This window comes from Papaver somniferum, chromosome 9 (genome assembly GCF_003573695.1).
Source record: "Papaver somniferum cultivar HN1 chromosome 9, ASM357369v1, whole genome shotgun sequence".
NCBI classification, from domain to species: Eukaryota; Viridiplantae; Streptophyta; class Magnoliopsida; order Ranunculales; family Papaveraceae; genus Papaver; species Papaver somniferum.
This window is the reverse complement of record NC_039366.1, coordinates 35,451,351-35,523,439: the sequence shown is the minus strand read 5'-3', so window position 1 is coordinate 35,523,439 and position 72,089 is coordinate 35,451,351. Positions and strand designations below refer to the sequence as shown.

Below are 72,089 nucleotides of genomic sequence, written 5' to 3'. Positions count from 1 at the left end.
TTTCTCTTTGATTATACATCTTATATAAATTCATGCATTAAGATCTTGAAAACGAAGAACTGGTGGTTAGCATCCCATCGAATACCAATCTTATCACCAACTCTAAAATACGCAACATCGTCAACATCCATTAAAGGATCAACGAAGAACATCACCCAGTTTCCCGATAACCCCCACCTTCCAACAGTTTGAAAATGTAACAACATAAATTCTGCAGCTCCACTTATTTCCTCCACTAAAAGTAATCTATACCCATTCAACCAAGGTGGCAGTATCACATTGGGTATCATCATCATATGATTTATGTCTAACTGATCCAAAAAGATAGTACTGCCTTGAATGTCTTCTGGTGTTAGTACCTTCTGTATTGGATAATCAAGATTTGATCTTATTTCTACAACTTCTGTGGGGGATTCTCTTCTCTCTTCTTGTTCTTTGGTCGGGAAGATGGTGAGAAACTCGAAATTTCTTGTTGGCTGATTCATTCTTCAAGATTTAGATCCTCCTTGTAGTTCGATTTACTTTCTTGGTTACAATAACTGGTTTTTATAGTGATAATAAGGGTTGACTAATACTAATCTCACATGGAATGTTGAAAACGGGCACCGCTATCTCCAAACTCGTTTGAACTGATTTTGGTGTCTAGGTTTTAGAAAACGAAATCTAAAGCCCTAATACTTCGTGGGGATTCTTTTGGAGGACCTTTCTAGAGGGCAACAACAACTGTTTTCATTATGGGTCATGGTGCCAAGATTGTGTCAGAATAACGAATTTTGAGCAGGTGACCGCGCATAATTTGAATTAGAATGGCAGTTTTTTTTTTTTTAAGGTACCAGCTTCAAGTGCTTAGTCCAACTTGCAAGCTATGTCAAAGTAACATAGGACTCAAATTAGACATTTTCACAAGACCGAAGCATAAATTGTACGTAACATAAATTGTACTATTCTCATTAGGTAATAATAGGTCATGCATGAAATTATCGGCAATTAATGGTATGTCGATTAGTAATCGAGGGAAATTTTTAGGAAGCATTTTCTTTTAGGAAAAATCAACCTTAAATCCTTTGTACTACAGTACATTTTTTGTGACACACACATGAAGAAAAAAACTCTGGAGAAAGAGACGTAAAAAAAGTAGACCAATCCTAACTAATCACATATCAGTTGATAAAATCTCGTCAATATCCGTAGCAGTAGTAGGCATTGTTCATATATAAAGACCGTCTAGTTTCGCTAACATGGAAGTCAAGAATGCTACATGCTTCACTGACGCACGAAGTTCCTCTTCGACTGCCTTCCGTAAATCTTGCACCTTCTTCTTGTCCAATTGTTTGTCGTATTCCTTGTCTTGCGGTTCTGGGAAGTGTGTACTGAAACAAGTATCAAGCTGCTTTCCTTCACGACGTTTCCTTTCTAACTCAACTTCTTGGAACATTTTTTTAAATTCTTGAGCATAGTCCACTTTTTTTGCCGTCTTCCCTCGATAATGGGTGTGTAGCCTCTTCTGTTGGGGTGTTATTCATTGTTCTGCTGCCTGCAAGACAGCAAGAGAAATAAAAAGTAAGCCATATTAGATTAACACTTTGCCATGTAGTGACATGCACTTGGAATAAATGAAAAGTTACCATACATACACAAATCATTACGAGATGAACGGGATGATGAGAGACAAAGTTATTGGGAAGGAACCTCAGAGAAAATAAGCCAGTGGTTGGAGGAGAAGGCGATCCAAATATCGATATTGGAGCATTAGGCGATCCAGATAACGATGTTGAAGGAGAAGGCGATCCAAATAACGATGCTGATCCAAGTAACGAATTTGGAGGAGGTGGCAATGGAAATAACGAATATGGAGAAGAAGGCGATGCAAATAACGATGTTGAAGGAGAAGGCGATTCAAATATCGTTGGTTTAGATGATTTAGATGGTACCTGAAATCCAAAAGCAGAGTTACCTTTAAACGAGCAGAAAGAAAATAAGAACAATCAGCATAAAAACTTCGTTATTAACAAGAATACAAAGAATATATAATACTAGGTGATAAATAAAAAATACGAAAGAAAATTTCTAAAAGATCCTCAAATTGCATATTAAATAAACCAATAGGAAGAACATGAGGTTTTAGAAATAGATGAACCTATCCATCTCATACCTACTACAAACTGTATTGCAGAGATGTAGATTCTCAAATCTACATACGGTTTGTATTCAATTGAATAATAGTCTGCAATACGGTTTGTATTCAATTGAATAATAAGAAAGATGGATTCAATACAGGACGGACTTGAGTATAAAAAGAACATTCTTCTCTCGACACTCTATTCGCTCATAGACTTCTCACGTGCATATCACACGCTCACCTCACACAACTCATACATGACTCACAAACTCTCATTACATATGCTATTACCCTCCCTCAATCTCTAGTGGGTTGTAACAAGACCACTTGAGATTGGACTCACAAACTCTCATTACATATGCTAGAAGATAAAACAATGACTGCAGAAACCAATTTTGCAGGCTGGCAATGGATGTTAAGGAAGAGATCTAGGCATAAAATGAAAAGATAATACCAGGTTGCTGTAGTCATTGCAGTGAGTGTAGTAGGAGAAAGAAAGTACGCAGTCATTGGTTGTCACAACAGCAACAGGTGAACTTTGTAAGCAATACAATGAATAGTGCTGCTGGCGACAAGAAAATGTAAGAAAATGTCCTAGTACGCATAACATGACAAGTAATTGCAGGATAAAATATGTTTGTAACAGGAGATGCAGTAATAATGGATGTAGTAGTGGCAATTGTAGAATAAGCTCACGGTTAGTCTTGTACTACATACCAAGATCTCTAGCAAATCCAGCAGAAAAAGTAGTATGTGCTCCAAAAGAAGTGATGCGGGTACCCGTATGCAAATACAACTTGACCCGAACAACTGAATTATCGAAAAATGTTGACAAGCTGAACTCCCAGATGTTGTGAAAGTAAGTGATGCAGTAGAAGTAGGAAGGGTACGAATGTAGAAGTATTAGTAATGAACTGCTTGACATCGCAACTGTTATCCAATCAACGAAGATTTTAAGATAAACATTTTAAAATAAACTCTAAAAGAGCAGCATTAAGAACATGACCTCCATCAAGATTTAAGAAGTAGTGGATAAAGCATATCAGTAGTAGTTGTTGCAGATAAATACCAAAAACAACATACCAACATGTACATTTTTCTCACAGCTGAAGTTGTTGCAGGAATATCACTAACAGGATCAGATATAGTTGATGCAGGGAGATAGGGACCAGAACTGAAGTTCAATGCCAACCAACAGTAGAGGAGCTGCACAATTCTGACATGTAGTATTATAAACTGACAACAGCACACAACTCCATCCACATAACAAAGAGTAATAAAATTTATCAAAACCCAATTAGAGGTTCACCATCCCATGAAATAATGCACCTGATCTAGCTTCAATCACCATCAAATAGATGTAACAGCAGCACGAGCAACAACAAGAACTTACACACTCAGAATATGACATTCAAGGAAGCGGATTTAACAGCCAACTGTTCCAACATGTAAAAGCACCAACCCCAATTACCATTCTCAGCTGCAATACTCAATATGTCAATCCAAAAGCAAGTATCAAAGAGTAACTTGACTCAATTATTTCACTTATTTTATTGGTGTGGTCACAGAATGAGCTCAGTTGGACCTTGTATTATTCAATCACACAAACTAAAGAACAGGAAATTAAAGATAACTAAACCAGGCTACATTAGAATTGAATGTAGACTCATCAAAGAGAACTCCAATCTGTATACCAGTACCCTCACCAAATTCAATCCCAGAGCATCATCCTCAGTTTCATCATTATGCACACAAACCAGCTCACTCACATACCACTCTACTATGAGGACTGTACTAAAGTAACATTGAGAGGAGGAGCTAATCGAAGCAAGATTAAGCACACAGTGGTGCATCAAACAATCAACACACACACGTACCTCAATGTTCTACTGAATTTAAGAAGAATTGTTCTTCACTACACAATGGAACAAAATTAAGCTTCTCCCTAGCTAACTGTTGTAGCAGAAATAGGCATGCTCATATCATATAGATTCAGGAATCAGTACTAGTAGGATTTGATAAAAGAACTAGGTCAAATTCAAACCCAATTATGATGAAAACAGAATTTGAAGACAAAATTGAATGTTGTGGAGATAGTGATGTAGAAATCGGACACATAAAATCAAATTTGAAGTAAGCAAAAGATGAGATTCGAGATTACCAACGTTGATTCAATTTAAGCAGTTGAGGTAGAAGAATCAAGTTCCATCTCAAAACGAAATTGAAAACCTATATTCCCAAGAGCTCAAGTGATTTAAACCGAATTTCAAATCTGAGAATTATGCTTGATTCAGTTTGAAGACGCAGCAGTAAAGCATCAGAATCAAACCCTAATTCGTACTAAGAAATCACCAGTAGCAACTCTCCATACATACTCCTTGAATCTTGAAATCAAACTTCATAAACCCTAATTGAAGATGATGAAGAACGGCAGCAACAGAAGAAATTGGTAAAGAATTTTAGAAATAGTCAGATACCATGTTAGGTTTGAGAATCTACATCTCTGCAATACGGTTTGTATTCAATTGAATAATAATAAAGATGGATTCAATACAGGAAAAACTTGAGTATAAAAAGAACATTCTTCTCTCGACACTCTATTCGCTCATAGACTTGTCACGTGCATATCACACGCTCACCTCACACAACTCATACATGACTCACAAACTCTCATTACATATGTTATTAGTATCGAAGCTTCCGCGTGTCAGACTTAACAAATAAGACTTACCTTTACAACCCAACTGGTGATCTTCCCACCTCAGTTCTTCATGACTTTCCTCTTTATAAACAGTCATACCTGATATCGACTCATATTTTGCAGAACTCCGTGCACCAGTATAATCAGTCTCAGATGTTGGAGCGTAAGCCACTACTTTGCTTCCACCAAGTTGTTGTTGAATTGTCTGGAAAAAGGCACGTGGTGATAAAAATGTAGAGGGTTTTGTTGTTTGGGTAGCTGAAGGGAAGATAAAAAAAACAAGATTACAACAAGGAATCAGCAACTAGCTAGTCTTATTTTTAATTATAAAGCAAAACGAACCATCATGAAAGATGCAAATAGTTTTACCTAAGGAAGAACTTTGGTCTCCCAATGCAGATGGATCACAAAATTCACGGCCCGGTCCAAAACACAGATCTGCAAGGAGTAGTTGTTGTTGACGGTTTAAATATTGTGGGAGCAGCAGAAATAGCAGCAGCAAAAGGGTTGCTTGTGAAAGCAAATGCTGGAGTGCCAAACCTCCCTCCTGGCCCAGATGTTGAAGGTCGTTGAGACTCGAAGACTGTTGTAGTTGCATCAACGAAGGAAGAAGTTGGTTGAGACCCAAAGGATGATGTAGGGGCAGTACCGAATGCTGCAGTTGTGGCTCCGAAACCAGGGAAGCTACTAGTACGGAATGAAGGTGAACTTAGTGCACCTTCAGGAGCAGATGAACCAAATAAACTTGGCTGATGACTAGGAGTAGTAGACCAAATGCCACCGTTGGAGAAAGGCTTCATCCGAAAAGATCCTTCAAAACAGAAAAGAGAAAACATATAGTAAAAAAGGTCTAGAAAGCAGGCTTATAGCCAATATAACAATATAGTCTATATTGTTAGACTTTATTGGTAGTCTACTAAAATCAAGGTGGTCATCTCTAAGTTCTAACTTACCATATGGACTGGGAGCACCCCGACGACCATGTGGATGTTAGTTAATTGAAGACTAATTATTTTCTAAGTTAGTCGTGACTGTTTTGGGAAAGGGGTTTCCTAAACCGGCTAGAATTCTTGGTGGCCAAGTTTGTAATCTATATAAATAGGTAACTAGGCTTTGTAGAATTTGTGTGGAGACATTATGAGCGAATACGACTGTAAAGAGAAAAGAGAGTTCTTTCTTGTATAGCTTTTAGGGAAAAAGCTAGGGTTTCGTTGTGATAGCATATTGGTGAGGAACAAGAGACAAGGTTTTCGTCTCGGGTAATTGTTGCGGTGTAACCAAGGGTTTGCTGGGATTCACACGATATTGTAATCGTTTTTCTTCACTGTGGATTTGAGTTGGTGCGGCTCAAAGTGAACGTAGAAAATATATACACATTATATGTATTGGTCGAACTACTATAAATCTTGTATCTTGTGAGTTGATTTTTATATTTCTCGTATTATTATAATTGCTTGTGCTTGGTTTACTTATTATTCATCATAATATCTCAAGATCCGTTATTCCGCGGTTGTCAGTGATTCCATAAGAAAATCCTGACAACTGGTATCAGAGCTTTAGGTTAAGCCGAGATTGCTCAGAGCATAGGTTTGTTTGTAGTACGATTGGATTGGGAGTTATGGGTGATAATAACGAAAGTACGGTAGTTATGGTTAAAGTTTTTAATGGGAAGAACTTTGTGTTTTGTAAGTCTCAGATGGAAGACTACCTATACGAGAAAGGCCTTGCAGTTCCATTAGGTGGAGTCGCGAATAAGGGAGCACTCAAAGACAATGAATGGACAACTCTTGATCGGAAGTGTGTAGACGTGATCGGTAGATGTCTAACGGAGGAAGTCAACAATAACGTACAAGAGGAAACTAGTACGAAGGATCTTATGGATAAACTTAAAAAGTTGTATCAAAAGTCATCAGCCTCGGGGAAGATTATGTTGTGTGAACAGCTATTCAATGTGAAGATGCAAGAAGGCGAAGCGATTTCAGCACATCTTGGGAAGTTTAAATCGATTATTTCTCAACTTTCGAAAGTTAGTATTACTTTTGATGATGAAGTTCAAGCTTTACGATTGTTGTCATCATTACCAAAAAGTTGGGAAACCGCAAGAACAACCATTAGTAATTCCGCAGGGAGTGGGAAGTTGAAGCTTGATGATGTGCAGCAAAGGTTAATTGCTGAATAGGAGAGAAGAATAGAACAAGGTTACGGTTCTAATACTTCAAGCTTGGCCTTAAGTATGCAAGAAGAAGATAGAGGCAGGAGTTCAAATAGGAACAACATCAACAAATCTAGATGGAAGTCTAGAGGGAACTCTATAGGGAGACCTTAATCCCGGCTTAGAGGTGTTGTTGAGTGGTGGGCGTGCAACAAAGTAGGACACTTCAGGCGTGATTGTCCGAAAAACAAAGGTGCTAAAGATCGTGGAAACAATGGTAATCAAGAAGAGGTCAACGTAGTTGCAGCTGCGGAACCAGTGAAGGTTCTTGTGGATAACAAGAAGGTGATTACTGAAGGTTTTCTACTACTATTTGAGGACAAGAAAGATGATTCTTGGATTATAGATTCGGGATCTTCTTTCCATGCAACAGGTGATAAGAGTATTATGATCTCTTATAAAGAAGCATATTATGGCGAAGTATTCTTGGGTGACGGTGAAACATGCGACATCATCGGTTTGGGTGATGTGATCTTGAAAGTCAACGGTTCGACATGGGAATTGAAGGATGTGAGACACGTTCCGAATTTGAAGAAAAACTTGGTGTCTGTGGGCCAAGTTTGTGATGATGACTGTGAAGTTGTGTTAAAAAAACACAATTGGAAAGTGAAGAAAGGATCTACGGTATTAGCTAGAGGATTTAGAGTCAATAATCTATACCGACTTCAGATGGATCTACTTTAGCATTGGCTAGTGGTAGTGAAGACACTAACTTATGGCATAGAAGATTGGGGAACATGAGTGAGAAGAACATGAAGATTTTATGTTCGGGAGGATATCTGCTTAAGGTGAAATCTGTTGATATGAGTTTTTGTGAAGACTGTGTTCTTGGAAAACAAAAACGGGTTAGTTTCAGCAGAGGAGGAAGAGACTTGAGAAATGCAAAACTTGATTTGGTTCATACCGATGTATGGGGACCAATTGATGTTGCATCTCACAGCGGGTTCCATTATTATGTCACCTTTATTGATGATCACTCAAGGAAAGTGTGGCTTTACTTCATGAAAAATAAGTTCGAAGTGTATGAAGTGTTTCAAAAGTGGAAAGCTTTGGTTGAAATGGAAACGAGTCTGAAGTTGAAGTGTTTAAGGTCAGACAATGGTGGCGAGTATGACAAGACATAATTCTTACAATTATGTGCTACTAATGGAATTCGTTTGGAGAGGACGGTTCCAGGGACGCCACAAGAGAATGGAGTAGCAGAATGTATGAATTGGACGTTGAATGCATATGCTAGGTGCATGAGGCTGCAGTGTGGTTTGCCCGAGACCTTCTAGGAACATGAAGCAGAGATGGTTGTTTATCTAATCAATAGGACACCTAGTAGTCCATTAGATATGAAGATACCATAGGAGGTTTGGACCGGAAAAAAGGTAAATCTTTCATATTTGAAAGTTTTTGGTTGTGTTGGTTATGTTCATCTTAGTCTCAGTGAGAGGTCTAAGATAGGTGCTCAAGCAACGAAGTGTATATTTCTTGGTTGCAGAAATGACGCTTTTGGGTATAAACTTTGGGACTACGAGGGTCACAAAGTTATTAGAAGTAGAGACGTCATTTTTAATGAGAATGAGTTATACAAGGACAGGAATGCAACACAATTTGAAGATGTCGGGTCAAGCAACGTCGATAAGGAATTGTATATTCATATTGATGATGTTTCTGGAAAAAGTGTGGTACAAGAAGAGCACGGTGTTGCTGATGGCAGAGAAGTACAAGTGAAGAGACTTTTGCTGCAGTGGGAGTTGCTCCTATAGTTCCACAAGAAGTACGAAGATCATCAAGAACTCCAAAACCAAAACCAAGGTATGCTTTGAATTATCTATTACTTATGGATGGAGGTAAACCTGAAGATATTAAAGAAGCACTAGCGGTTGATGATTCATGCAAGTGGCAACTTGCTATGGAAGATGAGATGAATTCACTTGAGGAGAATGGCACATGGGTGTTAGAAAAATTACCAAGAGGTAAGAAGGCATTGCATAACAAGTGGGTTTATTAGATGAAGTCTGAAGTAGATGGAGAAATTCGCTACAAGGCGAGGTTGGTTGTAAAAGGTTTCCAGCAGAAACCGGGTATCGACTACAACGAGATTTTTTCTCCAGTTTTGAAGAAGACTACTATTCGAGTAGTTTTAAGTTTAGTGGCTTCGGAAGATCTCTACCTTGAACAGTTGGATGTAAAGACATCTTTTCTTCATGGTGACCTTGATGAAGAAATTTACATGAAGCATCCAGAAGGATTCATAGTAAAAGGCAAGGAAGAGATGGTTTGCAAGCTAAAGAAGAGTTTGTATGGTTTAAAACAAGCCCCGAGACAGTGGTACAAGAAGTTTGATAACTTCATGCATAGAAGTGGTTACTCACGGTGCAATGCAGATCATTGTTGTTACTTCAAAAGGTATGGTTCTGACTACATCATATTATTGTTATATGTGGATGATATGTTGGTTGCTGGAACATCTCTACAAGAAGTTGAGAATTTGAAGAAAAAAATTAGCAAGTGAGTTTGCTATGAAAGATCTTGGTGAAGCAAAACAGATTCTTGGTATGAGAATCATAAGGGACAAAGCTAAGGGAACTCTTATTCCTAGTCAGGCTGAATATATTGAGCGTGTGTTAAAAAGGTTCAATATGGAGAATGCTAAATCAGTTAGTTCTCTACTTGGAAGTCAAATTCGTCTTTCAAGTATGTAGTGTGCGCAGACAGATGAAAAAAAGGAGTACATGGCTAACGTACCATATTCTTCAGCTATTGGGAGTCTAATGTATGTTATAGTGTGCACGAGACCGGATATTGCACATGTAGTGGGAATAGTGAGTAGATATGCAAGCAACCCTGGAAAACAACATTGGGAAGCTGTGAAGTGAATTCTCAGATATTTTGAGAGGTAACACAAACGTGCCATTGTGTTATGGAATAAATGGTTTTATCTTGAGGGGTTATGTGGATGTAGAATTCACATGTGATGTAGATAAAAGGAGAAGTACGATTGTTTATGTTTATACTATGGGGTCAGCTGCAGTGAGTTGGAAAGTGTGTGTTCAATCTGGACTAGGTCCCGGGGTTTTTCTGCATTTGCGGTTTCCTCGTTAACAAAATTATGGTGTCTGTGTTATTTCTTTTCCGCATTATATTTTGTTATATAATTGAAATATCACAGGTTGTGTGTTGTTCAATCAATTAGAATATCTGAACTTTTGGTTGTTGATTTAAATTGATTGACACTTGGATATTGGTCTTTGGTACCATCCAAGTTATCTCTCTAGTATTTGATAAAGACTCGCAGATTTCTATTTGCTTGAGTATATACCAAATCGAGAGATTGAGATATAAACTCTTTGATATACTTTTTATCTAGATTGAGTCTGACTGTCTAGTTGATTCTCTAGAAATTATATTGGAGTTTGTCCATACAGATTGTTAATCTAAATATTGGGTGTGGTTGTTGTACCCCCACTTTTTAAGGTAAGAAGTCCATAGGGTGCAAGTGGGTATATGCTAAGAAAGAAGGATTTTCAGTGAACCAAGTACGCTACAAGGCAAGGTTAGTTGCAAAAGGTTATGCCCAAAGAGAAGCGATTCACTACAATGAGATGTTCTCTCTGGCGTTAAAAAACTCATCAATCCATATTTTGTTGGCCTTAGTAGCACAATATGATTTAGACCTAGTTAAGCTAGATGTTAATACAACATTCTTACATGGTGATCTAGAAGAGGAGATATATATGACTCAGCCGAGTGGGTTTAAGGTTGCTGGAAAAGAAGATTGTGTATGTAAACTGAAGAGATCGTTGTACGGGCTTAAGAAGTCTCCAAGACAATGATACAAGCGATTTGACCAGTTTATGATAGGCCAAACATACACAAGAAGTCACTATGACCATTGTGTATACTTTTATAAGCTACGTCATGGGACTTTAATAGATTTTCTCTTGTATGTTGATGATATGCTTATAACATCGAATAACAAGAAATAATTTGATAATTTGAAGCACAAGTTGTCATCTGAGTTTGAGATGAAAGATATGGGAGAAGCTAAGAAGATTCTTGGTATGGAGATTCAACGTAACAGAGAGAAGGGTAAGGTTTTTTTGTCTCAAAATGCATATTTGAAGAAAGTGTTACAGAAGTTTGGTATCTACGAAGGAACTAAATCTTTAAGTACTCCCCTTGCTGCTCATTTTAAGTTGAATGCACGTATATCTCCCACTACTGAAGAATAGCGAAAGTATATGGCCCAAGTCCCATATGCTGAGGCTGTTGGTAGCTTGATGTATACGATGGTATGTACAAGACCGGATATTTGACATGTTGTTAGTACGGTCAGTCGTTATATGCATTGTCCTGGTTAGGAACATTGGCAAGCTGTGAAATGGATTTTGAGGTATTTTTACAGTATGGTTGATGTTGGCTTGGAGTTAGTGAAGGATATAAGTAACAATCAGTTGTGTGTTGGGTATGTGGATTATGACTATGCTGGTGATTTGGACAAGAGACGTTCAACTACAGGGTATGTATTTACTGTAGCAGGGGCACCAGTAAGTTGGAGATCAATATTACAGCCTACTGTTGCGCTTTCAACTACGGAGGCGGAGTATATGGCAGTGGCTGAGGCATTTAAGGAGGTTATATGGTTACAAGGTTTGCTACATGACTTAGGAGTTGTGCAAGACCAAATGCCTGTGAATTGTGATAGTCTAAGTGCAATTTATTTGGCTAAGAATCAAGTGCATCATGATAGAACCAAACATATAGACGTACGATTTCACTTTGTGAGAGAAATTATTGAAGAAGAAGACATTCTACTTGTGAAGATCGATACCAAAGACACTAGTTGATATGTTGACTAAAGTGGTATCTGGGATCAAGTTTCGACATTGTTCGAAATTGATCCACATCCTTCCGGTTTGGTGAAAGGCCCTTTTGGTGTGAGCTTCTTAGGAACCTGGTGGACGTCTTCTAGTAAGGCTATTTGAGAGAACTACGGTCGGGTTTGATTCCTATTGAGGATACGTAGGAAGCCAGTGATGGTTCAATCGACGTTGGAAGATGGAGGTGATCTTATCTATTTATCGTCTCATGCATGAATGCATGATCTGAGGTGGAGAATTGTTGGTAGGATGGTCAAGGACTAGATTAGGAAAACTAGTTGGTTTGGGAAACCAATTACTAGTGTCCTAATTATAGCAATTTAAGAGGTTTGTATCTTAGAGTTAAGTTAGGAAACCCTATACTTGTAGAAAAGTAATCCTTATTAAGGAATGTGTCCAGCCTTATTGATATGTATAAATATACATAGAGAGAACTAGAGAAAACACACCAGAACTAAGTAAAAATTTCTCTTCTTCTCTGCTTAGGCTTTGTATATTCCAACCTATACGGTGATATATAAAATTGCCTATTCCTTCCCGAGGATTCAACCTCGTTAAATACTTGTTCTTATTGTGTGTGTGATTGTGTTCTTGGCAATATTGAGATACCTCGTAGTAGTGCAAACCTAACGCTTCTGCACGTTTTGGCGCAACAAAACATTGAAATGATTTTAAGGCAATGACAAACAGCTTCTGACTCCTTACTTGTACTTCAAAACAGACATTTTGGACACTTTGACTAATTACCACTACAAAAATATCGACTTTTAGTCACGTGCTTTTCCACGGTTTCACACTACTCGAGGCTATTGATGACATATAGCCACAGCCTAGCGTGGGATGCGGCAGTAGATCACTCATTTGCCATGACTTGTAGAGTTTTTTCTTAGGGCTGACAAGAGACTCATATTTGTATGATCCGGAGGTATCATAGCATTTTAGTCACGACATAAGAGGCCGTGAAAACTGGTGGGATTTTGAGACGGCTTGTCGTGGTTATATTAGGAAGAAACTGCCCAGGTCATAAGTGCAAAATCCCCGTCGAGCGAGAACTCGACCCACGTTCTTAATTAAAATAAAATAACATAACCTACCACTTCTTCTTCTTCTCCTCCAAGCTCTCGTTACTATCGACCTGAAACCACCATAAAAAACTAAAAAAAAAATGTATCTTTCGCTCCTTTTATGGGAAGGAAATACCTAATTTTAAACTTCCATTCTTCATCTCCTACTCGATTTTTCCAACCCTACCAGAGAATCTTTCCTATCTTTTATCAATTATCCGCTTTAAAAATCCTAAATCGTGTTAACCAACTGAATCCTAAATAGCATCAAAATTAAATCAAAACCGAACCCATTATTTTGAGTTTTCTCCTCGTCCTTTATTCTTCTTCAGAGAAACCTGGATAATGATTAATCTTGTTACAAACCCTGGACACTAAAATTTCATAGGGTAAGGGATATCTCCTAATTTGTTTCCTTCTCTTGTAAATATAAAATTCTTCCAATTTATGTTTGGCAGTTTAATTTCTTGTTTATTATGATTTTATAATTCAATTTGAAATTTAACCAGTCTTAGTTTGATTTTTCCTCATTTATGGATATGGATTTCGTAATTGCTTGAATTGATGATTATAGATGGCAGATGAGGAAAAGGAAAAATATGAGAGAATAAGATCGATAAAAGTGGTGGTGGTTATTTTTGAGCTTCATCGAAAAAAGATGAACATCCTAAAAATTGGTAGGATGAGTTATCTACAAGGACTATTGGTATTGGTTTTCGTTATTTTATTATACATCTGCTTTATGTATTCATGGATTATTGACTTACAGTCTTATGAAAATGGTCATCGTCATTTTCATATTAGGAAGATAAAATATGAAAATGGGACTCGGATCCCTATTTCTAAAAGGTCGTCATACCTTACCTGAATTAATAAGGGCTTATAAACCCTCTTTTGAAGATAATAAAATTAATCCTTTTGTGTGTACACTTCATTTTCTTTGAATTTTTAGTTTAGTTTTTCCTCGTAATTTTGTTTTTTGCCTTAACTTTTCGCTTTACTTTTTCACTTTAATTTTTTGTTTGCACTTACATATAGCATAATTATACAACATTTGCATTTTAACGAAAGACCATCCAGAGCATGGCATGGTGTTAGCCACACCTTTCATTCTACACCGAATGATGCGGGTAAAATACTTAAGTTGTCCAAGACGGACACAAACCTAAGGCAATGCCATCTAGCCCATTAAAGTAAGATGACGCGGGGATACCCTAAGCTACCTGAGACGGAAATAGACATAAGGTAATGCCATCACGATCATGAATCGGATGATGTCCTGTCATAACAGGAGATATCCAGAATCAAGGTACTTACCTTTGTCTAAGACAAGACTCACTTGACCGAGATATCGCCCTCCAAATAACGGTTGACAAAAAAGTGACAAACAATTAGTCACTTAATCATGAGGCAAGTGTAACCTAAACTGGGCACTATTAAAAACCAAGCCAATAAAGGCATTATAACAAAGGCGAGAAGGGAAAACGCTATGCTCTAAGTCCAACACTGTAAGAGATGATCTATCCAATTAAGGAACTGATCACTCTTTGGCTTTGTCACCCATGGCTGGACCAACCGTATATGTTAAAACACCTCAGAGCCACTACTGCGAACACATCGAATGAAATAACTCAACGATAAAATTCTATTATCAACAGGTACTTTAAAAACTACAAGTACCATTCGCGTCAGTTATAACAGGAGGACATATACACTAAACGAGTTAAATGAACTCTCAACATTAAAAATACATCGCAGGAGCATCTTGATTATACCTTGCCAGGAGCAACCCACTTAGTTCCATCCGAAGCTCACTTTCAGCGACACAAGAAAAGCCTATCACGCCCGATCGAGACATAAACGATTTAACCCTTAGCAATGTCAGAAACCACCACACAGACAGAATAAGCAGCAAAACCTCTCTGACGACTCGCGCAGGAGCAATATCTCGGACTAGTTTGCCACGACATCCTCACTCTTTGTCCGAAATCGCATCAGCTACTAAGGCATAAAACAGGGACAAGGTATATATATATACACGTTTAAAAATGAAGACAGTATTTGTATCTTAGCACCCTCACCAACTCGGACAATTCGTATCCACCACGTATAAAAGAAGAGCCGATTGCACAAATGAAGATATTTGTTAAGGTTTAAATAACAAGGCTAAGGTATGATTTTAGCCTTCTTGCTGGTGGATACGAACCTTAACAAGGCTAAGATATTTTTTAAGGTTTAAATAACAAGGCTAAGGTATGCTTAGGATATATCTTCCAAATGTACTAAGAAGAGCAGATTGCACAAACGAAGATATCTGTTAAGGTCCAGAACATGGGAATTTTGATTATAATACACACTTCATGGAGTGAGTGGACTCTTGGTTCATTTCTGGAAACACAAGTAAGAGATGCCAAACAGAAGTAGCAGCAGGCGTATTGCATAACTTGCATATAGGATTATCGTAGTGGAGGATGCTAGCAGTTTTTGCACTGGTGGGGAGGATTCGATGAGCACATTTTCAGATTAAATTTTGAATGACTGGAGCAATGTCCATATTCCATAAGGCTTTCCAGTTGCTGGTTTGGATATCATTGCAGTATAAACCATCCATCTTGGCTTTGTAGAGGGATTTGACAGTGAAGTTTCCAGAATCTGTGAGGTTCCACACTATTTTGTATTCATCTCCTGGGTGAGTGTTTGACTGGATAATGGCTTGGGCAGTAGTACTGTTGAACCAACAATTTATTAGGGGGTCATTCCATTCACCATTAGAGAGAAGAAGATGTTCAACCCTTCTTAGCTCAGGAGGAAAGTTAGCAGGTATGAGTGGCAGTAGAGATGTTTGGAATCCATATATCTTCCCAAATGTTGATTCTTTTGCCATTACCAATTCTCCAAGAACTATGATATTGAATGTTGTTGATACCCTTCCATATCCAAGAATCCCCATCCATTGACTCGGTGTTCATGTTTAGCACATTTCTTCCAATGAGGTACTTTGCATCCATCAGCTGGTACCATAAGGAATCCTTTTCAGATTCCAGTCTCCAACCAATTTTGGTAATAATAGAACTCTTAAACTGTTCTATGTTCATGAAGCCTAAGCCACCCAAGTCCTTGGGTTTGCAGACAGCAGTCCAGGCCTTTGGATAGTAACCTTTAGGATTCTCCAGATTTTCTCCCGAGAAGAAATCTCTTTGCAGCTTGTTTAGATCCTAACAAGTTTGCTTATGAAGCTTAAAACAGTTCATCTGGTAAATGCTGGTAGTGGATGTGACAGAGTTAATGAGGATATTTCTACCTGTTGGGTTGAAGGGAACATTTTTCCAACTAGACAATTTGAGTTTGATTTTATTCACCCTAGGTATAAATGAGGTAATCTTGCTTCTACTAGTGAAGAGGAGAGAGTCAAGATACTTATCATTTGATCGGAGAACTTGGACTAGAGCTGGCAAACGGGCGGGCCGGGGCTGGCTTGTTACGGGTTACACGGGTTCGGGTTAATACGGGCCAAAACCCGCGGGTTGATATTCTTCACGGGTAGTCATTTCTTCAACCCGTGCCCGTAACGGGTAAAGCTTGCGGGTTCACGGGTTACCCGGCTTGTTAGATTAAAAATCAAATCAAATTTTAATTAAGTTAATTTAGGACAAATTACAAAGATCAAACACAAGTATTACAATAAACAAACACAAATCCTTCCAAATCCTTCCCTATAACACCTAACATACATCTAATCAGTCCATTTTCAGCTCAACCCATCGTTGCTTCAATCGCAGCAAGAATTCTATACATTTGAAGGTGAAGTTTTTCTCTTGCTGAGAATCATGCAAATCCAAATGATGGACACCAACTCTTCCCTCAGTTGAGCCAACTTATATACAAAATAAAAAAAAAATAGTTAGTCGGGAAACATAAAAGAATCAGTCACCAACCCCTTTTAGAATTAGTAGATAACTTTACAAGAAATGACACCATTTAGTCACAAAACTAGATAATAATATTCAGAGTGCAATACCATTTTAGATGTTCAACCCCCGTGATGGCTAGAACTGAGTACTGCCAGTTAACAATACTACTAGTAATTCGATCACACCAGTAACTCATATTTTTGTAATTTGTCGTAGGTCATAATTAAGGCGTAAAAAATTAAATAAAAAAGGAATGCAAACGGGAAGGATGATCTACTGACCATTGAAAGTGTTGCGGATCCATCACCTTCTTTGGCCTGCAGAAGTATGTAAAGAATTTCAACTCAATCTCAATGCATAAGAAACTACTAGATAAAACAACCACAGTTGAACAACATGCAATCAAAGAAAAGATTCATAATGATTCTTATAATAAAACCCTAACTCTAAATTCATACTGAGTTTACAATAATTATCTTTTTTTTTTTTCTGTAAATCAATCTTCAAATAAGAATAATTATTTTCTTCTACATCTCACGATCTTAAATCCCATCTGGAATTTGATAATCAATCCTCAACTCACATAACCCTAATTTATCTTCTCTAAATTACTTCCCCCTTTTGAGTTGGAATCAATTTCTCGACTCAACAACACTACCAACAACCATACTTCGATCTATATTTCCTCAATTTCAAACTCAATCTTAACCACAGAGAAAACCCAACTTTTTTCCTTTTTAATTCACAACTTCTTCATCATCTTCTTTTTACTTAATTAACATCAGTAACACTATTATTAACACCAACGAAACCTTTCCCCTCAACTCTCGGTCTCAATCTCTCACTATCATTTCTAATTCTCCACCGGCCGAAGAACACAGAAGAAGAGAACGAGCAGAAGAGGCAGAAGAAAAAAAGAGAATGATGTTTTAGGTTTAGCCTTTCCTTTTTATACCTTAAACGTAAGGATATGATTAGCCCTAGATAATCCGACGGTTATGATTAAATATAACTTATTATAAGCAATTTAGACGGGTTTACGGGTTGTACCCGCGGGTTCACGGGCCGGGACGGGTTAACCCGTTTACTCACAAGCCGACATTTCTCCAACCCGAACCCGGCTTGTTTTGGAACCAGCCGAGCCGGGTTCGGGTTTTCACGGGCCGGGCACGGGTTAACTTGCGGGTTTTGGCTTGTCCGCCTTAATTTGGCTTCACCCATAGAAATACTGATAATCAGGATGAGGTTTGGATCAGTATTCTTGCCGAAGAAGATCGAAACCAACGCTCACATGAGGTGTCCCATAATAATCATGCTTCAAAAAAAAAAATACGAGTAAAGAATACAAAACCAACACTCACGTAAGGTGTCCCATGCTAATCATGTGGGAGGGATGAAGCCCACCTTATGTGAGTTTTTTTTTTTTGCTTGTTCTTTTAATTGTATGGCAAGGATTACCGTAATTTTAGTTTTCCGTCAATGACTAACCAGTATCACACATTTTTAAACAGCACCATTGCGTGCCTAACCACGTGGATTTTGAGACCTTCACTTGTAGCTCGAATAAGTTGCATTTTTTATCACTACTTTTTTCTAAATTAAAGTCACTACTTATTTTTAAATTAAAGTGCATTTTTCAAATGAGTACTTTTTTCTTTTATGCAAAGAAATTAAATACTGGACACTCAGATCTCAGACTAGAATTTACTGTGTTATTATGAGTTCTTGTCATTCCTTTTCCAGTCATATTATTTAGATATAGTACGCTTCTCATCACTGCAAATATGCAGCTGCACCTTGTGTTCCATGTTTCCCGTTTTGCATTAGCTAGTTTAACTATGTAATCATCATCTACAACGACTGAAGTCATTGCAGATACGACTGAAGTCATTGTAGATGATGAGTGATATTTACACTGCACCTTCCTTTCTTAACTGAGGGAAGGAAAGAATGCATTTTCTCCGCTTATTTAACTTTTTACGGAATTTGTTATTACGTATTTAGATATTAGAAACGAAAACCAAAAACAGAAGTTAGAAACAAAAATATTCTAATTCACCAAAAATTGGATTTTTAATTTATGGAAATTATTTTAAAATATTATTGATAAAGTGACCTTTTAAAAAAAAATTGGCTCTCAGTCTACGTTCAAACACCCTGCTTCGTACCCTCACCATTTAACCATCTTTTCCCCCTTGTACCGATTTTTTTTTAGGATAACTGGAGAATTTTATTTATTATATTTTGTCAGGCTATAAGCATTTTATCATGACTAAATTCCTCAATCACTAGTTTGTCCTTCCTAACTGTTTTCGAAATGGAATCAACCAGCTGGTGAGGTTTCTACTAACATGACTAATTAATCTATGAAAACTGAAACGAATCTAACAAGAGTTTTATATCTTTCAAAAATTTTCTATTTTCCCATCTAACAAGTAGGGTATTATTGTTGATCGAGTTGACAACAGCTTCCGCATCTACAACCAGATGAATTTTGTCTAGCTCAATTACTTTAGCCCATTGCAAACCTTCCAACACTGCTCGACATTCTCCAGCTTCAGCATCAATCACTCCAGCTGCATAGGATCCTTTGAAACCAGAGCATTCAGCTGTAGTATTGTATAAAACAATACCATAACCATGTCCTTTACAAAATTATCCTTGCTCTATTCCTCTTAGTTAAAGTATGGAAATACCGTGTGTTGTAATCCATGTCCTTTACAAAATTATCTCTATATTTTTGTTTTGAAACTCATAAAGGATTTTGTGTCATATCTAATTATTTTCCTACCTCAGCTGCCTTGATATCGTTTTCATGAAAAAAAGATAAGAGATTTGATTAGGACACAAAATCCTGATATTATTTTCCTTTATGAAACCAAGCTTCATGAAAATAAAATGAAAACTTTACTAGCTCCTTTTAGATTCCCAAATACTAGATATCTACAACCAGTAGGTCTTTCAGGAGGTCTTATGCTTATGTGGAAAGATGGATTTATTTGTGATGTTGTTAGCTGTGAAAATAACATGATTCATGCAGCTGTTCAAAGTGATCAAAGCCATCTAGAATGGTTACTGTCATGTATGTATGATTATTGTGATCATTCTAAGAAGAAATTACAATGGGAGTTTGTCAAGCAAATTCGCTTAAATATATCTCAGCCCTGGGAGATCTAAACTTCCATTTAACTGATACTTCTTTTATAAGTTCTTCATCAAATGATGGTATCATTAATTTTATTCTTCAAGAACTTGGGATTCATAGGTAGGGGTATATTTGGTCAAATAACAACATTGGAACAGGTGAAAAGAGATCAAGAATAGATATGGCCTTAGTCAATGGGGTTTGGAATACTAACTTTACATACTCAAAACTCCTTCACCTTACTCAACTGGGTAGTGATCATTGTCCAATAATGTTGGTTACTGATTATTCTAAGCCAAAACTTTGGAAAGCCTTTCAAGTTTTTCAAAACCTGGTTACATGACAGACCATGTGCAGCTGAAGTTGCTAAAGCTTGGGAAATTCAATATAAGGTTCTCCTGGTTATAAACTTATCAAAAGGCTTCAATATACAAGAATCACACTTTCTAAACCTGGCTTGATTGGGGTATACCCAAATTAATTTGGGTATACCAAATGAGACAAAATAAAGTCATTTTGAAGTAAAATACAAAGCCCCTTATCCACATATTTACAAAAATGGCTAATCTACCCTTGATTAATTAACACTAATAAATGTGATTAAGATAATTAATTTAATTAGTTAATTAGTTGATTAAAATTTTGAAATTAGATTTTATTTTAGATTGAACTCATGGATGTGGGTAGATTTTTGAGTGTGTTTTTTTTTAAAGAATTCTACTTGTAACGGAAATGGCTAATCGTACTACCCAAACACTTATAAATATGGGATTATAGAGCTGCTGGGCGATTTTATAATCAAAAATTATAGAAGGAGTCAACATTTTCAGTTCTGAAAATATGAAAAGTCGGCAAGGTCTACGGATGAAGAACATGCCGACTATATCTGGCCGGCAAGGTCTGCGGATGAAGAACATGCCGACAACTTATGGCCGGCAAGGTCGATAAAAAAAATACCCTACCGACTATAGGATTTTTGACATACAAAGAAGGTGTTACAAATGCATGATTAGTCGGCAAGGTATTGATTTCATAACCTGCCGACTAAAATATAGTCGGCAAGGTATAGAGATGGATATCTTATCGACCCTGTAACTGCTAATTTCAGAGATGAAAAGTCGGCATAGTATTCAACCTTATACCCTGCCGACTATATTTTAGTCGGCAAGGTCGACAAAAAATACCCTGCCGACTTTTGGTTCGTTTTGATTCTTCGTGTTTTTTTTTTATTTCACATGTACAGTTAGAATGTAGAAGAAAGATTTTGATTTTTTTAATATGTTTTGGTCGGCATGGTTTTTTAATATGAGCAATTTGATCTTTTAATACCTTTTAGACACCCCTTATCACACTAGTTTGGATAGGAATAAAATGGGTATATCCCAATCTCGCCAGGTTTCTAAATGGAACATAACTCATTTTGGTGACATTAATGGGAATGTGGACTCTTTGTACCGACATCTTGCATCTGAATTCCCTATAAAAGCCTTGTACAACTTGGACCCGCTGGGAATCGCTAGCCCAGGAAGTATTCTTCTAGTCTCATACTTGGATTTCATCCCTCTCGGGGAATAAAATTCCTCCTTACCCATCATCCAACAACTGCTGCCCTAGTCGATTTCGCATGGTCTATACATATTCCAGTTTCTCTTGAAATTGGCGCCATCTCCTCTTCAAAATGGCGGTGATCCGATTCACTCCTCCTCCTCTACTTTGCCCTAGCACTAGCAGCTTCAAACAAAAACCCACGTACTTAAACCTCCACTCAAAAACTTCCACCATTAAATTAATCTCACTCAAAACTAGACACACTAGAATCCACTCCTCATTTTCTCCTGTAAACCACTCCTCCGTAAACAAGCAGAAGACCGAGTCCCGATTCGAATCGTTACCTCTAACTCTCCCATCTCTCTCACCAATCAAACCCTTTGTTCAATCAGAATGGAAATCGATTATTAAGGGTTGGGTTTGTAGTTTTATCTCAGTTTATTGTCTTTCTAAAGTTGTTCCTAAAGTTGGGAAATTCTCTGAGATTTTCAGTAAAATTGATGCTACACGATTGCCGAAAGAGGGTTTGTTTTTGGGGGTTTTGGTTTTGGCTAGGTTGGTGGCGACTTATTGGCAACAGGTTTTCCTTTGGGAAGCGGCTTTGAATTCTTCTTATAAGATTAGGGTTTATGTTTATGAGAGGGTTTTGAAGAGAAATTTGAGCTTTTTTGAAGGTGGGGGTGGTGTTTTGACTGGGGATGTTGCGTATCGGATTACCGCTGAGGCTTCGGATATTGCTGATACTGTATATGCTTTACTCAATGTGAGTCTATTTGATGATTTGCTTTTTAATTGAAGATTTGAAGCTCAATTTTGTTTGAATACCTAAAATTACTGATTTTAATGTGTATTATGTTCTTGCTTTTGCAATGTATGATTTTATTATATGGAATAGACGATTGTGCCGAGTGGGCTGCAATTAGCAGCAATGGCAACTCAGATGATGAAAGTTAGTCCAATTCTTTCGTTGGTTTCGGCCTTGGTAAGATTGAATTGCTAAGTCTGTAGAGCATTTTCTAATAGTAATTTTGCTTGATTTGAATAGTTGTTTGCGGAGGTGAGTAATTTTTAAGGTGATTTGTGAATGTGCAGGTCATTCCGTGTATATGCATTGTTATTGGCTATCTAGGCCATCGGCTTGCAAAAATATCAAAGAAGGCACATCTTACTGTGGCCAAGTTGTCTGCTTACTTGAATGAGGTATGTTTCTTGATACTAGTAATTAGAAATGGGATGTTGCTTCTTTGCAGATTTGGAAGTTGTACTTTTGTTGTTGTTGGAATAGTTCAGAAGGTCTCAATTTTCGGGTTTATTTGTAAATGGAAAACACTAATTTTGAATTTGCAGGTCCTTCCGTCGATGCTTTTTATAAAAGCAAGTAATGCTGAGCGGTGTGAGAGCGCACGTTTCCAAAAGCTTGCACAGGCAGACCTATCTGAACAGTTGAAAAAGAAGAGAATGAAAGCATTCATTCCTCAGATTGTACAAGGTGTATATATCGGAACGCTGTTAATATTTTGTGTTGGTTCAGTGGTGGTTTCCAGAGGAACTATTGATGGTGCAAGCATGCTTTCTTTTGTAACTTCACTGTTTCTATTGATAGAGCCGATCCAGGTAATAGTTTGATCCTCTAATCAGAATCAATGATTGTCACCCCCCCTCTTTGGTTGAAGCAAAAACGAACTTGAAGCATGCGAAGTACTCTATTTTCATGTTCCCAAATCACTTTTGTTACCTACATGTTTGTATTCTAAGCAACAGAAATTATGTATATATAACTCCTAGACGTGGTTTATCATTCACATTCAATTGCTAACTTACTAGTGTTCGCTCGATGCTTTGTGATTATTCACTTATTTTCTTTCGTTCCATATTGGGTCATTCTAGCTAAACACAAAGAATCATGCAGGGTGTTGGTAAGGCATACAGTGAGTTGAAACAAGGAGAACCAGCTATTGAGCGCTTGTTCGATTTAACCAAGTTCAGCTCTCAGGTAATCAATTTTTGTGTTATTTTTGCTATTTATTATAAGCTTCTTCTTCTTCTAAGCCTTTTTAGTCCCATAAAAAAATACGAGGACTGCTCCCTCCCTTTTCTAAGGAAAGGGCTGGTTTTCAACCAAACAAAGGTACACGAGGACTTCCGTAGTAGTCACCCATCTTGGTATCTATTGATCTATCGTTGGCTCCCCAAGCCTATTGTGACCCTATTTTCATAGGGGAATGGCTGAGGTTTTACCGTTTGCTCGCCAAGCTCCTTTATCCTGACTTAGTACAGGTTGTTTACCGTGACCTAAATGGGTAAAATGTAAGACATAGATTTATTCTCCGAAGACTGTCTATGGATCATATGGTTCGGCTGACTCAAAAAGAATTGGTGGCAATTGTTCACACTAGCTCAGAGTTGACCAACCCTATGTTCACACTAAAAAGGATGCGTCTGTGGAATAGAAACTATATGCTTTGCGCATTTTACTATTTTCATCTTCAGTTGTGATTTATTTTATTATAGAGACTAAAGATAGGTTATGGTTGGAATAGGAACTATATGCTTTGAGCATTTTACTATTTTCATCTTCAGTTGTGATTTATTTTATTATAGAGATTAAAGATAGGTTATGTTTGCTGATTGCTCTGCGTGCAGCAAAGCATATTTCAAAGTTCTGCTTCTCGTATTTCTGAATACAGGTTATTGAAAAACCAGATGCAGTTGATTTGGGGTCTGTTACTGGGGATGTAAAGTTTTGCAATGTATCATTCAAGTACGGAGAAAATATGCCTTTTGTCTTAGATGCATTGAATCTTCATATCAAACCTGGAGAGACTGTGGCTCTTGTTGGGCCCTCTGGAGGGGGAAAGACGACCTTCTTGAAACTGCTTCTTCGTCTTTATGAGCCTCTATGTGGTACGGGATTAAAAATATCTGATATACTTGAGTGGGTTACGTGTATTATTTCATTGTGGCCAAGCCAACTATCTATACTAATCAGCGCTTGTGTCCTTTTTATTCTGATCATGTGATATCAACTCAATTTCTTGCGTTACTAACTGTTGTCTTCTTTTATTGGCAGGCTCTATCCTTATTGATGATCAAAATATCCGGAGCTGTACACTGGAAAGTCTTCGGCGGCATGTTGGTCTAGTTTCTCAGGATACAGTGAGTGTTTTCTTTTTCTTCTTTTCCTGGCAGTTCTTGTGGTTTTGCACGATACATACATCTCAAGCATAGATATTTATCTTATTAAAGCCTCCGACATTATTTGAATTTTGAACCTGGTATGCTATAGTTGCATTTCGTCATTTTGTTTGACAAAGTATCAGTTAGGTTGGTCTTTTCTGGGTAGTTTATCTCTGTTTAATTTCATGAAAAGATTGTTGACATATGCTTTTCAGACACTTTTCTCAGGCACAGTTGCTGAAAACATTGGCTATCGGGATTTCTTAGGAAAAATTGATATGAAGAAAGTTGAGCATGCAGCAAAGACTGCAAATGCAGATGAGTTCATCAGAAACCTTCCGGCAGGATATGAAACCAATATTGGACAAAGGGGTTCAATTTTTAGTGGGGGCCAGAAACAGAGGTGAGATCTCAAACCCTAGAAATTACTCAGTTTAAGCTTGGAAACGGGACTACGTCTGAGATCAAAGCTTTATTACCTTCATATAGAAAGGTGCTCCTAATCTGATTAACTTCCCTTACAAATTGTAGGCTAGCTATTGCAAGGGCAATCTATCAAGATTCCTCTATACTGCTCTTGGATGAAGCAACTTCTGCTCTTGATAGCAAATCTGAGCTCTTGGTCAGACAAGCTTTAGAGCGGCTAATGGAAAATCGTACTGTAAGAACAATAAACTTATTTTTCTTTTGATTTGTACAATGTGTGTCCCATGTTGTGAAAGTCTCAGCTCTGTCTGTGTACCTCATGATTGCAGGTACTTGTGATTGCCCACAGATTAGAAACTGTTCTAATGGCTGATCGCATATTGCTTTTGGAAAATGGGAAGCTGGAGGAGGTATCTCGAACATCTCTTGTGTCCAACAGTAATTATGTTTCACTTATGGCGAGTGGAATGGTGATATGATTACAGTTGAATAACTCATGTACAGTATACGTACTTGGTAGTTTAGGGTGCAGCAATCTTTACTAACTTGACTTAAATGTTTACCATATCTTGTATAGATGCCCTCATATATGATTGTGAATCTCAGAAATGGATTTTATTCTTCCAGACATCTGTATTAATGTTTTATCATTTAAATCATTATTCCGGAAATGAGTCGTCAGTGTGCTAGTAGTATACCTACCTACTACAGAACAACAGGTATAACTTAACCTACCTGTATTTCTTGTTCATCTACTTCGGTTTTCAGTTGAATGAAGGTGGTATTAAGTGAAAGGTGGATGAAGTTATCCCTAGTAGATGTTAAAGAGTTACTTGGCTCTGCTTGATATCGTAGTCCCCGCACACTCATTCTAGGAAGTGCGTTCATGCATGTGATTGAGTTTGATGCTTCATTTTAAGGAGTCAAGGGCAACAACAGAATACAAGAGATGTGAATTTATTGTTCCGGTGCCTGGTAGCAAATAACATAGTCGTCCACGTGTATTGTGGATCAGCCGTTAGATCAAAATAATAAAAAGTGAAATCAATGGTGATATGTAAACCCTAAAGTAAACTAGCACATGTGTAACCCGTATAAGTAGTATAGTTTCCTCTTCTTGGCCGTCATTTGTGCCTCAACTTCCCTTGTTTGTGTAGAGAGTGAAAGGAAGTATCCAAAGTTCCAAACCCTAACTTCATTTGTGCGTCTCTGTGCAACAAGATCATGGAAGATGAGTGTTCAATAGCAGCAATACCATCGTCAACAACAAAATATATCAGCATGATGATATTTCCTCTCAAAATATTTAGATCTGGAGACTGAGACTGGAGGAACTTCTTAACCATTGGAAAGAGAGATAAGTGGATTTCACTCTTGCCCATTCTTATCTCATTTTCCAGTCAGAGGACCATTCAAGAACGTGGAGCCAGGATTTGTTGATTATAGATCGGAGAAGATCTGTATTACTCTGTAATGTCACTTGAGAATAATATGCTTCGTTAGATTTCAATGTATCTATTTAACAAATTATCAGAAGCTAATTGAATTTTTATTTATTTTCTTGCAAGCTATGATTCCTGTGAATTTTGATAGTTTTCTGTAATAAGATGTGTAAGTGGTGATCCGATTCACTCCTCTAAATCACCCTTTAGACTCTGTATTAATTTGTGAAACTCATACTTTTAATGTTTTTACTCCATAACGGATATCCATTAAAACGGAATCGGTTGAAGCTGGTTTTAAACCTTGTTTGTTTGAGACTGACTCGGATCTGATTCTACGATTAATTCTGGTCATACGTCTGACTCGGCGTTATTTTGGGTCGGGTATCAATTTTATTTATTTTTTTTGATCGTGAAAGAAAGATTAGATTAGAGAAATATGAACTGCTTACAACCAAACCATAAAAAGAAAATTACATGGGATACTCTAAAGAAAATTACATGGGATACTCTCTAGCGAGAGTAAGGAGTCAAAGACAGCCTAGCCCAAAACCGAAAAGACAAGGGAAAATTAGGCGCAGGCTCAAAAATAATAATATTTTTATTGTCAGGTCCACAATTAATTTTAGATACCGTGACACCCAAAATTATCCGAAATTATTAAGAATCAATACATAACTTGTTATGCATACTATTTTTTCAGGTATAACTCGGTATGCAGCCTAATTTTTCAGTGGTATAATTGGCAATACAACTTGGATATAACATATCTAAAAATCCGCGTTTTGGAATTTTTCAAATTTTATATCGTCGGAAATCTTTTTAAGAGAGCTACATAACGAGTACAAACTACAATATCAAATTTTTGTTTTTCACGAAAAAGTCGGAGGTGATCATCGTTTTAGGGAAAAGTTTCGAAAACTGACTACATATTCATTAGCAGCCTCCAAAACAGATGCATAACACATTATGCAGACGCATAACGAATTATGCAATCATTTTCTCGACTGCATAACAAAGTTATGCATCTATAACGAGTTATGTAGCCATTGTTTTGGTTGATTTTAGTCCGTACATAAAAAAGTTAATGCATAATTGGTTATGCAACCATATTTAAGGATGCATATCAGGTTATGCATCCATTTTCTCGATGCATAAAAGATTATGCAACAATTTTCTCGATGCATAATGCATTATGCATCCATTTTCTCGACTGCATGATGCATTATGCATCAATTTTAAATTTCCCACAAAATAACAAAGATGTCGGATGATGTGTTACGCATCCATTTTTTGACTGCATGACATGTTATGCACTCATAACAGCATCATCTTCTTCGTCGTCGTCGTTCATCATCCAAGCTCAAATAAGCTTTATTATTATTCCCTGTATTTTCTAAATCTCTAATTAACTTTTCTTCATGTTCTACTTGATTGAAACAATTACTAAACCCAATCTCCATCTCAGAACACATCTCAGATCCATCTTCTCAATCATAAAAAAAAACCCATTCATACATCTTTCGGAAATAACAAACAACAAGATCTCGATTCATCTCATAACATCACCTCAAACCCTAATTTTCGATTTCATTCATCTGTTGTTTCCAATCTTCATGTGATTATATTGTCTATCAATATTATTGATCATAAGTCACAGTTGGGAGGAAGAAAAGAAAAATAATTGAAGAAGAAATTCCCGTGAAGAAGATAAGATACGAAGAAACTAAATTTTATAAATTCTGGGTTTGGGAGAAATTTTCTCACGAAAATTGGGTGCGTGCGTGAAATTTTCCGCCCGTGGGTTTCACGGTGTAGAAAATATGTAGAATGGGTCTCCCTGTAGTTTTCACAAAAGACAACCTTATCGAAGCCCAAAAACCCCATTAAGGTAGAAGGACGAGACAAATGAAAACCCTAATTAAATCATACTTTTCCAAAGCCTCCATTTACCCTTTGCACCACCTCTAACCATTGCAGCACCGCCACTTGATTTTGCGATCAACAGAAACCAGCATCATTGCTGATTAAGAACTGAAGATCGAAAGCCAGATCATCATCAGAAACCAACACCTTTGTTGGTTAAGAATTTATGTGAGAGATTTGTGATAGGGGATGTATGAGAGTGTTTAAAGGATGTGAGATGGGGTGTATAAGGAAGTGGTTGATAGAGATTTCGTTTAGGTTGAGATTAAGTGTGCTTCTATTGGCTTTGGTTGATGAAAATTAATTAAGGATTTCACTGGTGAAGATGTAGTAAGGTGGGAACTAAAATGAGGTAAGATTGGCAGGGTACAACATCTTCGATCCAGGGAATTCTAGTGAGACAAAGGGAGAGAGAACTTCAATCATCCCTGTCTACTTGACCTCTTTTTTTTAAAACCCAGACATTTCATGATTAAACAACTTAAACTACAGTGATTGAAGATGAAAAACAATTGAAATCCTGCTCGGAGCTAGTCCAATCAGACTAGATCCGAGCAAGCAAATGGCAGCGGCGTTTTCTTTTCTTTTTTTACGAGTTAGAAAAGATATTTTGGTGAATACTTCCACAGTTTTGCAGTGGAGGCAGAGATATTATTTATACTTGAAAAGTATTCAAGATGGTTACAGATTTGTTATACAGTTTTAACAAATTTAAAAGACTTATCAAAAACGTAATCATAGCCTAGAGACTCTGCCTAATAACTCGGTCAGACGACTGACTCTTTTGAGAACCAATGTTGTTGGTTATCTTAACATTCCCCCTCAAGTTGTACTGGAGCTGGCGAATGTGCAACTTGTTACGGATGAGTTGAAACCTTGGTGCTGCAAGGCCTTTAGTAAATATGTCTGCCAACTGATCCCTGGAACTAATAAACTTGACCAGCAGTAGCTTATCTGCAACACGTTCGCGGACAAAGTGATAGTCTATTTCGATGTGCTTTGTGCGAGCATGGAACACAGGATTAGCCGTCAAGTAAAACGCACCCAAATTTTCACACCATAGAATAGGTGTTGAAACAGAAACACCAAGCTCCTTAAGCAGTGATTGAATCCAGATAATCTCCGAAGTTGCAATGGCTACACCCCTGTATTTTGCCTCGGTACTGGACTTCGACACTGTCTTTTTCTTTCTAGCGCTCCACGATATTAAATTTCCACCATAATAGATACAATATCCGCTAGTGGAACGACGGTCATCCAAACTTCCAGCCCAGTTTGCATCGGAGTAGGCTTGCAGTGAAAAATCCTTAGAAGGTCGCAAATGGAGACCAAGGTCGATGATGCTTTTGAGGTAGCGCAGTATTCTCTTCACAAGTTCCCAATGCTCATCATACGGGTCGTGCATATACTGACATACCTTATTCACTGCCACGGAAATATCAGGCCTTGTTAGATGCAGATACTGAAGTGCACCTACCACATTTCGATACAGAGTTGCATCGTCAAATTTTTTTGTACCCTGTTTCTGGATCTTTGCATTAGCAACTAATGGTGTATTGACTGGTTTTGAACCGTCCAATTTTGTCCGTCGGAGAAGATCAGCAATATACTTACGCTGAGAGAGAATTAATTCCTTGTCATCCCTGAGTACTTCAACTCCTAAGAAGAAAGACAAATCTCCCAAGTCTTTTAGGTCAAAGGCATCTCCAGGATCAACGATAAGTTGTGTTATCTCAGCTGGCCGTGAGCCGGTGACTATGATGTCATCTACGTACACCAGGACATACAAAATTGAGTCAGAAGATTTTTTGATAAAAAGAGAACTATCCGCAATAGAACCTTTAAATCCCAACTAAATTAAATGACTACACAGCTTTGAGTACCACGCCCTAGGCGCCTGCTTCGAGCCATATAGGGACTTGTGCAATTTTCACACATGGTTCGGAAAATCCTTATCTACGTATCCCTGTGGTTGCTGCATGTATACATCTTCCTGGAGCTCTCCATTTAAGAAGGCATTTTCCACATCGAGCTGCTTAATGGCCCACTGATTCATCACAGTAATAGATAAAACCAAACGTATGGTGCAGGACTTTATAACAGGTGGGAATGTCTTGTTAAAATCAATGCCTTCCTGCTGATTATATCCCTTAGAAACCAAGCGGGCTTTACAGCGTTCTACAGTTCCGTCTGGATTTTGCTTCACACGATAGACCCATTTCGAGCCAACTACATTCATGCCTTTCTCATGTTTCACCAAAGAGTACGTACCATTACGGATGAGAGCATTAATTTGTACATCCATTGCATGTATCCATTTTGGAATTTTGTTTGCCATTGTAAAGCAGGTTGGTTCCATGAAATCTGGTTCAGGTAGAGGATGTTTGGTAGCTGTCAAACACAACTTTTGAATTGGTTTTAATATACCAGCTTTAGAACGCGTCCTGATGGAGTGTGTCACAGGCGCACTCTGTGCCGCTTCGGTAGCAGATGGAACGGATTGTAGATCACCAGAAGTAGCTGTCGTCTGTTGGTTATCCGACGAAACTTCACCAGATTGTGATGCTGCAACATCTGAGTTTGAACTGACAGAAGTTGCAGTGGTGTTATGCACAGGTAAGATAGCTGACGAAGAAGTTGCTGGTGATGGACTATGTACTGGTGAAGTTGTTGGAGAAGCACTTGACGGAGAAACAACAATAGTCATCCTGTTTGATAACGGACATCGACCAAATGGAGGTGATAAAAATATATTGGTACTAGATGGAATGTTACCTGGACATAGCACTGGATGGTTCCGCTGAGGAGACTGAAAAGGAAACGAGCTTTCTTCGAACCGTACATGGCGAGATATGTAAACCCGGTTTGTCTCCCTATGTAAACACACATACCCTTTGTGTGCATTACTGTAGCCGATGAAAACACATGGAAGGGACCTAGGTTCTAATTTGGTGGAATTGTACTGACGAAGACAGGGAAATGCTAAACATCCAAAAACTCTTAAGAACTTATAATCTGGCTTTTTGCGGAAAAGTAACTCTAATGGTGCTTCTGATATGGAAGAAGATTTTGGTAACATGTGTATTAAATAACAGGCAGTTGTAAAAGCATCAGACCAGAAGTGTTTCGGCATATGAGCATGATATAGTAAAGCTAACCCAAATTCAGTTACATGCCTTATTCGGCGCCATTACACCAAATCAGAAATCTTGTTACACAAATAAGTGTGACATTTGATTTATTATCACACTTATTAGTGTCATAAATATGGTGTTTTTCTTTTGTTACACATTAGAGGTCACACTAATAAGTGTGACTTTAATTAATTAAAATCACACTAAAAAGTATGTTAATTATATGACATATATAAGTGTAATAATTTAAACAGTAATTACGAAAAGAAAATTCATTTTTATTTTCCCACCCTGTTTCGGATTCATACACCCACTTTCCCCAACTCACCCCATTGTTAGATGTGCATAATCCAAAAAAATGGTACCCAAACTTTTTAATAGATATAGAAATTAAATTAGTAAAAAGAAATATATTTCAACATCCACTGGATATCCCCAATACACTCTTAAAACACTAAACAATAGAAACTATCATAAATTAAAACATAAACTCTACCTAGTAGTACTGATCTGTAACAAGGTACACAAAGTTTAATTTGTAAATAGCAGACGCTTCTTATGCCATATTATCCAACCACCAGCAACATAAGAAGATAGCTTATAGAAGTCATCACTTTGAGGAGGGTCCCAAATTTGTGCAGAATCATCGTAGACGCGTTCTATGCGAACTTTCGTCTCGTTTTTTTTGGACAATTCTGTGGTGACAGACTTCACCTTCCAAACCGGTTGCCACATATCCAGCTGCAACTATTTTTCCATTCATGTCCAACAAATTCACACTCTGATATGAAGACTCTTCAAAACCAGAATTGTCGAAAGGTTGTGGCTCTGACATGGTATCTAAATTCCTGGTAAAAGCATGATTTTCTGGAGAGGGAACTCAGAGTTGGGGGTACAAGAATCATCCAAGATTGTTTCTTCGCTTGTCGGATGGACACTGGATATATTTTGTGCCATGACCTGTAATGCAATAGTACACAATCAACGTAAAATCATAAATGCTTCAACAAGAAAAATACAAAGTCGTCATATATATTGTGTGTTATCATTAACCATTTCTTAGAATCCTAAAAGTTAACCTGATTACAAATACTGAGAAAAGGCTAACTAGTAATCATGGGTAAGTTAGCTTTTAGGATCATACAAAACAGATCAAAAAAAAACAAAACAAAACAAAACAAAACAGAGGATGAACTGAATTGTGCCAAATGTTAATGGAAAAATAATAAAAGATTTCTAGTCAAAGTAGCCAAGATGTTACATGGGAGAGACTACCAACCTATAAAAATTGTATGCCGTTCCATTTGAAGTTTCAGTTTCACACGCACCAACATCACAATTTTTATTGATTGTACTAAAACAAGCCCTATGAGAGTTACAGGGTTGCAATTATTGAAGTATTTCACTGATTGTACTAAAACAAGCCTATGAGAGTTACAAGGTTGCAATTATTGAAGTACAAATTTGATATGGAAGTATACAGTTGCAATAATTGAAGTACAAATTTTCCTAACACGTTGATCTTAGACAGTGATATAAAAGATAAGGCAACAATGACAACCAAAGAAACATGGTTACTATCATAAATTGCAAGAGTTGGGTTTACCTTTTTCAGTCTGATGACAGGGGAGTTGCATTTGTTAACTGTAGAATCGCGAAGAGAAGCAGTCAGGAATGCTTGCTTAGCACGCTTCGCAGAAACGCTGGAGGAAAAGACACGTAAAGACCTTTTACCCTTATTTTGGCCAAAGACATCAACTAAACCATCAGAATCAAAATCATATGAGCAGTCAGTTCCTCCCTCTTTCCGCTTCTCATAGGCAGCTTTGACTTGTTCCTGCACAATATGTGTTCCCAGTAACGGTTAGGAAAGTTTAAGTAAAAGTTTGACATGCTTTAATTCTTGATATACCTACATATTTTTCAACTGCTGATAGATGAACAGTTTCATCGCATTTTTCACGACCCTTCATCCAAGTGTATTCGCGATCCTCTGTAACCATCCCATCCTCTTCTGCCTGCTCATTTGAATCCATATTTGTTGTATAACCATAAAAAAAATATAATTTCAAAAAAACTAATATAATTGAGGAGTGTATACAAGATACAAGGAGATCACATTTGTTCGCATAGGTACGCCTCCCAAGAGTATGAGGGATTGTGCATTTCTTTTTGTTCTCTGATTTCTTTTGATGGCTTTCTTTGACTCCTTCTTTGAACTCATTCTCAAAGAAAACGGTCCAATTACTTGGAGTAACCCCCATCAGAACGTTTCTAGAATCTCCTCTTTGCTTTTCCACGCATTTGGATCCAAACCAGCTTGAATAGATGCTTCAATTTGTGCTTTACCTCTGGATATCTTGAAATAATTCTGCCGAAGCTGGTATTTGAATGTTCTGAACTTCTGTGAAAAGGTTACTTCGAGGTTCGGGCGTACCAAGTGCGAAGGAGCATTAAACTTAAACTCGCTCTAAGTAAGAAATTTACACCAAAATGAAACTCAAGAGTCAAGAAGAAATGTATTTAAAAAAACTTGTTAACCTAAAACAGACGGTTACATACCATTAAGCCATTCCACACATCCTCCTTAAAGTTTTCCGGGACAATCCTCCAATCTTCATAACGTATTGGGCAATGCGCTCGTATAAGTTCCCCTACACGAGAAGCAAATTTTTCTTCATTGGTCTACAAGCTGCATCAACTTCAACAAAAACTTTGAAACTATTCCCAACATATGCACTATTCTGCAGTGATTGAGTGGTTATAGTTTGTACACCATCACTGCCATATTGATTTGTATCCATGCTACACAATAAAAGATGAGTTAGTAGACAACATATAACAAGAAATGCACATAATGAATCACTCCTTTAATCAAGAAAACAAACCATCATATGAAATAAGTTAGTAGATAATCTCACGACAAATGAACAAAGCATAGTAAGCATAAGTATGCAGAAAACATAATGACAAATATGGTAAATGTAACTATGCGGACAATCTAATGATAAACATAGTAGAACACACGTATCCATCCATCAGTTAAATCCATAGTAAAACATAGCAGCATAGCAGTGCAACATAATCATCAATTATCTATTAGCACTTCATCTACCATCCAATATCTTAAGAATTAATAAACTAACGACATAGCTTTAAAAGGTCCTCCAAATGCGGCTCATCAGAGAATATTTCCTGAAACTCCTCAGATTTGGGTTTTGAAATGTTATCAACTTTTCTTGTCATCTTCCTTTGCGAATGGATAACAGCCCACCAATCAGGGTATTTCAAATCCTTAGAGTAGAACACTTGGCTGGCTTCACAAGCGAGAATTGCAGGCTCATCGAAGTACCTATCGACACTCCTGATCCTATCCAGATTAACTACCACCAAATTAGAGTCAGGGCATATTTTACATCCACTTTCTACCTTCACCCAATCACAATGGAATACAAATTCCACGATTTCCCGATTGGTGTAGTCCACCTCCAGAATTTGCTTGATAATTCCATACCACTTGGTCATTTGATCAACAGGGCTTTTATCACCTTTCTTTCTCCTGTATGTGGTGACTGCATTCATACAAACTCCGCTATCTTGTGTAACACGACTACTCTCTTGTGAGAGAGAAGAAAATACAAACCCGTTTACATCAATAAGTGTGGATACCATACTACTATCACTTCAATATGTTATCATCAATAAGTGTGGTCTCAACAAGTTCAGGATAGCGATGAGCGTTTGTAATCCAAATTCCCCGATTTTGTCAATCTAATTTGTTTAGATGTTGGAAATGATTATGTCCATAACAATATAACATAACATTTCTTTTCATGCATAACAAACAAAGCAGTAATAGCATCCTGGAAGCATAGATGAGACAAGGTCTAACATAACCCAATGCATTAACTCTGTCGTACGCAAAATTAAGTTCTATCTACATGATGCAACAACTTATTATGCTCCCATCCTACGCTAAACAACGGCAACCCACACCCACTTACTTCTTTACTCTGGATCATGATCATATACTATCTTACTGATACAATTGTTTAAACTAAAAAAAAAATGGTGGAATTTGCATACTAACATCGATCCACCAGACAGATACCATGGAGCTCGAATATCTAAAATTGCAGTAAAAGACACATTCCGGCTAAAGCCAAAGCGCTCATGGAAGCTATCATACGGTCCAAAACAACTAAAATTGCACGTTAAGCAAGCCAAAGCACTCATAGTAGAGCTACAAATCCACAAAAAACCTAACTTTTCCTGAGAAATTGTAAGAAACCAAATTGTTCATTTAAAAATAAACCACAACAATGAATCAAATCAAGAATGCTTGCATAACAAAAAAGTCACAAGAACATATTCACAAACTAACAAGTTAACTAATCGACTACATAACAAAAATCATCATCAAAAAGAGGAATCACAGTATTATCTCAAACTGACCAGATTTGATTGCAATGAATCCCTGAAATCGCACCAACTGTTTATTTCAACCTGAAATAGAAATTAGGGCAAACATCAATTAGATCCACAGAAGAATAGTGAAGGATCGACTGAAAACCCTAACAACAATTTTATCTGCAATTAAACGAAATCCCGATCTGTTAACAACGTATCTGAAAAATTAAGGTAGAATAATTGCGGAATCTCATGATTTGATGAAGAACACAAGAGCAACAAAAATCTTCCAGAAGAAATTGGTCGAAGATTAGGGTAGAATAGTTGATGAAGAACACAAGAGCAGTAAAAATTAGGGTAGACTAATTGAGGAATCTCATGATTTGATAAACGAAATCAAAACCTTCTTTTGTTTTTCGAAGGGAATTTTTTTCTTACAGAAGAAATCTCAGATGAATAACGGAGATTACGAAGCATATTATCCTGTATATTAAAAAATAAGGCTATTATTGGGGCGTCACACTCCAATAGAGCGGCTTCACTTGGATTTTTAATGTCCAAAAAAGTGGTTATGGGATATTCTAACACATACACAAAATGTCTAGATTACCCTTTAACTAGAAGTGATTTTACGTCCAGGTTTGGATTAATTCCAACCGTAGAATTTTATTTGCATATAATTTTACGTCCAGGTTTGGATTAGTTCCAACCGTAGAAGCTCATTTTACGTCCAGGTTTCTTTTTAATTCCAACCGTAGAATCCGATTTTACGTCCAGTTTTCTTCTAATTCCAACCGTAGAAGTGATTTTACGTCCAGGTTTGGAATATTTCCAACCGTAGAAGTGATTTTACGTCTAGGTTTGGATTAATTCCAACCGTAGAATTTTATTTGCATGTAGTTTTACGTCCAGTTTTGAATTAGTTCCAACCGTAGAAGCTCATTTTACGTCCAGGTTCCTTTTAATTCCAACCGTAGAATCTGATTTTATGTCCAGTTATCTTTTAATTCCAACCATAGAAGTGATTTTACGTCCAGGTTTAGAATATTTCCAACCGTAGAAGTGATTTTACGTCTAGAGTTGGATTATTTCCAACCGTAGAAGTTTATTTTACGGCCAGTTTTTCTTCCCACAAAAACTTTGTCCCAGAATTCACCAAGTATATAACAAAATTCATTAATTTAATTTTTATCTAATTAAATTAAATTAAAATTAACTAAATAAGGGTTGTTTAGTCATTACAAAATTATTTGAGATAAGGGGTTTTTGATATTACTTATGGGTGACCCGTTTTTGTCCTACTAGGTGACGCCCCTCTAATGGAATGTGACGCCCCAATAATAGCCTTCTAAAAAAATTACAAAGAAGTACTTTTCTTTTTTTCGTGAAGGAGATTACGAAGAAGCATTGAAAAATGTGAAAAATAATTGAAAAATGAGTGAGAGACAGAAGCACCTCGATTGAAGATATTACTTTTACTTTTTACTCTTTGATTTTTTTTCTCCTTTAGGTTTTTAATATATAATAACCGTGGTGATCTAAATTACCGGAGTAAAATCTGCAAGGGAGGGAAAATGTGATATTTCAAGTATATTTTGGCGGTAATTATTTTGGTTGGAGCGGGAAATTTATTTCCACTTATTTTATATTTTTTTAATTTTTTTATTGGGATGGATAATTTGTCACGCCATAACATTAATTAAAAATAAAATATAATTATAAAAGGATATATTGTTACACTTTTTAAAGATGTCACACCTATTTGTGTAACAAAATCTGTCACACACATTAGTGTAACAATTCAGTGTTACAAATTACTCCATTTGGTGTAGTGGGCGTTCAGCCAATCCATTCTGTGAAGATGTATGCGGGCAGGAAAATCTATGCTGGATGCCATTATCATTTAGATAGAAAGTAAATTTCTTGTATTCTAAGGCATTGTCAGATTGAAACACCTTTATTTTATGTCCTGTTAGATTCTCAGCCTGTTTATGAAAGTGTACTAGTGTTTGAAAGGCATCAGACCGTTGGATTAATGGAAAGATCCAAGTATAATGAGAAAAGACATCCATTAATAAAAGATAATACCGAAAACCATACCTATTGGATCATATGTTTGATTCAATCCATTACATACGGATTGTTTCATCTCATCAGCAGTAACCACATAACCAGTTTGTGCTAGCTGTGCAAACAACGATTTAGCATCATTAAAAAACGCTTTTAGGGTTTTATTACCTTTATTCAGAGATTGAAGTTGTTTCTTCAAGTGCATTTGATGAAACTTTGTCTTTGGAGCATACTCAGCTTCGAGCATGTCCCAAACTTCCTTTGTTGTGTCTAGTCCTCGAACAACCCCTAAAACTTCAGGAGTTAGGGTTGAGTTTATCCAACCAACCAGCAGGGAATCTTGTTCTTCATAAGCTTTAAAATCAGGGTTTACAACTTCAGAATTGGGTAAAGTTTTAGGTGGTATTGTTTTGGTGCCATCAATGAAGCCAGTTAATCCATGCCCTTCAGAATGGGTTTGAATTGTGTCTTCCACAGTGGGTAATTGGTTTCTGTTAATTTGAGTGTTACCAGATGATGAATCTGGACATTTATTAGTTGATTGGTTGTTGTCATCTCTCTGTTTTTGGTGTTTGGTTTTGTGGTGATGGTTTTTTTTTAGGTATTGGAAGCGTAGCTTGGATCAAGGATGATACCAAGTTAGAAAAGATATTTTGGTGAATACTTCCACAGTTTTGCAGTGGAGGCAGAGATATTATTTATACTTGAAAAGTATTCAAGATGGTTACAGATTTGTTATACAGTTTTTACAAATTCAAAAGACTTATCAAAAACGTAATCATAGCGTAGAGACTCTGCCTAATAAATCGGTCAGAAGACTGACTCTTTTGAGAACCGATGTCGTTGGTTATTTTAATATTACGTGGAGAGGGTTTTTTTAGAGAGGAGAGAGAGTGGTTTAAGTTGGGAACACCATAAATCTACTCCACAATCGGGTTTTAGGGTTCAGAGGCTGGAAGAAATTATCTTCAGACTCTAAAAGATGTTCGAGTTTCCAGTTTATCAGCAAAGTGCAATCAAACAAGAAAATTGTCATGTACCTAGATGTACATCACAAAATTGGATCGAGACTTAAGGTTAACTTCTTGTTCCCACGAATCAAGCCTTCAGGTTCAATGAAGAACACTGCCTAAAATCGACTAAACGATTCAATTTCATTAATTTGCTCAATCTCTTCTCTTACAGACGCATAACTTATAAAGCTAGGTTTTCCCATCCTTACATTCAACGACCCAAAAGGCAACAGGTGGTTTCATCTAAACGACTCGTTACAACTTAATTAAACACTAATTAACTAATTATTAATACTAATCATACTTACTAACTACTAACGGGATATGATATGGGACACCCTCTTCTAACCATAGCAGGTACATGACATTCCCCACTCCTTGGAAACATCCTTGTCCTCAAGGATGAGAATAGATATGGGACACCCTCTTCTAACCATAGCAGGTACATCTTGGTATCTATATGTGGTTGTTTCTTCTAAAGTAGTGAAAGATGAAAATGTCAGGATTATGGCCCAACGAACAGACCTTGCCACATTGTTGAAGTCATTGTCTTTGTAATATCTCATAGCAGGCGGTAGAAGACAATAGACTGTCATGCTAATTAATGACCAAGTGAGGCCTTGAAACTCTTCCACTCCATGTCTAGCCATCCACTGACCCCTTATCTGCAAAGTAGAATAACCACACAAGAAAGCAATTCCACTAGTAGAATCGACCATTAAATTGAACTTTCCTGCACTCTGTCCACAGTAAAAGCATAGGTTGCATCCCTTGACTGCACAAACAGTCATAAAGTTCACCATTCTGCCAACAATGAACAGGTCCATAATACCCAATGAAATGACGAAGCTGGTTCACCATTCTGTCCACTGTAAAAGCATAGGTTGCATCCCTTGACTGCACAAACACTATCATAAAGTTCCGCACCACAACTGGGAGTACTATGAAAAAAAAGGGACAACAGAAATAGTAGTGGGAAATGGTCTTGGTGCAGTCCTATGTAATCGTCCACCCTGACCAGGAAACTTAGCTTTAACAGTTGTAAGAGAAACTAACACCGTTGCCACCAAAATGAATTCTTCTCATCCATCATCCTTATACCACATCAGAATGAACTCTGGCCACAAATGACAGTCAAATATTCCCTCGCTTCCAAGAATCAGTGAACTATATAACGCCAAACCCACTTTTATTTGCTCATAGACAGTCATACAAATCTTTACTGCACCTGTGGGCACTATAAGAAAGGTAGGAGCAGAAATTTCCTTGGGAACACATTCTGACACCTCAAGTGAACCACACTTCCGCAGTAAGATAAAGAATTCCGATCCATCGTTAGCTGAAAGATAAACAATTGAAACACTGAACAACTAATCTGGTCGGTCCCCTATTTTATAAACCAGCTCAGGAACAAAACTTCTATGGCATTTATCTACTAAATTCAAACCCACGTCATAGGCAAACCCAAATCTAAACTTCCATTTCAGAAAACAAGAATCCCACATACTGAGTTTGAATGTCTTCCCACGATCAAACAATATACGAGTATAAGCAATAGAAAGATAAAACCATCCAATACCAAGAAACTTGTTGTTGAATAATACTTTGGAGCTTACAAAGTGTTCTGTAAGACAAGTAAGAAGGTGCAAATGGCAGGAACTATGAGAAAGACTGACTGAAGTATTTATCGGATGTGGTTGTGCATATTTAGTGTTGAGGATGAAAACTGCATACCAACTGTAACACATAAATTGGTCTTTCCCTGCTTCTCTCTTCGACAATTCACTAAATGTGTCTCCTGTACATAAGAACTAGTCGTTGAACAAGCACTTGATTATGAAGAATGAGAGGACAAGTATCTTTCTGGTAATCAGAAGCACTTACAACAAACCGAAAGCAAACCCACCATTGTTCAAATGCTTTGCCAGGATCATATACTAAAAGAGTATAAATAAAATGCAAAGTAAAACACCTCCGGAGAACAAACTTTATTATCCAAGTAAACCAGGAGACGTAGTCCTGCAACAACATTTTAGCAAATAATGCATGTCTTTGCCTAATTGCATCCATCCCAGTCAGCAAACGTAGTACAAATCTGTTTCTCTCTGGCATATTAGCAAGAATCTTCATCCCATCATGAGTATTAACAGATTTAACACATACAAGATCCAGCGAATGTATAACCCAATTATTTGATTCGTACCCAGAGCGAAGAAGCAATCAAATAAGCAATTTCCAGTAAGAAAACGAGGAGATAACCACACATTTACCTCGACCAAATAATGAGCAACTATCATCAAAATAAAGATAGAAGTAAACAGTCATATTCAAACTCCTAGAGGTATCTAATAGAAGCATTGCACCAGTTTTAGCTAACACCCATCGAATTAAATCATAAAACAATGAATCTGATTTAAAACCATGCTTATTAATAAGCTCCTGAATAAATTTTCCATTATAGTAAACCATTGAAACTGAACCCACATGAAGAACGAATAAACAAGAACTAAATACCCAATCAAAACATAATCTATAATCACTATCAAATAAAGAGTACCTTCCCATGGGTTCAATTCCTCTCCCACGATCAAATACGCCACCAGTAAGGTTGACACCAATGTAAAAAGATTGTTCACTAGCTACTTGTTGACTAATAACCCTTTGAATAAGCTGAAATTCTTTTCCACGATCAAATACTTTATCCGCAGAGTTGAAAGAATGGTAAGTAAGTAACACAGTAGGCAGTGTGTGGTGATAAAAAAAATTGTGCTCACAACACACGGTATCCATTAAAAGCATTTTGACAAACAGCTGCCAAGCAGTGCTAGAAACACATCCCTTAGCCAATATACAAACAATTTGATCTCTTAACCCTGAATTTGGCCAGTACCCATTCTTAGAAAAATCGGCACACATACAGAATTTCTACCAAATTCATCCATGAAAATTGAACAAACATAGAGTGCAAAAGAACATGAAGTAATTGTATCAAAACCAAATTCAGAAACACCAGCCAGATAACAAAGCCTCTTAATGAGTTTGAGAGACTTTCCTGGATCAAATACGTTACGAGATGAATTGACAATAGTTGAAAAACACTCACCAATTAGTGGTTTGCGAAAACTCACAATCTGATCATTCCTTTCAGACTCATTCACGGAAGCGTTCACATGGTTGGAATTGATTTGACTATTGAATCTTCTTTATCTTCGTCGAAGAAAAATGAAGGAATCAAATACTCTTCTAAATCAGTGATTGGATCCTCTTTTTCATCAAAGAAAGACGATGAATCACCGAGGCACGATTTTATTTACTTAACTGTTTACAATATGTGCCAAGGAAATGGGTCCGACCGTCCGAGAAAACAATCCTTGTGAATCTCAGTTTTATTCGTTTAAATCATTATCTGGGAAATGAATTGCCAGTGTGCCAATGGATATCTTTTTGCATCTTTACAGAATGATCCTCCGTGTATTTGTTGTTCATCCACCATCCATAAGGGACATCCATTAAAACGGAACCCGTCTGTTGAATGGAGCTGGTGCCAAGTGAAATTCACAAATTGTAGAAAAATATTAGTGAACTTTTTGGGCTTCAAAAACTGGATGAAGTTATCTCTAATAGATGTTCGAGTTTCTAACTTCCCAAAGTGCAATGGTCCAATGGAACCGGTTCCTTGGCTCCGCTTGATATCATTAATATCCCTGCACACTCGTTCTAGGAAGTACATTCATTAACGAAGGTGTTTACAACAAATACTTGAATTCACTTAATATGAAGAGGCTTAATATGAAGAGCTTTTGAGTAACACAAGAAATTCACTTAATATGAAGAGCTTTACAAAAGATATGAAGGTGTTTACAACAAATACTTGAATTCTATAGTTTCATGATGAAGATGTATCTATGCTGCGAGAATACGTTAAGAGGTGGGAAAATCACAAGGTCATGGTGACTAAGCTTGCTCGATATTTCAGTTATATGGATCGCCATTATATTAGTATGAGAAGATGTTGGGTTTGGTTGCTTACGATAGAATGGTGTATGAGAAGATGAAAGTGAAAGTTAAAGATGCTGTTATTGCCTTCATATATAAGACAAGAAAGTTGCTCCAAATCTGATGCTTCTCTTATGAATTATAAGCTAGCTATATATTTATTTTTTTGATCGGTAATTATAGGCTAGCTATAGCAAGGGCAATCTATCAAGATTCATCGATACTTCTCTTGGACGAAGCAACTACTGCTCTTGATAGCAAATCTGAGCTCTTAGTTAGACAAGCTTTAGAGCGGTTAATGGAAAACCGTACTGTAAGAACCATAAACTTATTTTTCCCTTCGATTTTGTTCAATAATTCAGCCTGAATGGTGTTGTGTGTTTTCGAAATCTTAGTTCTGTTTGTGTACCTCGTGATTGCAGGTACTTGTGATTGCCCACAGATTAGAAACTATTCTAATGGCTGATCGCATATTGCTTTTGGAAAATGGGAAGCTGGAGGAGGTATCTCGAACATCTCTTGTGTCCAACAGTAGTTATGATTCACTTATGGCGAGTGGAATGCATGGTGATATGATAACACTCAAATTATCTCATGTACAGTATACGTACTTCGTAATTTATGGTGCATCAATCTCTACTAAGTTGACTTAATGTTTGCCGTTTCATGTATAGATGCCCTCATATATTAGATTGTGAATCTCAGAAACAGATATTGTACTTCTTCAAGACATCTGTAATTTTTTCCATTTACTTCATCAAACTCATAATTTTAATGTTTTATCATTTAAATCATTATTTGAACCTGCGCGTATTTCTTGTTCATCTACCTCCCCTCGTTCTAGATATGAATTATGCCGTATCCATAATGGACATCCATTAAAACGGAATCGGTTTTCTGTTGAATGGAGCTAGTGTTAAGCACAAACTGTAGAAAAATATAGTACAGTAGTAATTTTGTTTGGGCTTCAAACACTGGACGAAGTCATCTCTAACAGATGTCAGGAGTTATGGTCATTTTAAGGTCAGCCAAATGCATGGGTCAGCCGTTAGATCAAAATAGGGAAAAGTGAAATCAACGGTAAATTGTGAACCCTAAACAAGACTGCTAAATCTGTAACCCTTATAAGTAGTATAGTTTCCTCTCCTTGGCCGTCATTGGTGCCTCAACCCTAACCTCATTTGTGCGTCTCTGCTGCAACAACTAACAAGATCATGGAAGATGAGGGTTCAATAGCTGCAATATCATCATCAACAACAAAGTATATCAGCATGATGATCTTTCTTCTCAAAAAATTTAGATCGTATGGATGTTTCTCAGCAATGATCTGAGAAATAAGGGTTTCGTTTGTCCACGTAGGTTGTATTATCCCCCATTTCTATCTCATTTCTGAGTAGACAGATCATTGAAGAATGTGGAGGATGCATCGGTTAGGAATCGGAGAAGATCTGTATTATTCTGTAATATGCTACATTAGATTTCAATGTACTGTATCAGTTTAGCAAATTATCAGAAGTTAACTGAATTTTTATTTATTTTCTTGCAAGCTATGATTCCTATGAATAATTTTGATAGTTTTCTTGTTGTGGACACACGAACTACGTGGGAGTCCGAATGCTCACAATCAATCATTAACATCTAAAGAGATTATGATGATGGTACCCTGACGTTGATTCATTGGCTCAAAACCTTCGGGTTTATCATGGCCTCCTCCAACATCTCCGTGCGTGGCGATCATGCATGGGATATAAGTATTTAAGGAAAACAAAACATATAAACAAACACGTGCGGAGCTAAATGAATGTAAAGTGCTGAAATGTAAATAAGACCAAGGTTTACGTGGTTCAGCACTAAGGCCTACATCCACGGGGTTTGATGTTCTACTATATTATTCACGGTTACACGAATAGTTTGAATGACTTTGGGTTTACATGTTTCTCTCCTCTATGGGATTAACTTACCCTTACTATTTCTCTCTCTCTCTCTCCTTCTCTCCCTGACTTTTCCGATCCCCTTTCCTCTTGGTGGAGATGGGGTATTTATAAGGTTAGAATGTGGGACCCATTTCTGAAGACCGTTGGAACCTTATCTTCTTGTGTCCTTGTGTCCATTACGCGGAGGTCTGCGTTTGCCCCTTGATCCCGCAGAGGCATCCTCGCTCGTTCCACAGGTTGGTCGACACGTATACTGCTCAGAGTGTTTAATGCGGGTAGTTGAGGGGTCTGCACGTGTCAGACAAGTGTCTTCTGCCCCTGTCAGTCCGTGTCAGCTAACTTTCTCTCCACCGTTGATCTTAGCCCCTCTTCTGGGGATGAGATAAAGCAATTCCTCGGGGTTTATTTGGTGTTTCGTGACGCATCATGTTTTGATGTTTTGGCTTGCATGCTTTCCACATACCTTTCTGTATACACGTGTCCGATAGTGAGATATATGTGTACACAATTTGCCCCTTTTCTTCGGGCTTAACTGACTAATGGGTGCCTTGAAGAAAAACTATCGTCGCATATTCTTCTCACTCCTAATAACTTCTCCTAGATACTTGGGCACGTCTTTTATTCGTGCATTAACTGCTTATGTAACGGGCACGTTTTCCTATTTCTCCCTTAATTTCCTCTTCTCTTTCGGGTATTTTAAGGATAGAGAGAAAATTTAATTTCATTCTTCCTAAACACTCTCTCAGTTCATTCTTCCTTTAGATTTGCTGCCTGCCTTCATTGAACCTGTGACCTTAAATTCTTTGTCAGTCTTCATTGCACCCGTGATCTTAAATTCTGTCAGTCTTCATTGCACCTGTGATCTTAAATTCTCTCTACCTTAGCATTAACCACGCCCGCTTCCCCTGTTTGTTTCTTCTACTTGCTGTTTTTGCCGGTGAGTTTTTCTTTTCTTTATTTCACTGTTTTATGCCGTGTTGATTTGTGAATTTTCTGCTACTGTTGTTCCTTGTTTGTGATGAAGAACTTTTTCTGATGCTTGCATACTAGTTTGCCCCTGTTCTTCATCTTAAATTAAGGAAGCCATTACTTCGAGGGTGAAATATTGAGCATGTATCCTGATTTTAGGGTTGCTACGTTATTGTGGTTGTACTGCTATGGATGTGTTTTTTTGATTTTTGTTTATCATGTGTAACTTGTTCTTGATTTTATTCTTTCCGCAGCCATGTCTGACCGTCCGCGGCCTACTTATCAGACTCCTGATTCTAGGTTGTCGAGATCTCCTCAGCGTCGAGAGTCTCAAGATGATGTTCGCCGGAGTCGAGTTTCTTCCGGAGCGAAAGCCTCGTCTTCTCGGGAAGAGATTCCTCCGATAATTCCGTCTGGTTCACGAAGAGTCTTTAATCACTCAATGGTGCGTCCTCGTGAAGATACTCGGAGTACGCAGGCTCCGCCCCGCTCTGTTGCTTTTGACGTTCCTCCTTTACGTTCGTTAGTGCCCGAGCATCATCTACGGTCTTCTCCAACTTTTAAAGGGAAGAATACAAAGGGCGTAGCTCCTAGGGCTGAATCTTCAAAGAATCCCCCCGTGAAGAGAAAAGCGTCTGAAGCGTTTGTTAATTCATCCGGCCCCGCCGAGGAGGATGAGGCTGCTCCCTTGATACGCAGTGTCTCTGTTAGCAGGAGAAAAGTAACCTTCAAGCATATCGATCTTGAAATATTCAAGGAAAAGCATGAGCTTCAAGCCTTCGGGGTTCGTTTCTATGCCCCCGAGGATGATATTACGTATGAGCTTATCTCCAAGTACGAATTCGATGAATTTCACTTGTTAACGACGGTTGGGGCCTTCGAGGCTGGTGTGATGCTGCCGTTGTACAAATCGGGTGATTCCTTCTACTACGACGTGCTCGCTAGTCGTGAGGGTTCTTCCACCAATACTCATAGCCGTTCTGTATCCCAACTATCGGGGAATTATCTCCGCGCCCTGAAGGAATGCTATCTGCGGAGTAAGGGGGAGACGTCGATGACTTGCTACGTCCCCAATCCCTTGGAGAAGGAATGGTATACTACTGAGAATTTCAATAACTCCTTCGATGATTACGTCAATAGTAGGAATCGCAAGCCGTTGAGTGTCAACCTTCGGAATCTCCCTGCTCCTCGAGGCGAGATTCGTCTGTTAAATGAGGTCAGCGATGCCAAGCTGAAGTATGTTCCTGGCACGGAGGCGTCTAGTCGTCGGAAACTCTTCCCCGCGCGAGAAAGGATCAAGCGCGATCATGACTACGAGTGGACGCCACTGTTATTGAGATAGTTGGTCAGTGGGCTTACGGTTGGATTCCCGGTCCCCGCGGATGGCGGCCTACCGAGAATAGTAAGTCGCGCGAATCTCCTCCTGCTCGCTATGGAGATTTCTGCCCCTGGCGTCTGAACTTTGCGGGCATGAATTTTCCTTATGCCCTGGATGTCGTAGAGGGAGACGAGGAGGATGGTTCCGGTGCTATACTCCCACCGAAGAATATCTCAGCTGCTCAGGTATGCAGATTCTAGCTGCGTTTCGTTTTTATAACTTCCATCGGACGGGAAGAATAATTCCTTTTGTGGTGTCAGTTTCAGGTATTGAAGAAGAAAAAGATTAGGCCGAAGCAGTCTTCTACTACGGTGATGGGCGAGGTTGAGGCCCAAGAAGAAGTTACTAGTCCAGTGAACGAAGAGTTTGCTGAGGACGAGATTACAGATGGGGAGGAACGTACTGGTACCTCCCCTATCAATGTCGAAGAAGAGGTCTCCGCTGGTGATGGAGGAAGGAACAAAGATGTGGTGGCGGATGATGTTGTCATCGAGGATGCTTCCGTCCCTGCTGGTGATGTCGCGGATACCCTTCCCACTTCTCAAGAATTTTCTTTCGATCGGATGTATTCCACGGGGGAGTTCTTTGACGAAGCCCTCGATTTTCCCGAGGACTTCTCTCTACTTTCCCCTAATGATGATTGGGATGTTCTTGGTGATGATGGTAATGGTGATGCTACTGTAGAAGATGTTGGTGCGGAGGAGCCTGCTGTGCATGTAGGCGCGGAGGAGCATGCCAACATTCATGCTGAGGGGGTCGAGTCAGAGAAAGGAAAATCTGTTGTTGACGCGCCCGCCGATAGTCTTCCCCAGTCGCCGATATCTGAGGGTGAGGACGCCATCATGAGTTGGTTTAAGGAGAAGAATCTTCTGTTTGTCTCTCATCCCGCTCCTGTTGTTGTTTGGGAGAAGGAATCAACCACGTATACCCGTCGCATGATGGAGATGTCTTCGAAGGCGCAGGTGTCTGAAGCCTGGGGAAAAAGGTTGACTGTTCCCGAAGCTACCCTCGTACCAGAGCCTCCTACTTATGTTGCCGATATGATGGCTATCGCCTACGGGTATCAATATGGCTTTCCGCAGCAGTGTGTGCTAGAGGTAAATTTTCGTACATGCTTGTACGTGAGAATCGGACGCTTCGGTTGAATAATGTTTTGTCATCTTGATGTGTAGATGATGAGGAGAGAGCATTGCAACCACGTGCTGTATCAGTTCTTTAAAGCGAAATCTCTGAAGCTCGAGGCTAAGCTTCGTCACCGGGAAAAGGAATTATCTGCGGCTGAGGTGGAAATAGAAGAGCTGAAGAAAAGCCTTAAGGAGAAAGAAAAGCTGGGTGAAGCAGATGTTGATCTTCGTTCAGAACTTTTTGCAGTGCGCGCTGAGTTAGAGCAAACTCGTAGCCAAGTTTCCACTTTCACAGGTTTGGTTCTTTTCCCTCGCCGTAAGTCGTCATTCTTTTATCTCTTAGTTGTTCTGTCTGAGTCTCCCCACCCTATGTCCAGTGGGTGGCGTCCCCGAGCTGATATGGCTTCGAAACGAAAGAGCTCGGCAAAAATCTCGTATTAGAGATTTGGTTGAGAAGATTAAGAGTGAAGCTAAGAAATGGGATGCTCGGGCTGAGGTATGGCGCGCGCGGCATGTTCAGATGGTCGACATGCAAAATCTGTACAACCATGATCGTGCTTTATTTAATGGCACACTGCTGTGGACCAGTGATAATCTGCGGGAAGCCCGTGAGCGTTCTTCCTTGTTGGAATCTAGGATTCAGCTATTGGAAGAAGAATTACAGACGGCGCGATCCATTCCTCTTTCAGGGGTCCAAGATAATATGCTCGGTCTTGCCAGGGAACGAGATGATGCGCGTGCTGAAGTCTACGCTCTCAGTAATGCTCTTTCCGCGTCTCGTGCCGATGTAGCTCGTCTTGCTGAGTCTGAGAGGAATCTTGAAGTGTGCATGTACAGACTCAGCAAAGGGGTCTCGGAGATAAATAGAGAGGTCGACCACCTTCGTCATATGGACTCGATGAAGCAGGTAGAATTAGATGCCTGTCAATTTAGTCTCACCAACCTTCAACTAGACTATAAGAAATTATCTGCGGAATATGATCATCTTGATGAAGCGCGAGATGCGGTTGTTAATGAGTATGAAGAGGCTTCGGCTTGTGTCGAAGGTATAATCCCAATTCATCGAGTGTGATCTTGTTTTTTTTTCTATGCTAACTCCGTGGTGTTGTCTTTTTCAGAGCTCGAGGGACGCCTTCGCGTTACAAATGAAAAACTTGAAAAGGCTCAATCTTCCTTAGCACAGCAGGAAGAATAAACCAACCACTTCAAGAATTTAGCAGCCACCCGCGAGGAGGCCGTTGGTGCCGCTTCCAAAGAAGTGAATCGGCTATCTTCGTTATTATCCCAAGCCCAACAGCGGACAACAATTATTAAACATAAGGCTCGTTGTCAATTGGCTGAGGAGACGAACAAGATGCTGGAGAGGATAGAACTTGGCCTAAGGAATGAACATGGTCTCGTGAAGAACTATCCTCGTCGTCTCGTTCCTTCTGCATTGCCCAGCTCCTCGGGCCCCTCTTATGGTGGGAGCGTCCCATCAAGTCTTCGGAATAATCCTGACGACGGGACTGCCACCTAGGTAAAGATCGCAGCGTTCTGTAGGGTGCGCGGCATAATTACACTTTTTGTAACAATGTAACAAGGATGTTTTTTTGCTGATGATCCTGTAAAATGAATGTTTTTTGATTGTGTATCCTTGGCTTTGGCCTTTCACTTCTTGTAATCACCCTTTATGAAATGGATCCTCTTCTTGATATACCTACAATGTTGTTTTAAGTGTTTGTATTTTACGTATTTGTGAAAAATCAAAACAAAAGTTGTTAAGTGTTTTTGAGTGCGATACTGAAGGAAGGTACCTTCGTGATCGTCTTGAGACCTGTCACCCCGCTGGCGAATCCTGGGCCAGAGGATTCCCAGACGGTGGGGGCCGAGGCAACGTTCTAGGATATAGGGTGTAAAATATGTACGCACCCATTCCGTCGACCTGTTGCCTTAGGATTGGTTGGGTATCTCTTTCTGCTGGGTGCCTTCCCCCTGGTCCTACACTTATGGACACTGATGGGGGAACCCTGAGAGATTGTAGATTAACTACTTTCCCCAATATTGTAGGTAGATTCCCTTGACTTGATAATTTGAAAGCTTGTTTGATTGATAAGTTGAGGTCTGCAATTCCTCTTCCAGAGATAGAAACATGTGGGGCGGTTAGGCTCCTTTCTTCTTCTGGTACACTCCCAGCAGATTCAAATCTGCGTTGCTTCTATGGGAAGTATGGTTTGAGCCATTTAGCATTCCAAGGATGCCGGAGGACCTCGCCTTTTAGATTACGGAGGTAGTAGGAACCATTACCCGCAATGTCGTGGATCATAAACGGTCCTCCCCATGTAGGTGCTAACTTTCCCCATTTCTTTTCTTGCTGATATCGTGGGATTGTTCTCAACACATACTGTCCCTCTACAAAATTTCGTAGCTTTACCTTTTTGTTGTACTCCCTTGCTAGTCTTCGTTGATAATTTTCCATCTTTTGCAATGCTACTTCCCTTCTTACTTCCAAGTCGTCCAACCTTTCTAACATCATATCTGTTGTGAGGTTTTTCTCCCAGGCTTCGGTCTTCGTGGTTGGCATGAGGATTTCCGTAGGTATGACTGCTTCAGCTCCATAAGTAAGAAGAAACGGGGATTCCCCGGTAGCGGATCTTCGTGTTGTCCTGTATGCCCATAAGACATTGTGCAGTTGTTCGCACCATCTTCCCTTATGCTCGTCTAATTGTTTTTTGAGTATAAGGGCGAGGGTCTTGTTGGTAGCTTCCGCTTGTCCGTTGCTTTGAGGGTATAAGGGGGTGGACTTGTTCTTTCTTATTTTGAAGGTGTCGAAGAGCATGTCTATATTTTTTCCCTGTAATTGCTTGCCATTATCAGATACAATTTCAGCAGGTATACCAAATCTGCAAATGATGTTCTGGAATATGAAAGTGAACACATCCGCGTCTCTGATCCTGGCCAAGGCCTTAGCCTCCACCCATTTACTGAAGTAGTCCGTGGCTACTATCAAAAATCGTCTCTTCCCTGATCCTTCGATGAAAGGCCCGACTATGTCTACTCCCCATTTAGCAAATGGCCACGGGCTATCGACAGAGTTTAACATTGTGGCTGGCGCGTGGATTTTTTTCGCGAAGCGCTGACATTCTTCGCATCGTCGGGACATCCTCGCAGCATCCTGTATCATGGTCGGCCAGTAATATCCTTGCGTTTTTTCCTTGTCAGCTAGTGATCTCATGCCGCTATGATTCCCTGCGTCACCATAATGGATATCATTTAGAATTCGATGCCCTTCTTTCCGGGACAAGCAGCGTAGTAATGGCCCGAGGAAGGATTTTCTATACAGGACCCCCTCCCGAAGATCATATCTTCCCACTTTGGAGAGTATCTTTCTAGCTTGTATCCGATCCGCGGGTAAGCTTCCTTTTTCGAGGAAGGCATGTATTGTCACCCTCCAGTCATCTTCGTTGCTGAAGTCTTCGTCTTGATTTGCTTTTGACAAGATGTCTTCTTCATCGAAGTCGTTATGGATGTCTTCTCCTACCTGGTTTTCGATATATTCTTCCATTGTATCTTGATTGGTGGCGAAGGAGAATTGAGATGCAATCGAAGGCTCGTATACCCTTGCTATTTTGATACCTTCGGCATTTTTATCCCTCAGCATGGATGATATATATGCTAGGGCATCCGCGTGCCTGAGGTCCCTTCTGCATAAGTGCCGGAACTTAATGTTCGGGATTTGTGATGCCAATGTTTGGACCAATGCCATGTAAGCTGAAAGGGTGTCATCGTACACATTATATTCGAGCCCAATTTGCCGTATGACCAGCTGCGAATCACTTGTCAGCCTTACATCGGTTACCCCCATCTCTATTATTATACGTAGGGCGTGTACGACAGCTTCGTATTCAACAATGTTATTGGTATGCTCTTTGAATTCCAATCTAAGTGCCTGTATGATCCTTTCTCCAGTTGGGGTGATAATGAAAATACCTATTCCCGCTCCTTCCTTATTTTTAGATCCGTCGACAAAGACTTCCCATTGTCTATGACTCGCAGGTTCGAGGATATCCATTGGATCCTTGATTTCTTCCTCGGCTTCTGGTATTCCCTTAATCTCTTCGTCGTTGTCTAGAGGGAGGTGTGCTAAGAAATCTGCCAGAACTTGGGACTTCTGAGAGTGTTGAATTTCATGAATGATGTTGAATTGGTCCATATGGGTGTTCCATTTGGCTATTCGGCCCACTTTTCCCGTGCTTTTGAGGACTGCTTCCAATGGTGCTTTGCATGGTACCCTGACGAAGTGAGTTAGGAAGTAGGTTCTCAGTTTTTGGGTAGCCCATACCAGTGCGAGGATGAGTTGTTCAATCTTAGTATAATTTCTTTCCGCGGAATTGAGTGTCTTGCTGACGTAATAGATAGGCTGTTCTACCTTTGTATTGGTTTTGACTAATACCGCGCTGACTGCGTCCTCTATTGCTGCTATGTACAGTGCCAAAACTTCATCAGGGTCTGGCTTCTGCAGGATAGGGATTGAAGCTAGATGTTCTTTGATCCTTTGGAATGCTTCCTCGCATTCGGCGGTCCATTCGAACCTGCTCCCTTTTTTAAGAATATTGAAGAAATGTTTGCATTTGTCCGAAGACCGTGCAATAAATCTGCCCAACGCTGCTATGGACCCATTGAGCTTCTGCACTTCCTTCACATTCTTTGGTGATGGCATCTCTACTATGGCTTGAATCTTAGCTGGGTCTACCTCGATGCCCCTTTTCGTCACCAGATACCCGAGGAACTTCCCCGAGGTTACACCGAAAGTACATTTCTCCGGATTTACTTTCATGTGATGCTGTCTCATTGCTTCGAAGATATTCCTCAGGTCCTGGTGATGATTTTTACGCAGCTTGCTTTTGACGAGCATGTCGTCCACGTAGACTTCTAGGGTTCCTCCAATCCATGGTTTGAAGATAGCATCGACCATCCGTTGGTATGTTGCCCCTGCGTTTCGGAGCCCGAAAGGCATTCTGGTATAGCAATAAAGGCCGTGTGGGGTATAGAATGTTGTGTGTGGCTGATCTTCTTCTGCCAGGGCTACTTGGTTGTAACCAGAGTATCCGTCCATAAACGACAGCTCCTCGTATCCTTCAACTGCTTCAACCAGTTGATCTATGCTCGGCAGGGGATAGCTGTCCTTTAGACATGCCTTGTTGAGATTAGTAAAGTCGATGCATATTCTAACCCCTCCATTTTTCGTAGGAACAATGACCATGTTGGAGATCCAGGTAGGGTACTTGACTTCCTTGATAAATCCTGCATCTAGTAGCTTCCGAAGTTCTGTTTCTACCGCCTCATGATACTCTGGAGCCACCTTCCGTATTTTCTGCCTGAACGGGGGCGTGCCCGGTTTGATGCGTAGTTCATGTTGGATTACTTTTGGGTCAATCCCTGGCATATCTCCTAACTTCCAGGCGAACACATCCGCATATTCCTTAAGTAATTTGGTTAAGGAATGTTCTCTTTCTTCGTCCATGATGGTCGCAATTTTGATCATCTTCGGGTCTTCTTCCGTTCCTATGTTGATTTCCTTTATGGGTTCTACTGGTGTGAACATAGGCCTTGGGTTTCCGAGGGCTGGGGCGCTCTTTAATTGCTATTTAGCGTGTTTCTGCTCTTCGTTGATTGTTGAGGTACTTGTTTCCGAGCCTTGGACATTTCCCTCTTTCGTCAAGCCTTTTCTTGTTGTTTCCTTAAGGAATAGGTCTACGGCTTTCTCTTTCGCGGTTTCTTGATTTCTTACTCTTCAGATTTTTCGCTGTTCTTCTTGCTCATTGTTGATATGATCCTGAGTGGCCTGGCATTCTCGCGTAGCAATTCGGTCTCCCTTGATCTCCATAATTCCCTCAGGTGTTGGAAATCTGAGGTACTGGTGGTATGTTGCCGCAACTCCTTTGAGCTTGTGTACCCATTGTCGTCCAATAATGGCGTTGTAGGGGGAAGGGGTATCCACCACACTGAATCGGGTATCCATTTTAATGGGCCCTGCGTTAACCTGTAACACAATGTCTCCCAAGGGCTTCGTGGCCGCTCCATTGAATCCGTAGATGGTGTGATAAGAGGTCATCAATTGTTCATCATGGAGCTTCATCCGCCTGAATGCATCATAAAATAGGACATTCACAGAGCTTCCCACGTCTATGAGGATCTTTTTGAGGTTACATCCAGCTATTGGTAATGTTAGGACCAAGGGATCGTTATGGTCTTCCATATCTTCTTCGATATCCTCGGCATCGAAGATGACAGGAAATTCCATCCATTTTTCGTGTTCGTCCACCGTTATCCCATCGACCTTATATAACTCGCAGCGGTCTTCGAATTGCTTCCGTAACCTTTTTCCAATCTGTGCTGTGAGTGAGGGTCCTGTGGCTTCGGAACACGAGATGGTGTTGATTGTTCGGTTTTCTTCCGGAAGTTGGACTGGTTTGGTTCGTTTGGATCTGTCCTCGGTAACCTCCTTCCGTATGTAATGTTTGAGCTCTCCCGCATCAATTAATTTTTGGATCATTATTTTAAGGTTCTTGCACTTTTCGGTCTGGTGTCCGTTGAAACAGTGATACTCACAGTAATCTTTAGACTTCTCGGATCTCGGAGGCTGCTTTCCCTTAGACCATGGCCATTCTAAGTTTTCCCTCCCTTTGATCTCTCGTAGGATACGAGCATAGCTAGCGTTGAGTTTCGTGTAAACTTGATCTTCGAATTTTCGGTCGCTTGTTCTTCGTTCATCCCTCCGTTCCTTTCTATCTTCGTGAGGTCTTTCATCTGAGCAACCCCTTTTGGCCCCATTGGTTTGTTCTGCTGAATTAGTGCGGTGAGACCTCTGCGGATATGCCCTCGGGTTTTCCCGTTGAATTTCTTCAAGTCGAGCGTGCTTCTCAATAATTATTCGGAGATCGCCTTCTGTCTTGGGCACGCTCCCGTGAATTTCAACAAACAGGGGACTCATTCGGTCTAAGCCCCATTTATAGCAATTGATGCTTACCACTGGGTCCACGCTTCCTATGGCTTGGCAGATCCTATGCCATCTGTTTGTATATTCCCTCGTGGTTTCCTTGTAGCCAATTGCTAGTGAAAAGAGCTTATCCATCCCGGTGTTTACAGTCTTGTTGTACATGTATGTTCTTAAGAATTTCTCTGCGAGTTGGTCGTATGAGTGTATGGAGTTTGGTGGCAGATTATCAAACCATGATAACGCCGATCCCTTCAAGCTTGACGGGAAGTATCTACAGAGTACGGCGTCGTTCTGTCCCCATCTAGCTAAGACACGGTTGTAGTACCGAACATGTGCAGCAGGGTCGCTGGACCCATCATAGCATTCGAACGTCGGGACAGGGCATTTCAGTGGAATAGGGGTGTTGGCCAAGCGATGCGTGAGGGGCGTGGAGTTAGCTTCTCTCATGACCTCTTCTAACCTTCCCCCACCTTGTTTATTTTTTAATTGCCTGATCTCTGCCATCATCTCATCTCGTAGTTCCTCCATTGCGCGTTGGTGCTCTAAATTCTTCAGCTCGTTTCCGTCTGACTCTCCATCGTCATAATCCGGGTCGGATACGCTATGTCTCCTTGTCGCGTCTTCATTAGCCGCTAGGACGACTCTACAGTCTTGGTTTGGCTCTGGTGATTTGGAGCTTGCTTCATCAAGTTGTTGGCTGGTCTTCGTGCTTAGAGCAATCCGCTCCTTTAAATCTTGATTTTCTCTGGCCAACAGAGCTACAGCTTCTGCGTAAACCTGTTTGTTCCTCCTCAGTTCCTCGAGCTCAGCCATTAGTTGGTGTGATTGGTTGGACCCCTGATTGGGTGTCCCCGCGCGTGCCGCTACAGCCGTGGCGCCGCCCTCCTCCATGGTCTGTACTAAAGGTGGAAGGGGTTCAGCTTCTGTTGCTGGTGTTTCCAAATTGGAATGAGCGCCCCTCTGCGGTGCCAGAGCCGCCGGTATGGTTTGATTCTGGTTATTTGTTAGCGGCATTCCAAAGGTTAGCAGATGCGCGGGTTGGAATGTTCTGGATTCATCCACCCTTTCCCTTGGTTGGTTAAGTCGACTCATGGCGAAGGTATTGCTAGCCTCCGCAGCCTTCGGGACTACCGCAGCTTCCCCGTATTTTATCGTTGCTGCTCTGAGAGCCGCCACTGCAACAGAATTAGCGTTCATGGGTGAAGTGATTTCTGCGGTATGCTGCCCTCGATTGGTCATTTTAGTTTTATCTCCTTTCTGCTTGCTTCGGGTGATGATCGGGGTTGTCCTGGGTGTTTCTTTTGACAAAGCTTTGGATTTTCCTGCTTCCTGCGTCTTCTCCATCACGTGCCCTTTTGTTGATAACGAAATCTCGCGTAAACTTGCCTTCTTTACTCACAACACGTTCTCTCTGTATAAATTATTTCAAACAGAAACGGGAATATCCGCGTGAAGCGGGTTAGTTGGCGAAATACAATTTTTCAAGAGGGAATTAATACCCGCAGGCTATAAAATACAGGTTAAAGTTTTATTAAAGGCGATCCTTAGTATAAAAAAAACTACGAAAATTGTAAATCCGACGGATTAGGACTATAACCCCTGCTTAGAACAATAACTCTTATCGAAGGTAAAAGGTGGGTTTTTGAACATAATACAGTTGACGAATTGTCTATACGGTCCGAGCTGATAAAATCGGAGCAATCAAATGCCAAATTAGAATGAAATCACAGGACAAGATAAATCTTTTACCGGGACGAAGTCCCTGTTTCTAGCGCCAAATTGTGGAAACACGAACTACGTGGGAGTCCGAATGCTCACAATCAATCATTAACATCTAAAGAGATTATGATGATGGTACCCTGACGTTGATTCATTGGCTCAAAACCTTCGGGTTTATCATGGCCTCCTCCAACATCTCCGTGCGTGGCGATCATGCATGGGATATAAGTATTTAAGGAAAACAAAACATATAAACAAACACGTGCGGAGCTAAATGAATGTAAAGTGCTGAAATGTAAATAAGACCAAGGTTTACGTGGTTCAGCACTAAGGCCTACATCCACGGGGTTTGATGTTCTACTATATTATTCACGGTTACACGAATAGTTTGAATGACTTTGGGTTTACATGTTTCTCTCCTCTATGGGATTAACTTACCCTTACTATTTCTCTCTCTCTCTCTCTCCTTCTCTCCCTGACTTTTCCGATCCCCTTTCCTCTTGGTGGAGATGGGGTATTTATAAGGTTAGAATGTGGGACCCATTTCTGAAGACCGTTGGAACCTTATCTTCTTGTGTCCTTGTGTCCATTACGCGGAGGTCTGCGTTTGCCCCTTGATCCCGCAGAGGCATCCTCGCTCGTTCCACAGGTTGGTCGACACGTATACTGCTCAGAGTGTTTAATGCGGGTAGTTGAGGGGTCTGCACGTGTCAGACAAGTGTCTTCTGCTCCTGTCAGTCCGTGTCAGCTAACTTTCTCTCCACCGTTGATCTTAGCCCCTCTTCTGGGGATGAGATAAAGCAATTCCTCGGGGTTTATTTGGTGTTTCGTGACGCATCATGTTTTGATGTTTTGGCTTGCATGCTTTCCACATACCTTTCTGTATACACGTGTCCGATAGTGAGATATATGTGTACACACTTGTAATAAGATGTCTTTGTAAGAATAATATCAAACTCTGTAATAAGATATGTATGTGGATGATAAATTTTAAAGTGGATTAGAATATTGAACTCCGGCAATTGCATGTACTCTCACTTTCCTGGCGGTGATCCGATTGATTCCTCCAAATCACCCTTTAGACTCGTATTAAATCGTGAAGCTCATAGTTTTAATGTTTTTAACTCATTGGCCACCTGTATTTCTTGTTTATCTACTCCCTCGTTCTAGATATACGTTATGCCGTATCCATAACGGATATCCATTAAAACGGAATCGGTTTACCGTGGAATGAAGCTGGTTTAAAAACCTTGTTTGTTTGGGACTGATTTGAATCTGATTCGACGTCTGACTCTGGTCATACATCTGACTCGGTGTTATTTTGATTTTTGAGTCAGGTATCGTTTTGACTTGTTCAAAAGTTTTCTATAATCTAGGAATTAGTGGCTAGTCCAGGAATGAGGGAATCGGTTACTGGCTAGTCCACTCCCAGAATTGATTTATCCTCTGGTCCAAAAACATGTTTTTGGACCAGAAACTTTATCCCCTAATCCATCCACGTGCGGTTTACACAAGACCAGTTTTCAAATATTCCCAACATACCCTTCTGCAACTTAAGTGAAGAACAGAAAACCAAATCAGTTTCTTTCCTCTTTTTTTTCTTCTCAGATCGGTTTCTCTCAATTTATGGTACTGTTTTTCAATCATCTTCATCTGAGCTTCGAATTAGGTTTTTCTGAGTTTCGAATTAGGTCATCTGAGCTTCGAACCAAGGTATTTATCCTTTCAATCATCCTCTTTTGCTGATGTTCTAGAAATCTTGATGAATAATTAGGTTTATTCTGATCCGATTTCTATCAGGATAATTGTATATGATGTATATTGTTATCTTTTTATGATTTCGCTTTATGATTTCTGTTTTATGATGATTTACAATGTCAATTCAGTTTCGAAGTAATTTCCGTTCGTTGTTTAAGTAATTTTCGTGATTTTTGTGTGTTTCAATTAGGTATTTGAGCCTCGAATTAGGTTTATCTCAGATTCGAACAAGGTATGATTTCTGTTCTGTTTTTTGTAATCTGATGTTTTGTATTTTCTACGTTTTTATGCTGCTGTTCTGTTTAGTTTTCATTAGACAGATCTTGTAGTATGTATTACCAATACGTACTGCATATAGCGTGCTCTTTTTTCATTCTGCAGTAGATGCCAATATATATGAATATGAGTCAGTACATGTCAATACGTCCTGCATATAGCATGCTCTTTTTTCATCCTGCAGTATATGCCAATACATATCAATATGAGTCAGTACATGTCAATACGTACTGCTTATAGCATGTCAAAACAAAGACTCTTTTTGTTTCATCTCAGTACATGTCATTTTTTACAGGGTTAACATGTCTGACGTTGCTCCCAAACCATACTTCTCCATCTATTCTCATGTATACCATAAGCAATATCATTTTGCATATGAGGTTACATCGTTTTCAACTTTAGAGGATTTGAAATTTTTCATCTGTAATATGTGGAGCTGGTTGACTCCATCGACTATTCTGGTTAACTATTTCCAGAATCAAGCGATAGTTCTTATTCTTGCCGATGTAACACTCCAGGGCATCTCTACATTACATTCTTCAAAGCAATCAGCTTTCTTTGATTTGCACGTAGATGTAATTTCAAATGGCGCATCTAGGCGTATGGAAGTTGACAGTAATGCAGACTTAGTTGTCAGTGCAAAGAATAGTTATTTGAAAGAAGGTAAAGAAGCCCCAAGAGTGTTTTTTCAGATGGTTGGGATAAGATTTTTGATGATACAGATCAATTATTCTATGGAGGTGTTGATGTCGTGCGTATAGCATGCCAAGAATACTGCATGAGAACTGGATATGAGGTAATTAAGAAGAAGAATGACCTTGAGAGATTCACCGCCGTATGTAGTGTGAAAGGTTGTTCATGGAAGCTTCACGCAACTGCCATTGGTAGTTCTATTGATGTTTTTAAGATAAAGGAATATGTGGGAAGGCACACCTGTGGCGGTGGTTATATGTTGAAGAATCCAAAAGTTACAAAAAAACTCATGAACAGTCTAATTCATGAGATGGTCAGGCACAACCCTCGCATAACACCACCAGAGATCATAGATTATCTTAAAGTTGGTGGAGGCATTGAAATCCAATATCACCAAGCATATCATGCAATTGAGTTGTCGCATAAACAGATTTTTGGCAATGATGTGAAGTCGTACACTGATCTTGCTTGGTGGGTGAATGTTGTTAGGGAAACAAACCCTGGGTCATTTATTGATTTCGATTTCAATGATGTTACAAAAAGATTCAATAGACTTTTTGTTTGCTTTGGAGCTTGTATAGAGGGATATAAACTATGTCGTCCCATGATTTTATGTGACTGTACATTTCTCACTGGAACTTTTAAAGGAGGTCTCATGGCAGCAACATGTCTTAATGGCAATCAAGGTAACTGGTTCTTTTTTTTTTTTTGATATGTAGTGTCTGGTAGTTAGATCACTCATATTGACCTTACTTCACTATCTGACAATGAGTATTGACCGTACGACATACTACATATTGACCTTACTGAGTATGAGATAAACCATACTGCATGTGAAAATGTAGTGTCAATCAGTTGCTTAACATGTTATTATGTAGTGTCAGGTTTTCACATATCAACAAAGAGGTAAACCATACTGCATGTCAATATTTAGTGTCAATATTAGTTGCTTAACATAACTAGTAATTCCTTTTTGCAGGATTTTATCCGCTTGCGTTTACTTTAGTATCCGGTGAAGACAATATCAGCTGGGAATGGTTTTTCAAGAAACTGAAGGAGGCTTTGAATGATGATCGCCCAATCACTTTTATGACTGACCGAGGTGAAGGGTTGGTTAAATATATTCCCAAAGATTTCCCTGATTCTCATCAAAGATATTGTTACTTCCATTTGGACAAAAACTTACCTATCGCAAAGTCTGACGAAAAGCATAAGGAAGTGACTGATGTTTTCCGAAAGGCGACATAAGCTCTTTCTCCTGCAACATACGAGGAAGGTCTTCAAGAAATGGTTAATTTGGGAAGGCCTTGGGTTGCTGACTACTGCCGCAACATTCCAAAAGAAAAGTGGTCCAGTGCTTTCTTCAAGGGCTGTAGTTATGGTTACACTTCATCTAGCGTTGCTGAATCGTTCAATAGCTGGATTAACAAAGAGAAGAAATTACCTGCGTGTGCGTCCGTTGACTCGATCAGGTTTGTATCAGTTTCCTTAGTCACAGTACAAGCTTATATTAGTTTTCTTTTTGTAACAGTATTAGCATATATGTTCTGTTAATCTACGTATATTTTTAGTATAACAGACTTGCTATCCCCTTGTCGTGCAGGATACATATGATGGAAATGATGTCAGAACGTCGTGAAGAGAGTCTCTTGATGGACCCAGAACTGCTAACCCCTACGTATCAAGCCTTGCTTGAACTACACATACAAATTGGCCGTCCCTGGAAAGTTAGCCAGCCAGATGCTAATCGTTATGAAGTGCATTCTCCAAGGTTAGCGTTTACCCCTAATCTCTATCATCTGAATGTTATTTACCTTTTTTTTAAGTACCATGTTTCTGTGAGAACATATAAATATGTACTGTGTATATTAGGTGTACTGAAAAATAACACATGAATATGTATTGTGCAGATCTCATATGGTAGATCTAGAGAGAGAAACATGTACTTGCCAACGATGGCACGTTTATGGTTTTCCATGCTCGCACGCTACTGCAGCTATTATTAGATCTGGAGGAAGGATTCTTGATTACGTTGAAGATTATTTCAAAGTTACCATTTTTCGTAAGCTATATTCAATAGCTATTAGACCAGTTCCTAACCACGACAGGTATGTGTCTTTAATCAGTACATTTTCATATTTTGCATAACAATATGTAATGGTAGATACCACTTACACATGTAATAGCAATTGAAACTGTCAACATAAACCTACTTACAGATGGATGTTACATACTGATATGTAATGGTAGATACCACTACATTTTTTGATATTTGTTTTTCAGGAACAATATACCGTGTACATATTCATATGTTGTTGTGGTTCATTCCATTTATATGATACTGTTTTTTTCTCACAGGCCCGATGAGCATCACGTAGACGATATCGTTCTCCCAACAGAAGTAATTAGGTCTCCACCAGGCAGGAAAAAGGGGAAACGTATTAAGTCTGCATATGAGACTAGTAGAAAATCTGTCAAGTGTTCAAACTGTAATTTGAAGACTCATCACAACAAGGCAACATGCAATCTTATCCGACAGTATGAACTTTCTGAAGAATGATTTTGTGTCAGGTATGTATTTCAGTCAGATACATATTAATGTCTTAATTAAGTAAGTTTGATACAATACAATGTAATTTTAAGCAAGTAGTGTTCTGATTTCTCTTTTCTTTTATCACAGGCTTGAACGTGCAGAAATATGTTATATCGATGATGTTGCCAGATTCCTTTTCCACAATTCTTTCCTCTAGCCCTTGTTCTATTCTACCGTTTTTCTTTTTGATTTTGTCAGTACCAACTGAATTTGGTTAATAAGTATTTCATTTACAGTACATACATTACAAGTGTATTGAAAATACTGTTTTTGTTGTTTCTTAGAACATCTTTTGGTTTTTGAAAAATTATAAGTCTATCAAAATGTAGTTATTGTAGTTATTTTCGAATAATGAAATATGTTGTTAAGTCTATCAAAATGTCAGTATCTATCACCAGAAGTAAAGTATTTACATACTGAAATTACATGTCAGTATTGTAGTGTTAGTATCTACCACTACATACTGATATGTAGTGGTTGTAGTGTAACCATACTAGATGTTTGTAACAAGAAAACAATTAAATATGTATTGGTTTGTGGTTTAACCATCTTCCACTAAGATTATTTAGAACATATTTTGGTTTTCCAGCTGATTCACCATCTTCACGGGGGTCGAGAGGGCAGCGCCCCCTCGTATCAACAACACAAAATCATGTTTAAGTAACACAATTGAAATATCACTACATTAAAGTTAAACCCAAATTCAAATTAAAAATCACTTCATATTAGATATATGTTTTTTAACATTCTTGAACTCATGAAATGAAATGCAACCAAGAATAAAAAGAAAAGAAAATAGGTTAATAGTGATATGTACTGTCAGATTACTTTTAGCAAGTAAGACTATTTTTGTGTCATCTGCCAACTGATTTCTGGTGGAGATGCTTTCAACAATTTGCATGCTAACGAGACCCTTTTGTTACGAATCTTCGCTTGCACTTCTTCATCATCTCCCAAAGGCACTCCCACATATTTTTTTTTTTGACTTCATCTTCATAAAATGCATCACAAACAGTAGACAATATGGCGATCCCCCTTGTTGAGGTGCTTCACATTCATTCACTATTACATTCTTCATTGTTACTTTGTTCTTCTCCAGCAAGTACACGTTGATAGGTACGTACATGTAATCTGCCATTTTGCAGGCGTGTGGATAACAAATACCTCCCCATTCAGCCTTAGAAGAATTGTAGTGGTTGAACACCATTTTTTCGCAGTCATACTCAAGTAGCGTCCAATGAAGATTGTGGGGGCACATTGGTACAAGAATCTTCTTGATACTTTCATCCATCGCCAATATTGGTTTGTAAACAGAATCATGTGCTGCTCCTTTGAGGTTATCCGGGAACTCGACATTGTACTGAAAACATGGATGTGCTTGAAATAGTTTATATCTAATTTTGTTTTATGCAATATTGATATGTAGTGTACCTACCCCTACATACTTTTTTAATTTTTGAATATGTGTTGTAGTAAATATGCAGTGTAAGATAACAACTTACCTAAGCGGACGGATCCAGATGCAACACAGGCAAGTATTTCATGTATACTTCTTGCATCGGTTGCTCATTCTGAAATTTGGTGTTAAGCTTGTATTGTGCGTAGTTGAGCTAGAAGATATTGTTCTAATAAATCGTTCTGCACCAAGTCATCAACTGTAGTTCCACTTACACAAACACCACCTTCTCCCACTCTCCAAGCAATTGAGCTAGAAAATAAACGACGTAAAAGTTAGTATTCTTTGTGTAACAGTACATACTGATATGTCTTTCTCAGTATTTTTTATACAAATATGTATGTATATCAAAAGTACATACACAAACTAATATTACATATCAATATAAAAGTGTCAATTGAGAACTCACCTAAGTTTTTTTGCATTATTGATGTATGTGGAAAGAGTACTCTTTTGTTCATAGTTCATGTCATTATAGAATGGTGATTTAGTCAGTTTCCGGAAATACTTGCGCAATTTAAGCTTTCTCTTTTTGTTTAGTGGTAGTGCTTCTACTGCTGCAGCTTTCGTATATGATGGTGAGAACTTACTTCCATTCTCATATATATCATATACCTTCTTTGCAGGATGGGAACTAGTAACAGGTCTGGTGGGTGTTGTTACCTGCTGCTTTTCGGGCTTTGTAGCACGCTTTTTGTTCACTTTTACCATTTTTTGTTTCTGGCTTGGGCTAAACTATTCCTGCATTTTTAATCAACATAAAAAATATGTAAATATCTATATTGCATAAAACATAGTTACATCACCTAATCATTTTTGAAAGCATGTAGTGGTATATGATTGTATGGTATAGTGATTTCTAGTGCTACCATACTGATATACATATCAGTATGTAGTGATTTGTAGTGTAATATTAACTACACAAAATGATATTTTTAGTACATATCATTCACCTGTGATGGAACCTCCAAACATCTTGCGAGGGGACATCCAGAACATCTTGTGATGAAACATCCAAAGGATCTTGTGATGCAACCTCCAAATGACTTTTTGAACTGGTTGTAGGTATGTATTCTTGTTGCTTACCTGTAACTTCACCTGCATCTTTCTGTTCAATGGGTTCCTGTTGCTCAGTTGTTTCTTGTGGAATTTGTAAAGGTCGTAAATCTCTTCCAAACAGATTATCAAATTGTTCTCGTAAGTTAATACCAAAAATACCATCGTTGTTATCTGGAAGGAGGTCTGCAAACTCTTCGACATAAACACCAATGCCAGAGTTTTCCATTTCTATAAAATCTGGCATATACAGCTTTTCAATGTGTTCCAAACTCGACATCATAGTAAACAAATGTACATCCAGCAAATGAAACTCTTCCGCCGCCAATCCGGCATTATACTCTGGAAATTTCTGCGAATTAACTACAACTGAAGACTTCGTTTATAGCATAGTTGTAAGCAACTCCTTTGCTGCTTCCTTCCTAACTTCAAGTTGATCAACCTGCAAAAATCAATTGAAATTGTCAACAAAAACCTACTTAGCTTGAGTTTTTGCTATGTCTACCACCACAAGAATGTACTGGTACATATAAATATGTTCCACTACAAGAATGTACTGTTACATATCAATATGTAATGGTAGATACCACTACATATTGATAAGTAACAGATAGATACTGATATGTAACAGATAGATAGTGGTATACAAGAATGTACTTTTACATATCAATATGTAATGGTAGATACCACTACATATTGATATGTCACATATAAATATTAATATGCTACTTAGACTACGTACTGATATGCTACTTACCTGTGTGTTTTCTTTGCCCTTTTTCTCTTGTATCTCTTTGACTTTTTGCTCCAAATTAGATTTAGCCCAATTTTTAACCTCAGAATGCGGAACTTCAACATCATGGAACTTCAATACCGAAGTTGTTGACAATTCAACCTCATCGTATTTAATCTTCCAATCTTCTTCCCCCAATACTGAGTCCTCTTCTTCTTTCTCTTCTTCCTTCTCTTCTTCCTCTTCTTCTTTCTCTTCTTCCGATTCAGAATTGTCATCTAAACAAAAAGCATCATCATTTGCTTCCTGTTGAATCCTTCTTGAAATACGATTAAGGATTTGTCTTTCTTCGTGTGTTATCACATCTTTGAAATCAACATGGAACTGGTACAAATCAAATAAATGTAAAAAAGCAACTACATATTAGATATTACCAAAAAGAAAACATGTCGTAGTTCTTTCTCTATTAGATACACAGGGAGAACTACATATTGATATGCTAATAACTACATATCAATATGTATCACCACATATTGATATGCTAATAACTAATACATATTGATATGATAATATGTAGTAGCATATTGATATGCTAATAACTACTACATATTGATATGCTAATAATTACATGTCAATATGTCGAACTACGTGTACTTATCAATATATATTTTTATTATGACAAAATATGTACGTCAAGTTTACCTGATACTCAGAAAGATCAATATCCTTTAGAAACTCATCACATATCTTTGTATGATTCCACCTAGCCACTCTTGGCACATACATTCCTGCAGGTTCTGTCACTATATCCTCGGGCGCTACCAAATGGGTATGCTCCGCAAACCATGGTTGGAAAATATTGATATGCAGTATTAGATATACTATCAAAATGTAGAAAACACATAAAACAAAACATTTTGAAGTAGAATAAACAAATAAATAGATTCTTACCAACAAATAAATAGCACAACCATTTGTGCGTTCTACGGATTCCACGTTTTCATTCAGCTCTTTCTCTAAATGAAAATGGATGAGTCAGAACATGAAATATTCTTAGCCTTCTCAAGATCAAGAACGAAACCAATATATTTTTCAGTCAAAGCGTTTGCATCACTTGTAGCGAAAAATAATGAAGTGCACATATACAAGCAGATAAGCCTAACAAGATCTTCGGCATCTTCCTCGCCTTCTTCAGAATCTTCATTTGATTGATCACCCACGCTTTGCAGAGACTCTTCATCAGACTTCTTCTTTTTCAGATTAATCGGTGTTCATTTAAGGATATTCAAGATTGCCTTCACAATCATTGGCCTAGTCACTTTATCACCAGCTTTCATATCAGTAGGAAAAGTCCTTTTGAAAAATTCTGTTTCACGCCATCCACTTTTTTTATTGACTTGTGTAAGCCTATAATTAAGATATTCCCTATTTGGAATTCTCGGCATCCCATAAATAAGTGCCATTTCTTCTGGTGTGGATACTAGGTCATTCGGTTGGCCATGCCTTTTAAAGACAAATCTAAGCTTGTTTGGATCTTGACCCCTAACGTAACAGCGTAACATTTTCGTCATTGCATCTTTAATATTCAACCAATGTTCCAACTCAAATCTTGTGTACCAGAACATTAGGAACAGGTTACCGAATGATGCTTCAGAAATCATCTTCAGCTGCAACTCACTCAACTCAAGGTTTTCAGTGGACTTCGCAATAGCCTTCTTAGTGGTACTAATAGTCTTCGCAAGCCCCCACAAGCCCCTGAAACCGCCACGGTATAAACTTCGTGGTTTTCCATCTCCTTTCTTACGCTTATTAGCACCTACACAATAACAAGAACCAAAAACTATTACAGTACATATCAATATGGTATATGAAATATGTAGTTACATCATCAATATATAGTTGTAATATCTACCAAGTCTTGAAACTACATATTATTAACAGTACATACGAGAATATAATTATCTACCTCTACATATTTATATGTAATATGTTATCAGAGTATAAGTATTTACCTCTACATATTGATATATAATAGTAGATACCACTACGTATTATTTTAACTACATATCGGTTTGTAATAGTATGTATGGCGTATGTATCTGCTTTGATACAGTAAAAATGTAAAAGCAATTAATATCAAAAACAAGCACAACAATGCATCATTACATACTCATAAACATATGTTATTAAGAATACATATTATTCATACGCTTTGTTCTTATATGTAGTTGTACTACATACCTTCTACATTTGCTTTCCCTCCTTTTGTTTTTGGTGAAGGAGTAGCAGCTCTCAAGGCAACTGCTTTCTTCCCCTTCTCTTCCCCTACACCATATCAAATATGTAGTTAATGTATCTACCATGAAAATGAAACAACTACATATCAAATACCACAACATACTGATAATTTTATAACTACATACTGATAACTACATATGAAAAACAATTTACGGGGGTCGAGGGGGCATCGCCCCCTCGTTATTAAGAATTATCTTCATTTTTAACATTACAAACCTTCTTTCAGGAGCACTTTTGCTTTCCCCTTTCCTTTTGGAGAAGGAGTAGAAGCTCTCAGGAGAAGTGCTTTGTTCCCCTTTGCTGGTGGTGAAGGAGTAGCTGCCTTTGTCGCTGTTTTTCCTTTTGCTTTAGTAGTTGCCGCTGCTGTTTTTCTTTTCATTTTTGCTTCAGGAGCAACATCTGCTTTCTTTCCTTTGGTTTTTGCTGTTTTTGTAAACCAAAAGTTTTGTACACATTACATATCAGTATGGTACAACATATAACTTGTCAAAATGAAGTACAAATTGCAGACAACATATTGATATGTAGTACACATATAAATTGACATACTAAATTTTAGTATGTATTAGTTAAACAACACTACATTTCAATATGTAACAGTACATATTTTAGGTTTTGGGAATATTGCATGTCAATATGAAGTACATATTAGGCTTTGTTTTTGATTTGATTTACCTTTTTCCCGAGGAACCTTACTCATACTTCTTGTTGTGGGAGATTTAGCAGTAGGGGAGGTTCCTGTTGGTGAATCATCGGTAGACTTCCTTCTTCTTTTCACTGGTGTATGAGATTTAGCAGTAGGGGAGGTTTTTGTTGTTGAATCATCGACAGATTTCCTTCTTCTTTTCAATAGTGTAGGAGATTTAGAAGCTGGGGAGGCTTGTGTTGGTGAATCATCGTCATATTTCTTTCTTCTTTTCACTGGTGATGGAGATAATTCAGTAATTTCTTCTGTAATCGTCCTCTTAATTTTTCTACTTGTACCCATTTCTTCTTCAACTGAATTTAATGAAAATTAGGTCAGATACTGAAAGAAGAAGCAGTTTTCATTTCTGATAATGGTGATTTTTCGATCTTTTTCTGATAATGGTGATTAATCCATTGAGTTAGGTTGTAGAAGAGAGACGAAGCAGTTTTCTGAATGTGAAGAAAGACGAAGCAGTTTGCGTTTTTCAATTTAGAGAACGCAACTGGAAAAAAACTGAAAAGAAAACGGACGGAAACTGTACACATATCACGTGGTCCAAGGCATATAGGTAAAATAACATGTTTTTAAACTTTATTGGACTAGCCATTAATTGTTATATCCCGCTGGACCAGCCAGTAATCTGGTCGAGTTTTCTGGACTAAACAGTAAATCTCTCTTCTATAATTCTACTCCACGATGGGGTTTTGGGGTTCAAAGACTGGAAGAAAGTATCTCTAGTTTCCAACTTATCAAAGTGCAATCAAACAAGAAAATACCGGAGAAATTAAGTTATTGATTGGGTGCCGGGAGGAAATTTGTTAGGGTCGGGTAGAAAATTACAAAACCATAGGATTTTTGAGCAAGACAGGAAATTCAAAAGCCACGGTGAAAGTTGGGGCAGATTAGAATGGAAACCAACATGGAGATAGAAGAAGGATGGCCAATCATTGAGAATGAGATTTCAAGGCTGATTAATATTCTTGAACGTGTTCCTGACGAATCACCAAGGCAAGATTTTATTTATTCAACAGTTTACAACATGTGCCAAGGGAAATGGGTCCAACAGAACAATCCTTATGCATATAAAGAGTTTTACAAATGATATGAAGGTATTGCCGGTACTTGTGATTGCCCACAGATTAGAAACTGTTCTAGCTGATCGCATATTGCTTTTGGAAAATGGAAAGCTGGAGGAGGTATCTCGATTATCTCTTGTGTCCAACAGTAATTATGATTCACTTATGGCGAGTGGAATGGTGATATGATAACACTCGAATTATCTCATGCACAGTATACGTACTTCGTAGTGTAGGGTGCATCAATCTTTACTAACTTGACTTGAATGTTTGTCGTATCTTGTATAGATGCCCTCATAAATTATTTGAACTTGCGTGAATTTCTTGTTCATCTACCTCCCCTCGTTCTAGATACGAGTTATGCCGTATCCATAACAGATATCCATTAAAATGGAATCGGTTTTCTGTTGAATGGTGCTGGTGTTGAGCACAAATTGTAGAAAAATATTGTAGTAATTTTTTGGGCTTCAAAGACTGGATGAAGTTATATCTAACAAATGTTAGGTCCAACTTCTCAAAGTGCAAACTCGCCTCTTGATGACTTGATATCAAGGTCAGCCAAATGCATGGGTCAGCCGTTAGATCACAATAGTAGAAAGTGAAATCAACGGAATGAGGGGTTTCATGCGTTCATAGAGCTTGCATTCTCCCTTATTCGATCTCATTTTTGGTAGACAGATCATCGAAGAATGTGTAGGATATATTGATTATGAACCGGAGAAGATCTGTATTACTTCACTTGAGAATAATGTGCTACATTAGATTTCAATGTATCAGTTTAACGAATTATCAGAAATTAATTGAATTTTTATTTATTTTCTTGCAAGATATGATTCCTATGAATTTTAATAGTTTTCCGTAATAAGATGTCTATGTTGGTATAACATCAAACTCTGTAATAGATGTGTATGTGGATGATAAATTTTTGTACATACGTGATATTCACCAGAAGTCGAAGACAGCAATGAGGGCTTCGGATACGAGTCGAAGCCGCCATTGGTAGAGCCGGGGTTGCCACGGACGATTTTGTAACACAAGCAAGCTGCCTCAGGAGTAGGTTTCCTCGAGAATAATGATCATGGGGTGCCTAAATAATCATAATTATAATAGTACATGTGTACGGCTGAAAATAGAAGACTTACTAGAAAAGGTATTAGGGTACACGTGTACGGTACTGACATGTAAGGCTTTGCCTATAAAAAGAGAGAATCCTCTCAAAGAAAGATAAGGTTCTTCAGATAATTGTATTGTGTGTTGGGATTAGTCTCCATTACCCTGTAATAATATTTGAGTGTTTACAATTTTAAGGTGGAGAAGAATATTAAACTCCGGCCATTGCCTTTGAAGGGAGAGATCCATCTTAGTTGACTGACTGTCTCTCACTTTCCGGGAACAAAATGGCGGTGATCCGATTCACTCCTCTAAATCGCCCTTTAGACTCTGTATTAAATCGTCAAACTCATAATTTTAATGTTTTTACTCATTGGCCACCTGTATTTCTTGTTCATCTACTCCCTCGTTCTAGATATCGGATCCATAACGAACATCCATTAAAACGGAATTGGTTGAATGAAGGTGGTTTGTTTGGGACTGACCATGATCTATTTACACATGTCGTACCCACAGACTACGGGTTTTTATTTTCATAACCAACCCTACACCCACAAACAGCGGGCGGGTTTGGGTTTAAACCCGCTATATATTCAATAATCATTCACACACATGTTTTAAAGTTTAAATAAACTACTTAAATTCTTGATAACTTAAAAAAAAAATCATAAACTTAACTACATAAGTCTTCAGTGTTAAGCTTAAACAAGTACTAATGTACATAGTACACTAGTACTTCAAATAAAAACAAATTTAAACAGTACAACTACTTTAAAGTTCAGATTAAAACTTAAATAATAAAAGTTTCCAGACCAACAGTAACTGACGCATAACTACTAATACCACTAGGGAAAGAGGGTTATCTATCTTATCTACAATCTATTAGTACCACTACGACTAGAATTAGTTTTATCAATGGTGTATATTTAGCGGGTTTTTCGGACGGGTTTGGGCGGGTATTAGCTAAAACCAACCTCGCACCCATAGACACCGGGTTTTAATTTTCATAACCAACCCCGCACCCACAACGGGAGGGTTCGGATTAAAAACCCACGGGTTTTGCGGGTACAGGCGGGTTTGGGTA

General features: G+C 38.5%; 2 protein-coding genes and 1 long non-coding RNA gene across 12 annotated transcripts; 1 reads left to right on the top strand and 2 right to left on the bottom strand.

Annotated features, from left to right (window-relative positions):
- Positions 1 to 1,019: 1,019 nt before the first annotated feature.
- Positions 1,020 to 4,641, bottom strand: LOC113309648. 6 transcript variants are annotated; one of them, XR_003340696.1, is made up of 5 exons: positions 3,203 to 4,641; positions 2,837 to 3,049; positions 2,574 to 2,681; positions 1,690 to 1,931; positions 1,020 to 1,534 (listed from the first exon to the last, which is right to left on the bottom strand). It is a non-coding gene; the product is annotated as an uncharacterized LOC113309648 (long non-coding RNA). The 6 variants fall into 6 exon arrangements; XR_003340698.1 differs by having other exon boundaries at positions 1,690 to 2,681; positions 3,203 to 3,325; positions 3,449 to 4,641; XR_003340700.1 differs by having other exon boundaries at positions 1,690 to 2,681; positions 3,203 to 3,599; positions 4,281 to 4,641.
- Positions 4,642 to 21,557: 16,916 nt separating this feature from the next.
- Positions 21,558 to 25,845, top strand: LOC113308941 (ABC transporter B family member 29, chloroplastic-like). Its single transcript, XM_026557386.1, has 10 exons — positions 21,558 to 22,334; positions 22,467 to 22,553; positions 22,664 to 22,771; positions 22,919 to 23,185; positions 23,481 to 23,564; positions 24,259 to 24,475; positions 24,642 to 24,727; positions 24,964 to 25,151; positions 25,280 to 25,409; positions 25,504 to 25,845. The coding sequence occupies exons 1-10, from the start codon at positions 21,702 to 21,704 to the stop codon at positions 25,651 to 25,653; spliced, it is 1,950 nt and encodes a 649-aa protein (XP_026413171.1). The 5' UTR covers positions 21,558 to 21,701; the 3' UTR covers positions 25,654 to 25,845.
- Positions 25,846 to 32,035: 6,190 nt separating this feature from the next.
- On the bottom strand, positions 32,036 to 36,543 carry LOC113310031. 5 transcript variants are annotated; one of them, XM_026558579.1, is made up of 6 exons: positions 36,132 to 36,543; positions 34,239 to 34,481; positions 33,593 to 34,146; positions 33,411 to 33,513; positions 33,283 to 33,320; positions 32,036 to 32,636 (listed from the first exon to the last, which is right to left on the bottom strand). In XM_026558579.1, exons 3-6 carry the CDS (start codon positions 33,938 to 33,940, stop codon positions 32,517 to 32,519), a joined length of 609 nt encoding a protein of 202 aa, XP_026414364.1. In that variant the 5' UTR covers positions 33,941 to 34,146; positions 34,239 to 34,481; positions 36,132 to 36,543; the 3' UTR covers positions 32,036 to 32,516. The 5 variants fall into 5 exon arrangements, with proteins under 5 accessions (XP_026414364.1, XP_026414365.1, XP_026414366.1 ...); XM_026558580.1 differs by having other exon boundaries at positions 33,283 to 33,513; positions 33,593 to 33,694; positions 33,778 to 34,146; XM_026558581.1 differs by having other exon boundaries at positions 33,283 to 33,513; positions 33,593 to 33,694; positions 33,796 to 34,146.
- Between the last annotated feature and the right edge of the window lie 35,546 nt (positions 36,544 to 72,089).

Coding starts and splice junctions, on each gene's coding strand:
- LOC113308941 (XM_026557386.1), top strand. CDS start 21,702: ATGGCGGTGATCCGATTCACTCCTCCTCCTCTACTTTGCCCTAGCACT. Junction 23,565..24,258: donor TAACCAAGTTCAGCTCTCAG/GTAATCAATTTT, acceptor TTCTGAATACAG/GTTATTGAAAAACCAGATGC. Junction 25,152..25,279: donor AGTGGGGGCCAGAAACAGAG/GTGAGATCTCAA, acceptor TACAAATTGTAG/GCTAGCTATTGCAAGGGCAA.
- LOC113310031 (XM_026558577.1), bottom strand. CDS start 33,940: ATGGGGGTTACTCCAAGTAATTGGACCGTTTTCTTTGAGAATGAGTTC. Junction 33,514..33,592: donor TATCAGCAGTTGAAAAATAT/GTAGGTATATCA, acceptor CATATTGTGCAG/GAACAAGTCAAAGCTGCCTA. Junction 32,637..33,282: donor CTGTCATCAGACTGAAAAAG/GTAAACCCAACT, acceptor ATTGCATTACAG/GTCATGGCACAAAATATATC.